Here is a 72,089-nt window from a genome sequence, read left to right as displayed (position 1 = left end):
CAGAACACATAAATTGTAGTAACTTTCCTTGCCTTAAAATAGTCCTCCAGCTGTAATGAAATATCTCGCTCTTTTTGCCTACATTTCACGTTCATTACTTATGCACAGTTTGGGTGATGATAACAGCTATCATCAACTATCACAGCTATTTAAAGCTGTGTTAGTGGAGTCTCCACCTGGTCTGGCACGTGAGGTTTCAGCTTCAGTGGCTCCGTCAGCACTTGGGCCGTTGTAGCTCTTTCCCTAGGCCTTCCTCGGCATCCCTCTGTGATCCCTGGCACAGTGCAGCTCGCAGCTGGATGGCCACACAGAATGGGCGGCTCCCAGGCAGCATCCAGTCCCATGTTTCCAATATTTGCTTCCAAAGTTAACTGTTCCACATTTCAACTAGCACTGCAGTTCCATCAGTTTCAGAAAATATCAGTCTGGGTAATCTTTTAGCCACAGTCTGAACTAGTATAGCTTAATTTTCAGGAATATTATTCCACCACTGGAGGGCACCGGTGTTCAAAATCTTATCATGCTATCTTACATCGGGATGGACAGAAAGGTTAATGGTACAGAACTGGCTAAGTGGTAGTATGGATGGACTAGAAGTTGTGCAAGTTTTGCAGCCATATAGAAGAGTGGTAAATGTCAGATACACAATACATGTTTATTTTTATGCTTGGAGTCAGATGCCTCCCTCGTTCCAGACACTCTGCTTTCACCTCCCAGAGTCTGAGTCAGCTTTTGCTGTTGTCTGCAGGGCTTTGTCCTCAGGTCTAGTAGTCTGAGACAGTGTGCTGCCAAAGTGGCAGATTTTTTTCTATTGGTACTATTCCTGCCTTTTCAGAACTCATTGTTGGCTCAACGTGTTTACCATCAAGAGAGGGATGAACTTTTCTTTTAAAGATAATTGGCAGTATGAATGAAATAACGTACGAGTTCTCAGGTAAATTCATATTTTAAAAACCTTGCAAAGAGCAGGCCATAGGTCACACCATAGATGACCTTTTATTATAGAAAAAAATCATTACTTATTCAATTAACTAATGCTCTGCTATTATACATCCCATTTTTCATGATAAACGTGCAAGCAATGCAGACATTTTAGAATTATTTGAATTACAGGTATACAACCGACTGATTCAGTTTCACAGCCAAAGTGAAGAGGAGAAAACATATCAGTCAACATATTTTACCTTCTTTTTTCATGCAAAACAGAAACATATTTCAACTTTATTTTAACTTTTTTTTCAAGTACTTGGCGGGGAGAAGCAAAGAAACTATAGAGAAAGAGGCTATGGAGGTTCTGCTATTATCTAGCAAGAAACATGTAGAGGCATGATAGAGGCAAGGTAGCGGTACAGAGGCAAGTTATTTCAGAATTGCTTTTGCTTTATTTTGGCTGTCTGAATATTTAAGTATTCCATAAAAGTGAGATGAACTCTAATAGTGGGAGATAGAACTGATTCTGTTTCAACAGGGAAAGAAGGTGCTGTGGAAGTTTAGGCTTTAGTGTTACACTCAAAATATTGTTATGGATAAAAAAAAAAGAAAAGAAACATATAAAGACAAGAATTTATAATTAATATAATTGACATCTTAATGATCTAATTGTAGAATTACTGTTAGTCAAGATGTAGTTATTACAGAAAAAAGAAAGAAAAAGAAAATAAAGGAAAGAATACCACTCAGACAAAATCTCATTAATAATGACACAGTTAAAATTGTTATACACACACTATATAATATCTATCCCTTTAGCTGGTGTTATGATCACCCTTCCCCAGCCTCTCTGGGGGTCAAGTAAAAACAAATCACCAGGCAGTTCAAGACAAGTTCAGGCAGAGCAAGCCTGGCAAGTCTTCATCCTCAGATCTTGCAAACTCAATACACCACCTGTGGCCTATTACGAGCAATGGCAATACTCATAAATACATAACATACAATACAAACAAAATAAACATGATTTACTTGGATTCAGGGCTATCTCAGACATTGGACAAAACTGCAGGTTTCAAACATACACGTAGAGGACTAACTGTTCAGCTGTTGCAGAATATTTTCACTGCTGCGGCTCTTCTAATCAAGTACAGAATGGAAACCCTCTCCCCCTCCCTTTTTTAAGGAATAAACAGTTTGCAAAAAAACACTTAAAAATAGAAACAGTCAGTACTAATGGTAGCTAAATAATATTATGTAACACTGAGGATTATATAGCTTTTTGTCTTCTGATTTAATAACAGCTCTTGCCAAATCTCCAATAATATTAACAGTGGTTTTTTTCAATTAAAGCACTCAAGTGTGGTCTAAAAAGTGTCTTTCAGAGTCCAGTTTTTTTAAATTAATACATTAATATGAAATATGAAATTCAACAGAAGAACATCAAACATATTGTTGCCAAGCAACTAATGACAGTCCATTATGTTTTGTATGTTTTAGACAACAAAGCCATGTTTTGAATTCCCTAAAAAAATGTATTTATATTTGTAATGTTCTTTATAAAACCGCAACATATCTTGCTGTGCTATTTTTCTATGGTTACCTCTGTTTGCATATTATCTCAGCTTCAGGTGGGAAATAGCCCTGAATAAGACCTCGAAAATAACTCCCAGTCTTGTCTTCAGTTCAGGATCACAGAAACCATTGGATTTTTGTTTTCTTTGATCAGCTTTGGAAAAACCCTGTTACATGCCAAAACATTCAGAAGTACTTTTGAAGAGGAGGTGTGGGAAAATTAAGGCTGAAAGAAAAAAAACCTCACACAGCATATTTTCTTCATTTCTCATAAAACACAAGGTCAGAATTCTCTGAGCACTACCAAAGGGATTCATTATTTTAGAGACCAGTCTTACTTTTGACTCTGCTCACAAGGCTGATTGATTATACTTTATTCTTAATCTTAATCTGCCACGTATGCTATTGTATTGTTGCTGATTGTTTTTCCTATTTATTTCCAAGTGAATATACAACTTTTGGTTGTCTACCTTTGAAAAAGTAATACAAGGAATAAAAGGAAACAACAGTTCTATTCTTTGCATCTTCTTCAGAAACATTGGATCTGATTTCAATGCTGAACAAATATTTGAAGTAGCTTTTGTAAACTACTGCATACATTTTCATTACAGCAACTGTTGAATTCTAATCTACTGATTAAAAAATGCAGGATATCACAGAAGAAAATTGTCAGTAATGTTTCCACCTCATGCTTGAATAAAATTTTTGTAGGAATCATCCTCAAATGTAAAACAGACCTTAAAAAAGAAACTTATAAAAAGAGCTTTAATTAACATACTAATGAAATAAAAGCATTTGTAAGAGTTTCACCAGAGCATTGATGTCTGTTAAAGATTTCCTGACAAAGAGAAAGGAAATGGCTGGATATTTCTTTCTATTGTTTTAATTTATTTAACTTCAGTATCATGGGTGTTCTGGGAAGTCTGGTATTTTATATTCCTTAGCAGTAAAAGGGACTTCATTGAGAAAAACAACAATGCTGCCACTTCAAAAAAAGAGAGTTGTACTGAGTACGAAATATATATTATGACCCTACTAAACATTGAAAATGCATTCTGGAAACATTCTTTTTGTCCGAGTAAGAGCTTCAGAGCTTTAACTTTTAATAGCAGATTATAATGCATTTTATTATTTTTATTATACTGCATTGTTGCTTATTATCAATACTGATTAATATATTATGTCAAAGATATAACAAAGTAGCAGAATTCAATTTTGCTTATTGTTTTGCAATTAAATTTAATAATTTGCAATCAAAGTTAAATGAAGTCCATGAATCTTTGTTTCAAGATGGCATACTGCATATTTGCAATAAGTTGCAAAGAGTGGTCAAAGAGAGAAGAGTTAAGTAAATTCAGCAGTAGTCCTGACAGAGTTCATATCAAAATGCAATGAAGAAATAACTTTGAGTATTTCAGTAGTGGAACCTCAGTTTATCTTATTTTAATTTTTGACTTCTGAATTACAGAAATAAAAAAAGAAAAGCTTATTCTACTTTTGGAGTTTCTGTTGCTCCATTATGGCTCAAAAGCAAAAAAAATATGGTGATACTTTGGTAGGATTTATTAATCTAGGGAGAAATAAGTCTGTAGAATTGGCAGTGATTTTACAGTCTAGGAATACCTTTTCACTGTGTTTGGAAATGGACAGGCCAAGTTTGTAATTAACTAGGAATGGTGACTAGTTCAGTGATTTGAATTTCTATGAAGAGGCTTACTTACTATCACCCTAAATGAGTAAAGAGCTTTATGCCATTACAGGAAGGTAAAAATTCAGATTATATGGACAGTATCAGAATTCAGTACTGTCTAGCTAGGTCAAAGACAAGGTCATGCTGACCAAGAATTAAACATACATGTGTTTTATTTTTCTTTAACCTCCCTTAATTCACTCTTCTACTTAATCACAATTTTTGGAGAAAAGAACTCTTCGTTGGACTGTCAATTCTAATACATCTCCACTAATTAGATTGAATGTAATGTACATTCTATGTACAAATCTAAAATAAAACTTCCTAAAACCTGAAGAACTTTGTGGTGCTTCTCTCTCAGTTATTTTATTGAGAAATAATGGTTGTTTAAAAGGAACTGTTCATTAAAGAGAAAAATTAAATAAAAAATTAAAAGTACTTATAAAATAGAGAAGGGTTGCACTGATATTATAAATCTAAATTGACATTTACAGAAGAAAGGTAGATGATAAGGCTGGCCAAAGACATGTGGAAAATTGATGTCCAGGTGAGTTTAGAGACAAAAATGTGTTTATTTTTACTCACACTCTGGAAGATAAAGAAATCATATCAGTGATATAAATCTGTTACTAGATCTGAAAGACAAAATTATCCATCATTTTGCAGAAAGTTAAAAAAAAAAAAGCCAAATGTTTCTGAATAAGCTATGGAGCATGTCAAACTTGTAATTCAAAGTCCTTTATTTCAGGATTATTTAGGGAGCATTTCAGCCATTAAATTAAGGCATTATTATTATTTTTATTATTATTTTAAATCCTGAAAGTCATATGAATATCTGTGCCTTTTGAAAAAGTTGACTAAGAACCCTCTGACCCTTTAAGCATGTTTTCATAAATCTTGAGATATCACAAAAATTCCAGAAAATTTGGAAAACAAAATGATAACATGAATGACTCTGATTCCCAAGCATTCTTTCTTTACAATATAATAGAATTGATACGTGTGAAGCAAATAATACAAAAATTACAGGAAAGCAGAATAATTAATGATTCATAATTGAGAAATGGTTTTATGGAAAATAGTCTAGTAAAATAAACCTACTACTTATTGATGTAGTTATGGTTAATAAGGGTAATTGCATCTTCACAATGACCCAGTATTTATCACCTCTCAACCAATGAAATCGGCAGCATTAACTTCCATAGAAGCAGAAGCAGAGACAACAAGCATGGCGTTCAGATTATGTCCCTTTCTCCCAACTCTTTCATTTCTTTTGAGATTCCACTCGCCAGATTCCACCAGCCAGAGACCTGGTATAAGCAAGTTCAGGTACCACAGAGGGAGTTACCTAAGGAGATAGGGCAAAGTTATATCCAACAAGGACTGCATCCACACAGAGGCATTCAGGAAAGGGCTCTTCCATAAAATGCTTTGGGGATCTAGGCCTTTGCAACAAAACATTGAGGTCTACACAGGGAGATCCAGTCCAGGACTACAGCTGGGAGGAACAAATATGGAAGCTGCTAAAATGAAGAATGTTTAGGTAATCTCCTGGATATTTTGCATAGACTCCTACCCAGTGCTCATATGCCAGTGGTCTCATTTTTTTTATTTCCTTTTCTATAATGTCTCCATTTTTGTTCCTCTCCCCTGTCCCCTGCCATACCATCATTTTATTTTGTCTTTCCTGTTAGATTATTGTCATTTAAGTAAACAGAGTAACATAATGTTTTCTACCAAACAAATTACTCAGTCTGCCTAGACATTGACACCCTTCCCCACACTCTGTTTGACTTATATGTTCACTGACTGCCTTTTGGGAGAGGGACCACCTGCTGTTTCAAATATCAATTTTTTTGTGTTGTGTGTGAGGGACTGGAAGAGTTAACGTCTGTCAATGTCTCAAACATTGTAGCAACCAAGGTGCGGTCTGCATAACAAAGAGGGCCATTAGCAAGAAGTTGGCTGGCACAGACACAGGGGGTGTGCCGGAGGGTGTGCAGTCCTGTGTTCTGGCAGAGCCAGCCTGGTAACCCACCACACATGGCCAGAGGCCACACAAAGCTTATTTGAGGAGGGGGCTTGTAGCTCCTTGGAAAGTCCCTAAGACCACCACCCCAATAAGCCGCACATGCTCAGTAGATAAAGAACCCTCTGGAACACTACTGTATGTTGAGAACTGTCTAGAATGAACCCATATAAGTCTTCAAGAGGCGTGACTGTGGACGGAGATTTAGACTATAAAAGACACAACTGCAAAGAGCCACGTCGCGCTCACCCACCCCCGGAGGATTGCCGCGCTCGGCGCCGACATCGCGGGATCCAAGGGCGGTGACTCTCTCTTTTCTCCCCCCCCCGCTTTCTTTTTTTTTTATTCCTCTCTTTTCTCTCTTCTTGTGAACGTTTTGCTGCAACCCACGCTGCCCACCCTTACGCCTTCCACAGTTTGGATTGTTCGAATAAAGCATTCAAAGTGATCGTTTGGTGTCGTTTCACCTTAATTTAGCCCGGGGGGATCCCAGAACCTCTACTACCCTCCGATCTGTCCGGTCCGGGTCGTAACATTGTGCCTCCCAAAATGGGATACCTTTTGGTTTGTTTTGTCACTGTGTAATAATATGAATTATAAAGTTATAAATTTAATGAGTGAATTATAGTGTAAATTTGAATTTCTGTGTTTTAAAAAGGGTCAGGCTAAATCCTCATAATGGTTCCTTTTGACCTTAAAACTAATGAAATGTCCCCTTTCTTTACTCTGTCTGCATTTCCTTGCCACAGTGTGCCAAAGTTTCATCCTCCTTTTGGAAAGGAAATAATTATGGATGAAAGCATTATTTAAGGTAGTTTAGGACACAGCCCATGTGAAACTGGGATGGAAGAGTGTGCCAGTGGGACAGCAGATGCAGAATTTTCTTATCTTCCCTTATTCAGATAAAACAGCTCCAAAAAAAGAATTTCTGAGAATTACTTGACAACCCTGCCAAACTCCAGGCATAGCTCTGACACATGGATTGCTTGGTTTACCTGAGTATCCAGATGGGGACTGTGGACTTTCGGGTAGGGAACGGGGATGGAGACAGTGTTGTGTTTGGCAGCGATTGGAAGTGGTATAGGAATAGCAGTACCATTGACTGATAAAGATTTGTGTTGTGATTCAAAAGAGATCTGAGGGAGGGATGCTCATGGCTAAGGATCTAAATCTGGACCAGATGCTGGTAGAGGAGTGAGGAGTGATATACGCTATGGCGTTGTAATGTAATGGATCTTTCATGTTCCTGAGTAGTGTGGTAGGCAGTAGGGAGAGGCAGAAAGTTAAGTCAGATAAATGACTGTTTTGTCCTCTATTTGTTGGCATAAAGGAAAGTTAAGGTGTCCAAATACTCTCACAAGCCCAAGCCACTATGCTTTAATTCAAATAACAGAGATCTGTGTTTTAAGCCTTCTAAAGAAACTATGTAAGAAACATGTCAGCGGTTGCTTCACAGAAGAGTGTGGCAAAGTGAATGCACATGTTTGATAAAGGGGAAAATGAGACCATGGTGGAAAACAGGGATGAATGCAAACCTTGTTCTCTGATAACTGGGATAAAATCTTTCCCAAAATTTTTACTGTAAAGGTTTGTATAGTAAAACATTATTTTCCATAGCTATTTCAGAATTAGAATGAAATATACTGTATATACTTTACAATTCCTTGTAAAATTAAAGATAATGAGGAAGAAGTGTTCCTAGAAGTAATTGAATAGCACCTGGAATCCCAGACATCTAACAATGTGGTCTGCCAGTTTTATTTTACTGGTTTGGAAAGTGAGATGATTTATATATTTAGTATCCAATAAGGTTTTATTGTGTGGACAGAAAGAGAGAAAACATAGAATGGCCCACAGTGTTTGTAAACCAGCAGACATCACAACCTGCCAGCTGTTCAGATTATTTTTTGTTTAACGCATTTCTAAACTGTCACAGGTCATAAAATCTTTTGACCAAGGAGCTGTTTGGCATGAAAGATGTGCCAGGAGAGGAACAGATAACCAAATAAACTGATTTTGCAGAATCAAAGAACTTTATACAATTAATATTTGCAAAATACTCAACATTATCATAGGAAATGTAAAATTATCATAATTATTATAATTATTATTATGTAACTTAAGCCTGTTTAGAATCTTTGGATTGTGTTGCTACGTTTTTAAGATGCATTTCTCTTATCTATGAATAGGTATGCAGATTATACACAATTTCCTTTCATTTATTGACACATCTGCTGAGGTCTAACACTTCAAAGATCTGAAAATGTTTCTATCATAAACGATGAGCCAAAATCTGCAATGATTTAGGTTAGCATTACTCAAATACATACATCTGCAGAAGCTGTGATTTTCTAAGCTGTTCGTACAGCCAAGAGGACTTCTATAGTGGTTACCTGCACAGTAGTGTTAATACCCACAAAGGATATTTCTCCTTTGAAAAAACATTTTTCTCTTATATTATCAGTGACAAAATAAAAAAACAATATAAAAACTCTCTTTTGCTGATGTAAACGTGGAAGGAGAGGAGGAAGAGGGAAAGCTCTATAAATTGACCCAAATTTTAAGGCTTTAAGGCTTCCCTTATGCAATTTTACTTTATAAACATACTCTTAAGAGAATGCAATGCATTTGCAAAGAAAGCTGGAATACATCCAGGATTTACACAACATCATCAAGCAAGTGGAAAATGAAAATAATACTCAGAGCAGTAACAACATGAAAATGAAAATGACTTTGGAGTACTACCTTACCAATTATTTCAGGGCAGGCAGATGGGGGTGTGTATGTCTTCTGTCTAGTGCTGCATAGGCAATAAAAAACTCTTCTACATATAAACAATTTCTTTTGCAAAGTCTGTGGAACATTAATTTTGCACTTGCTGGTCCAGTGAGCAATTAAATTTCTTCTCTTTCTTTATAAATAACTTGGTAGTGATTTGAAAATTTTATGCAAATAAATGGCCATGATACAAAGAAACTTGATATGCTGGAATTATGAAGCTTCTTCCGTTCATTTGTAGGTATGTTTTCTAGATATAAACAGATAATAAATTCTAAAAAGGAGGCAGTAAGATATTAGTTACAGGTGAAGTTTTTTTTCTGACAGAATGTTTATTTTAGAATTTATCAAAGAACCTGCTAACCAATGTTTTCCACAGAAAACAGGATCGTCACCAAAATGACACTTTTTATACTGTTTTTCAGTTGGATTTTAAATAAAATGCATATTTTGCTTTGAGTCTTTGTTTTATTTCCTTTACTTCGAAAGCTAAAACTTTTTAGAAAATATTTATTTATCCATTAATTTTCCTGTCTTCTTTTCTCTCACCTTCTTTCTATCTTTTTTTCATTGAATGGAAAAAAAAGGGGCATCAATGATGTACAAGACTATATGGAGCCTTTCATTGTCTTCATTTTTCCTTTTAATTTTTTTCTGTTTTGAACTTTCCTTAACTGAAAAATATTACTCTCCTTAACTAAAAAAAAAATTATTACAGAATGTGATTACATAAGAAATTGAATTGTTCATAAACTCTTGAGGTTCTGATTGATATTTTGAACTCTATGTATGACTATATCAAACTAAAATTTGAGAATAAATGGTCTTTGCCTACCATTAATATCTTTAAGGTGAAAAAAAATTTATAGAGCTGCTGAATAATAAGCATTAAATAAAAGTTGTCCTTTATAAATCACAAACATTCAGGAAACAAGTAGTTTGTTAAAAGAAACATTTGAGCTATAGAGCTAAGCAGCAGAGACTTGTGATCAGCTGTTAGAACTGACGAGGGAGGTACCTGACAAAGGAAGCTGGAAGTTATAAAGGGCAGGAGAGCACCCTTCAGTAGCTTGATTTCAGCATGAGGAGAAGCGAACAGAGGAAGAATGGAAATAGGCTTTTGTAGCAGCTTAGTAGCATAGCTAATAAAGAACAGAGAAGACAAGCTTTAAGCTGTGTCCCACAGGAGTCATCAGAACATATGCATTTTAAAGAGAAATGAGAGTTAGACTGAGGGATGTTATATGCAGGGTGACTGCATTTCTCTAATGAATAGTATCTTCATGTGCTTTACTGGTAAGAAATGAAGTGTTTGACTATGTGTGCCGTTTTGTTTCTTTGGCCTATGTATGCTCTGTCTTCTTAGAGGTTAAACACAAACCAGAAATTTTACAGCTTCAGATTGGAGAAAAGGTGTACTATGGTCCACTGAAAGAAATCTGGGGAATTAGCAGTAGAACCTAAAGATAGGTATCTTCCTTTCACAGGAGTGGCTTAACAGGTGGCTTGCATATAGGAATTTGTTTTGATTGAGGGGGTGAAGCAGAGGAGAAACACCCAAAACCAAAGCACCATATAGACATTCAGAATCTGCCTAACTTGGCCTTAAAAAAGGGAATTTATCTATACATGCATTAGAAATCTCATCAGAAGATGGTGATGTTATTCTGCTAAGGGATGGCTGTTTTCATTCGTGCCTTTAATTAGAGTTTTCCTGTTCCACTCTGTGGAATCTGCTTAATGTTTTTCATATTGTTACAGTGGTGCAACATGTTAGAAGTTACAAAATATAGTCTTGTAATTGGTTTCACATACCTTTGAATCGCAGACCCTTGGAGTCTGTGAATAAATACTTTCTGAAGTACCTATTGAATACAAAAAGACTATCATCTCAACTTTTTTCAGCATGTGCGGAATATGTATTCTAAATTCTGCAGCTTCTATCTGAACATAAATGTTTCTCATCTACTCACAGTGCAAGTATAAAACAGCCTATTTATGAAAATAACTATACAAACAAAACATTCGTAATTGTAAATTAATAGGAAACCACTTCTTGGCTCCTAGGAACATGATATATATTACACTAGCTTTGCTTCACTACCTTGCAAAAATATATTTGTCTTAAATGTTGTATAAACAGAGAAGCATTGTCCTCTAATTGTCCTATTACTATTTCTTTAATAAGTTGTTTCACTACAGTAAAACAGTAGTGTACAGTTTTAATCCTACCTCTATTCTCACTATCCTAACGCTTAAGTCAAAATGCATGAGAACCAAAAGATTTATTAGGGAAGTGTCACTGTTTTTTTAAGGCAAAGTTATGACCTACAGTTGATTGTATTTTTTTTAAGAGTATTTGTGTTAGTACTCATTCAAGAAGCATCGTACCTATTGGAAGGATGGGCCTTTGGCAGATGAGTTCATTCCTAAACTTCAATTGATTGAACCTACAGGTTAAAAGAATGATGAAAAGATGAAACCATGGGTCGCACTCTAATGAGAATACCTTGCTCCCAGGGTCTGTTTAATATTTGAAAAAGTACTTTGAAATTGCAGGGCTAAAAGTTCTTTTAAAGTGTGTAATATTCCTCATTCTCAGGGTTTGAATTATGGTCTGAACTGCAGAATTTCAAATGGAATCTCAAAATGTAGACCTTTGCGTACAATCTGCTTGCCTTCTCTACAATAAAGAATGAGGATGAGAGATAGGACAAAGAGAAGGTTTGTCCATGCTCGTCCCAGTATGATAGCTTCATAGTTTATGGCTGAAGTATATATCTTTCGCAGATCTCTATTCCTTCCTCTGCTGAAATAGAAAAAATAGGATGGGATGCTGAGAGCACTGCCCACGATATTTAGCATCCATCAGTGATGGTGCAGTGAGATGCTAGGAAAATTCTTTTCCCTGTTGCTGAAGGCCACTAATTTGGATCAAAAATTATCAGGATTTGTTTTTTTTTCTTAGCAACCTATATCCACAGTAGTTTTTTCTAGTCATTGATATATTTCTATATTTTCAACTTGGAAATGATTAAAAACAAAGAGTACTTCCCCACAGCTGAATGTCATTTTTAAATGTCAAAGGGGTTAAATGTTGGAACAAAAATGTTATCTTGCATTATATGAGCAGTAGGATGAATAGGCAAGAAAGGTCTTGTCTGGCTACTTTCTTAATAAATTGTTTTATACTACAGTAATACAGAAGCTGAACTTTTAATCTCTAGTGAATTCTGCTGGATGTTGGATTGCTTTTTCCAGTATGACCTATTTATGTATTTTACATTTTAATGACCACTAATAATTTCTATATTGTTCAGCCCATAATAGTCATATTCTGTATTAAGTTTGTCTTATTGTTTAGTCCTTTTGATATTTGTAACTTTAAACCTTTGATATCACATCACATATTACAAACTCATTTCCTTACAACTTGGACACATAGATGTCTTTTCACTGTTTGTATTATCTATTTATTTGAAGTATAAAACTAATGTTATTTTTAGGATTACTAATTGTCCCTTTTACTTGCAAAGCCAAACATTTTTTTCAAAATTTTTTCACTTTTGGATAAATAGTAGTGGGAGCTTCCTTAGATCCCTCAGAGATGTACCTTCTAGTAACCTGAGAGTGTGGGGACTCCCTAGCAGAAGGGAGTGTCTGCATCAGAGTAGACTTACCCCATTGCTCAGAGGTCTATCAAAACTTTTTTGTGCTAGGTGACAATGTGTGTAAATGCTGACTGACAACCCCCTGCACAGTGTTTATTGCCAACTGCATGTGAGATCCCATGTTCTTTACGAGGAGGCTGATAGATCAATTAATATATTAATCTGTCCATTGCCCATCTCGTGGCAGTGCTGAACAGTTAACTGATTTTGGTTATCGCAGCTAGCAGATCACTAGTACCTAGAAACAGCTGATATAATTCTCAAGGTCTGGAGGGACTCCCAAGGTGAAGTTATTCAACTGTGCATCCAGCAAAAAGCTGGATTTATTGTCTACTAGACCTCAAAGGCAAGGATGAATAGGAATCTCTCATGGATCTGCTTGTCATATGTGGACAAAACAAGGTCATTTCAGGACTCTCTGTAACTTTATGAGAATTGTCTTGCATCTTTCCTTTCTGGTAGATCCATGAGTAAAGACAGTTTAACTGGTTTGACAAGTTGAATGCTGAGTAATTTTTATTTGTGAAGGTGTTTTCCCACAGCATGTGTTATCCTCCTGGTATTAAGAGACAAACTACACGGGCTAGGTTCTAGACTTATTCTCAGCCTAGGGGAATTCTTTCAGGTCTTGGTCCTGAAATTTTTTTTCATCATCTGCTTAAACTAGAAAAGCTGGTTCATCCACCAGTCTTCTTAAGTTCTCCATGACAGCTGTATTTGTGCTTTTTTTTCACTCATCAGGAGTGACCATTTCTCCTGTAGTAATATGCTTAGAGTTCATGAGATTACTATCTGTTGGGGTACCAGTCTCTCACAATACTTAGAAACTCCATATCCCCAGTTGGTGCCACAGGTATATCAAGTATGCTATGATAGCACCCTTTTAACTTTTGAGAAATCTCTCTCTTTCATTGAAGAAACCATGTGAAGGAGTTAATGAATGTCATGATTTCTTCCATTACTATTGAAATCAACATGGCTTTCCTTCTCCGTAGTTTATAAAAGATATGATAACATAGTGAAGAGTCTATATTGCTTTGTCCACAAAGACTTCAAAGCCTCCAGAAATGAAATTATCTGAAGCCCCAAAAATATCTGGGATGTGGCTACACTCATTATATCCATTACAGATAAACTGTCCAATTATGCACTGGTATATGAACAATAGATTACAGAAAACCATTTCAGGTCCTTCTGCTCTCGCAAAGGCTAGCTACTACAGAAGTGAGAAAATTAAATTAAACTGAGGAAAAGACTTGTAAACCATAGAAGAACTTCCCTTTTCCTATATCTAAAACCCTTCTTTGGATGGATAGTGCTAATTAGTGGAACACAGCATGGAAAGAACACTTTAAGTTTCCGTATGTGAAAAGGAGAATGTTAGAAAGAGTAGACACTACGACACCCCTTGTTTTCAAATAGTGTGATGCTTCCCAGTAGTTGGTGGGAGGACTTAGGAACCTAATTCTAGGGAAGGACTTCTGTCTAAGAATGTTTGCCTCATAGTTTGAGAGAAGCAAGCAAGACACTAGTACACTTCTCATCTTCTAGTTTCCTTTGGTTACATTAGGTGGCACTTACTCAAACCTGGCTTCCACGAGCTGTAGGAATGTTCCTAAATACCCAGCTTAGAGCTGTGAATTCTAACTGGTGGTAAAAAGCTCCAGGACTCTTCTGATATCAGCCACCAGGACTGACAGATACTGATTTTAAATGTGCTTTGGGTCAGTCCATTAATCGGGTTTTTCAGGTGTGAGAAGCACCTGAAGTTACACTGAAATAGCAAGTGCTCAGTAGCTACAAGAATGATACCCCAGAACATGAGGCATGAAAAGGTAGACCTAATTTTCTAATTGGTTGCTATTATAATTTCTCTACTTAATTTACTTGTATGTAAAAATAAGAGTAATAGACCTAACTGCTTCTTTAGAGTAGTCTGAGTACTCTGATATATAATGATAAAAGGTTTTTGCAGGCTCTTGAGAAATATTGCTGTACTATTAGTTTTGCCAACAAATTGTATTTTGAGACAAAAATAAAGTTTAACTGCTTAAAATTACTTTATGAACATGAGACATACAAAAATACAAACTTTTACTAAAATTTCTCTAGTCTATTGATATCTCATCTTCTAATATCAAGGTTTTCTTGGTTAATTGCATAAAAATTTCATTTTAAATAAGTCCCATCTGATTTCCAATTCTTGTAAGACAGTTATTCCTGTAGCGTGCTACAACATGAAAGGTTCAGTGGCTTCTTTGTGATTTAGATAAGCAAAGAGCACTGTTTCAAATACGATTTTTTTTGTGAAGCATTAGGGGAAACTATGGGTGAAGATTTCATGTTTAAACAGAGCTTATCTGCATCTTGCTCCCAGGCAAGTTCAAAACTGGGACTAACAATCTACTTTTTCCGGTAAAGTTTTAAACTTCATTCTGTTGAAGCCACTTGTGTGTCCTACCTACCACAAAACACTAGAGCATGAGAATGACAAATCAAGCAAATAATCCAAGTGGATATCTAAGAGGTTGAGCCTCAGGGAAACGTAGACTCCCTGCAACTCCAGGCTTCGTAACGTTGGCTGAAGAAACGTTGATTGCATATCCAAGGTACAGTACAAGTTTCTGCTTATGGCAGTTCACATAATGTGCAATTTTGCAACAGAACTAACATTTCCACCTGTAAATCTGGTGAAGGTTTTAAAGTGAAACAAACATAAAGCATGTAAGATGTGGTTTTATATAAAATTTTGAAGACTCTGGATTTTTCCTTTTTCTGAAGTATAAATATAATTTTTTTTGTCTGTATACAAGCCCATCACACCTGCCTGTCTTTTCCACATCTTTGGTTAACTGCAGCTTGTCAGCTTTAGTAGGAGTTTTTTCTTTGTCCTACTGACACCTGGTTTCAAGGAGCAGAACACGTAAGTAACAACTTGATTTACACAAATGTACGTATCCTAAAGACTTTAAATGTTAATTTTGTGCTACATATGAAGAGAGTGGGAAGACTCTACTTGGTGTAGTTATTTTTGTTGAAAACATTATATTGATATGGCATTTCAGCACTTCTATGTTTAAAGCATAAACCTACAATCCCCCGAATTTAACAAACTGCAAGTCAGTTTCTTACAATAAACTGAAGTGAGTCATTGTTCCTTTTCTTAATAATGTCTTACAAGCATGGCATTTACATTGTACTTTTTTCCCCTTCACTAAACTTTGAATTTATTGCTCAGAAAATATACTAATGAATGATCCTTTACCGTGGTATTTTATAAACCATAGATTTGTGCTCTCCCTCATGTAGAAATCAATCCTGTATATAAAATTCCTCAATATAGTCTCTTTTAATTACTGGTTTGTTACACCAGCTGTTTAATCCAGATAACTTGCTTTGATACTTGAAATAAACATAAATTTCATCTTTTCCAGGAAATCAATGATAGTTTAATAAATTAATACTAGTTATTAGTAGAGAAAGAGATTCAGAAGGAAATATAAAACCGATCAAAAATGGCTTTATTCTAAGTTTCATAACAAACCATCCTCAACCACAAGGTTACAGCTTTGAAACAACTTAATGATTCATGAAAAAATCAGTCTTCATTTGAATAAGTACAATTGAAGATCACATCCAAACAAAGGGGGAAAAAGTGAAATTGGGGAATAAACACTGTGGAGCTTTAATTAGGAAGAAAAATCTTACTCAAGTGATAATTACATTTATTATATATTGGCAAGAAACTCAATCTGGTTTATCTTTTTTAAGGCATTTTGTACGGTGGCTTTTAGGAAATGAAGCAGGTGGAGATTAGGTTGGAACTGTGAGGTGGACAACCCCTCTGTGATGAAGGCTGTATGTAACTTCCTTCTATGATTATTTCTTTCAATACTAATGAGCTTCTCACAGCTTAGCTGTGACACATGAACATTTACTACTGAATATTTAAAAATTATTCTAAGCATCAGAGAGGAAATGTTTTGAATTATTTCTCACAGATTTTCTCAAAGAAGGTATGATGTGCCTCCTTCAGCTATCTAGGAGAGCTTTTGGTTTGGAAGGTCAAATTGCTCTTTTGTCTGTTTTCAGAGTTATTGGACATTCAAACAGTGAAATGTATTAATTTCACTTTGCCAACGATTTTCTCCTCTCCATTGCCGAACATTCATATGGTCACAATAATTTCCAGGTTTGGTTATTTTAATTATTTGCATTTAAGAATGAAACCACTTAATCTGATGTGAGATATTGAATGAACATGCTAAGATCTGCTTCAATCATATGAATGACTGCTGCTTGCTATATGGTCATCCAGTTGCTCTCAGAAAAACTCCATGCTAAACTCTGGCTAAAATAGTGGTGGTTTCAATAGCCCAAAATACATTCAGGATTTGCCCTAAACTGTTTTAAGATATAATCTTGTATTTTTGCTGTCCCCTAACAGAGGTTAAAAATGTTGACTATGAATAGAGGATTATTTTATGAAGGTAAAGAAGAAAAGTCTGAGACAGTATTTTTTTTTCGCTTTTCTTCCCCCACCCTTTTCACATGTCCCTGAACATATCCCAAACAAACAGGCTGAAAAGAGTTTCTAAGTCCAGATTTTGAACATCCCAAGATTTAGGGAGGTTTCTCCTGCACTTTAAGTCTTCTATGTGGTAAATATGATTTTTTTTTTTTTCCCTCCAGAAGCAAATTTAAGTCTTAAATATTCTTTTTCCTATTTCTATTTTTTCTTTACCTTTGTATTTCAATAATGAATATTGATGAGATACTCTAAGTATACGCACTGTGTATTATAGACAAGATTTTGTGAATGAAGTTCTTTTCATGAAGAGCATGACACATCAGCTTTTCTTAAGCATGAGTGCCATCTGGGTTTTTTTGAAAAATCTCTTAATGTAAATCATTGCTGACTAAGAGTAACATGGCATGCAATTTTATCTGGCTTGTGGAAATAAAGACCTCAATTAAAAATTTTGTAGTGCACACATTTGTTCATCTTTATCATCAGAAGACTAGGGCAGTCTTTGTTTTTCATATATGTTATTCACAATGCCATGTTTGCGATAAAACAAGGTTTTGGGAATTACAGCAACTGAAAAACTTAGCACTTTTACACATTCACACACTTTTTTCAATCATTCCAAAATACTGTATTAGGTATTATTCTAATACAGCTAGAATGAGCTACTCATAAATTATCCACAATATTGCTCTGGACACATTTGCTTTTTTATACTAGTGCTAGTATTTTGCATCTTTCTTATTTAAATGTACATGAAAACACCAATCCCTATACATGTCTTTTTTTACACAAATTGCATCTTTTTATAAATATGCATATTTATACCTTTCAAATTTACTGTGAAAGATATTTTTATAGTCTATTTATATGGAAACAGTTGGTTAAACACATGAGATGATTGTGTGATATTTTATTAACAAAAAATTGGTCTCTTCCTAAAAAGTTTACATGATAAATTAAAGAAAATTTAAAAAACAGTAAATCAAAGGGAGAGAAGAATTTATGCAAAGACCAAAAATAAGGAGTAAAGTATTGCATTTGTTGGCTAAGTGGGATAATATAGTCTATTTCTATTTCTTAATAAAATAATATAACTTCAGGAATTATTGATGGTTGACATGAAGGTGAAATTGAGTTCATTATGTCAATGTTAATTGTGATATAAAATCAATGAAGTAGTAACCTAAAATATTATCCATGTATGCTACTTTAAATATGGTATAGCATCATATTAGTCTCTTTTTGTATAGATTTTTGTCATTTCAAGATCATTGTAATAAATTTAACTAGCACTTTTTCAACATAATAGATTCTTAGATTTTTAAGGCTGGAAGGAACAGTTATGGTCATTTAATTTTTCCTGCTGAATAACATGCTATAAAGTTTTATTTGGTAATGTCTGTATCAAACCCCAAACTTCTGCTTGATTTTCATTCTTAATACATATGTTCTAGTTTAATTGTGAAACAGAGACTTCAATTGACAGAGCTTCTATCACATCCTTAAAGCTATTCCTATAGCTCACTATATCCACTGAGGATTTCCCCCAGATTTCTCCCTACTATTACTCATACTTTGGCAGCAAGGTCCCTACTCTGTCAGAATTCAACTTTCCATGAGAGTGGATACAGAATTTAATAAATTAGGTTCTTTCAAAGAAAATAATAAATTGAGGTTGTTTAGTTTCTGCTGTGAGGAAGGCTTTGCAGATATTGAATAACTGCTGTAATTCTTTCAAACCATTTCATTTTTTCACTTATATCACTAAGCTGAGCAGCATGGAATTCATATCTTAAAGTCTGAGAGTCCTGAAAGTATCTAGGGAACATCACTGAGACATTTCTGAACGGAAATGAAAAAATACATGCAGAAATATGCTGGGGGGGGGGGAGGGGGGGGAAGTTTGGCCAAGTCAGCCACAATTTGTTAGTACATTTCACATCTTACCCTTTCTTTAGGGCAATTAACCTGGATGAAATACCTCTATTTAGTTTCATGGTTCTTTTTGGAAGGGATATATTGCATCAAAGGTGTTCTGTGATCTTAGCAAGTAGAAGATGGCCTGGTTGGACAGCCCAATCCATAAAGTAGAACAGAGTCATGAAAAGTCTAAGCATCTGTAACATCTATGTAGATATTTAATTTACATTTTGGGTTTTTTTCCAGGAAGCTGTAAAGCAGGGTTGAACTTCATGAATTTTTGCTTTACTAGTGATACTGTTAAGCAATACCAAAAAGCCTAATTTTGGGGCAACATGTCAATGGCATTTGCATTTTACTTGCAGGCATTGACTAAGGTCAAATTCTCATTAAAATCATAATATCAATAATTTAGTGGGAACTGGATGAGGTTCATTATGAACTAACATGAAATATTGAAACAATGTGCTATATGAATATATGGTTACAAAATGTCAAGTTCCATCAACTCTATATGCTTTGCTAATGTTTTATCTTAATTGCTGCTTGGAAATTGAGTGTTCATTCTGAATTAAGCATTATTTATGAATTCCCCCTTTTTTTTTTTAAATCATCTCTTTTCCCTAGCACTACATGAAACCATAGGAAACCAGGAAGCATAGTCTTCTGAGTGGAAGCATTAACCGCACATTGTTATTGGCTTCTTTAAATGCTGTGTTTGACAGAAGTAACTGAAAAATCATATATATTGACACCTAACTAAATGCATCATCAGTGGAATATAAATAATTACATCAAATTTTTAATACTTTTTAAAGTATGTGAGTCTTATGTCCTCTGTATGGCTTAATATTCTTAGTTTGCTGATTCAGTGATATTGAAGCACCCAAAGTAAAATTTTAATAAGCTACTGTCATATTTGCAATTCAGTTCAGGTCTGTAAGTCAGATCAAAGGTCACAAATCAGTTCAGATTTTGTATTCTCCCTTATTTTTTATTTCTGACTCCTTTTTAAAGCATTGCATATTTTTGCCTGAACTGTTTTTAGTCTTATAAATTATCAAATGCGTATGAGCAGAAGCTGTTTACAGCAATATATGTAGATGATAGAGATGTTTATTCCTACTTTTTTATAATTTAGTTAGGTATAGCCACACTGCTATTCCCTTATTCTTTCCTACTTCCTTTCTGAAAGAGCTAAGGATAATATACTTCTTAAAAAGTCTAGAACCAGAGAATGTGAAAGAGCAGGGGAATAGTTTAAGTTACATAGGGTCATTTGGAATACGATGCAAATACCATTACCGTTTCTTTATACTCAAGTTTTAAGAGGATTATTTTTTTGTATTTATTGACAATGGGTGACTACTTTACTTGTAGTTAGTAGTCCATTTAAAGCAAGTATTTATTCTTAAGACACAGATATTCTATACAAGTCAAAATTCAAATGCAATACTTTTTTTTCCTCTGAATATACAACATATATTTTTAGATTTCTCACTAGGAAATTGGTGTAAATTTTAGTAACAATGAAAGAAAAATAACTGAGCATCAAGAATCCATCTGGCAATGCCTGTGGCTACATGTTGGGTTTGTGTGGCAGGGTTTGTGTGGGAGGGGAGGGGGTACAGGGGTGGCTCCTGTGAGAAGCTGCTAGAAGCTTCCCCAGCTCCAGGTTGGACCCGCCTCTGGCCAAGGCTGAGCCCATCAGCAACGGCGGTAGCGCCTCTGTGATAGCATATTTAAGAAGGGGAAAGAGACTGCTGAAAAACCTGCAGTGGAGACAGGAGCAGGATGTGAGAGAAACAACCATGCAGACACCGAGGTCAGTGAAGAAGGAGAGGGAGGAGGTGTGCCGGAGCAGACATTCCCCTGCAGCCCGTGGTGAGACGGCAGGCTGTCCCCCTGCAGCCCATGGAGGTTAATGGTGGAGCAGAGATTCCCCTGCAGCCCATGGAGGACCCCACGCTGGAGCAGGTGGCTGGGCCCGGAGAAGGCCGTGACTCTGTGGGAGAGCCCACACTGGACCAGGTGGTGGAGGACTGCAGCCTTTGGGAAGGACTCGCGTTGGAGAAGCTCGTGGAGGACTGACCGCCGTGAGAGGGACCCCACACTGGAAGAGTGTGAGGAGTCCTCCCCCGAGGAGGAAGGAACAGCAGAAACAATGTGTGACAAACTGACCCCAAACCCCATTCCCGCCCCCCTGGGCTGCTGGTGGGGAGGAGGTAGAGGAATCGGGAGCAAAGCTGAGCCTGGGAAGAAGGGAGGGGTGGGGGAAAGTGTGTTTTTAAGATATGGTTCTAATTCTCATTATCCTACTCTGATGTGATTGGTAACAAATTAAATTTATTTCTTTTTTTTTCCCCAAGTCGAGTCTGGTTTTTGCCTGTGACCATAAGTGGTGAGTGATCCCTCCCTGCCCTTGCCTCGACCCACAAGCCTTTCATTATATTTTTTCCTCCCCATCCTGCCGGAGGGGGAGGAGTGAGCGAGCAGCTGCGTGGTGCTTTGTTGCCGGCTGGGCCTAAACCATGACAGGCTACTACAGGTTACATGATAAAATTTTGCATACACTGATGCTGTGTATTTTATATTGTAATACCTTCAATAACACACTGTATGGTTTTAAACCAATCAGAAAAGTGAGTCCTATATAAATGTTTTAATGTTTTAGAGATGGACAACCATTGCTTGAGAATTGTCATATGTTACTTCTAAAAATTTTAATCCTTTATGTTATATCTGAGAATTTTAAAAATTAGAAGTGGCTTCTTTTTATGTTAACATAGAGATTTGTTAAATTGGAAGGTGATCATTGCTATCTCCCTGAAATCCTATTCTTTCTTCTTAAATTCACTTTTGTATTATGAGTATAGATGGCACAGCCATTCTTCAGTGCCACTTACTGAAATAGAGTTCTTGCACATAAAGGAAGAGAGGCCATGTCTATCAGTTTTGGCCAGCCACAGAAGCTTTCAGACTTGATAGCAGATAAATTAAGGTCATGGTTTTATCTTAGCTTTGCCTAGGAAGCAAAAAAAAAGGGAACAGATTCATGTGATTATACCTATCTGAAATCAGTTAAACAGTACCTGAAAACCAAACAGAGTTCATTTTTGGCTTTTAATAGTGAAGACAATTAATACTGTGAAAGAAGCTGGTCTCTGTTTTATCTGTTCCTTTGTCACTAACCTAGGAAAATGCATTTGGTAAGGCATAGATAGCTGAGACAAAATTCCATTTCTGTAGGGAAAGCAAGGATCAACTAGGACCCTTTCAAAAAAAAAAAAAAAGGAGAAAACAGACTTTTGACTTACAAAATTATTGGAATAAATAAAACAAACTACATTGCAAAGTTAACAGCTAGAGCAATGACCACTGTTTCTTTTTTCCTATTTGATGTCAGTTCTTACTAGTTCTAAAAATAATGAACTGTGATTTAGTATTTGATGTGTTTATTCAGACTATTCTGTTATTTCTGTTTGGTGCTTTGCATAAGTGTTTTTACTTTAATCTCTGAGGTGTAAAGATTGTGTGGTGTTTCAGATGCCAGTAGGGGCTAAATGCCATTCTGGGAAAGATATGCTTTTGAACTGGCAAGGAGAACATAATTGGCACTGAGAGTAAGTAGGTTTTATGTCAAGGTTGTCAAACCTATTTTGCTGCCAGCTCTTGGCTAGAATTCTGCTTAACACCAGATGGCATTGTTTTTTAGATATTCTTGAATAGAGCAGATCATTAATTCCCCCCTGGATTTGCTCAGACACCTTATATGATGAATTTTCCTGCCCACATGCCTGTGCACTCTGTAGAAATCTGTGTTCTTTCTTCCTTTTTATTGTACAGAAATCATGATTCATTCTTAAAAAAAAAAATACTCTATATAAGCTGTGCAACATAACTATATGATCTTTATTTTTTGAAGTGAATGTTTTGTTTTTCAACATAAAATTATTTGCAGGCACAGTTGGCACTATTTAGACACCTAAAAGTGCACCTGATTACCTTGATTGTTCCTACAAATCAGGTAGAAAAGAGGTTTACTGATATAAAATATCCTTTTAGTTTTATGAATAGACAGTTATCTTGCAGTGTGAAAGAGCTGGCACACACTGGAAGGTTGATTTGAAGTCCCTTCAACTCAGGCCACCTGGGACCGATTCTCCAATGGTTCACACGTTGTACGTTTGCACATTGTGTGCTTGATACCAGATTGTACTAGCAAATTCCCAGGTTTAGGGTCCATGAAGAGGGGTCTTTGTTAGAAATAGTAGAAATCAGTTGCAATGTTTCCTTTGCCAAGAAAGCATGCAGTTCAAATTAATAAGAGGGCCCAGTGAGGTTGCCAAGGTAGGCACTGAATTACTTGTCACTGTTGGAGGAGTTTTAATGATTAAAAGCTGCTTTCTGTTTGCAAATTCTTAATGGAAATGTAGTAATGGAAATTACTCTGCCCTTCTGTTGTGGGGGTGGGGGAACCAACCAAAGAAACTGTTTCACTATATATATTAAAAACTAATTGTACCAAGATACCTTAATTTTCAGTCCAGTTCTATTAACAGTGTTATGTTTTAAAACACTTAAGGAAACCAGCTATTCCAGGGACAAAATTAGGAGAGTGGATAACGCTGGATTTGTATAGAGATCACTAACAGGCTTTTGAACAATGGTTTCTGTTAAATACCTGATGATTTCTGTTTGGAATCTCAAAAACTGTACCAAGGATGTTAGTCAACAGTCTTAAGAACACACTAATTTATGAACAGCTGTTTATTTAAAGTTTTTATCAAGTGAGATTTAGTGGCGAGAAAGAATCTGAGCATCTTGTGAAAGATAAAAGGTCTTGAAGAATTTTTTTTCTAGAATTAAAAACAAAATTTAGCAGCACCTGAGAGTTTGGCTATCCCAAGCAGACAGATTCTGTGAACAGCTCAGGATACCTCTAAGAGCATGCTCTGCTATAACAATAGTATCATCCTCTCAGTAAACAGAATATACTCTTTTTTCTTTTTTCTTTTTTTTTCTTTTTTCTTTTTTTTTTTTTTTGAGAATTGGAGAAAAGCTACTCCTTCATTCATTTTTCTCCTTTAGATTCTTGTGTTAGGTATGCAGCCACACTCTTCAGAAAGGTTTTTCCTGAGGTCCTCTTCAGGAATAAAGCTGTGATATTTTTCCCTAAGTTTCTTCCTGTAAATCTAGTCTTTCTGAGCTGTACATTCTAAAATACATTTAAAACATTGTATGTGGTGTCGTGTCTTTGGCAAGGTCAGTGTACATTGGAAAGAAAAATGTTAGAACTTTATCACTTTGAAATGCGTGATGCAGAGGGGGGAAAAATCAGTCTGCTCTGAAGCACGGGAGGAAGCTGGTACCAGTTCTGGAGTGTTGCCATATTGAGTTCCACTGTGATGGTTCCAGTTTAGGAGACAGATAAGTTCCCCACAGTTTTTGGACATCTCAGCATCTGTATTGATTACCTCACATTAAATTGGCAGCATGGGCAATTTTATTTGTGGTTCTATAGGCTGGTTTTAGTTTGGTCATATCATTAAAGTCACTGAAAATCTCCAGGGTTCTTTTCAGTATAGTTTCATAACTGAGGACACTTACATTTTAGTTTCAAATATCACGGTATTTTGACAGGCAACTGTAAGGAAATCATACCTGTGGGTATCTTCCTACTATCTAGCAAGGTTTATTATTTCAATACTCCTTCATCTTCATCCCATCCCATTTGTGCTTGATATACCAGAGAGGATCTTGTTGTTTGCACTGAATATAAATTCAGTGTCTATTATTCCTGGAGGAATTTTTGTTTGTCTAATAAATTCCTTATGGATGACATTAGGACATAAAAAAGTATTCTTTTTCTACTACTAAGCAAGGACTGGATTTACAATCAAATACCTTTTGATTTCTGACTGTGTAGAATCATCTTGCATTTGAATTTTACTAATTAAAAGCAAACAAACAAAAATCTGACGCTCCTAAAGGACTTACAAAAGTTTTCTTTGAGGAAAAAAATCCATTTGCTGAAGCAGAATAATCATGTGCATACATTTAAATTCTAAATGAAAAATTATATCATAGCATTTCTTGTGCACATCCATTTCAATCTCTCTAATAGTGTTACCAGCTGAAATAGCCAACTGTCATCCCAGTATCTCCAGCTACTCACTTATGAGCCCTTTTGCACACAGATACACAGAATGTCTCACACAAATTAGTAATTTTAACATTTCCAAAGCTACCAGCCTTATTCATTCTTTCATGAGACTGTAGTTTAGAAAATGTTGCTGTTGACATATTTTTATCAGACAAAAGCATAATGATCCAAAAAGAGCAGATAGTTTTACCATGATAAATTTCTTTTAATCTCATTTAAGTTGACAGTCCTTTGAAATATGAAAACAAATAGAAATTTGGAAAATACTGTCACAAGTTTAGAAAGTTTCTAAGATTTTTGTGGACAATTCATGGTACCAGTTTTGTTATGCCAGACTGCCAGCCAGAAGCATTAGCACTGTTCATAAAAGCTTCACATCTGGGGTCTCGTTCGATGTCCTAGCAATGCAGCTGAAGGGAGGACAGTGGAAATGGTAGGGCTGTTGCTAAAAAGCCAGCCCTCTTTAACTGTCTGCGAGAGTAAAGGATCCAAAATGTCTTATTTATTATTGACTTCTGCAGAATGTCTCCTTATTATATCCTTTTGGGCAGATGGAGCTGATGTTTTGCCTTTCCCTGTCACTGTGCATCTGCACCATTACTAGCTTGTCTTTAGCATTCACCCTTAGATTCATCTTCTAAGATTGCTGGTCCAGAACAACAGTCTACGATTATGCTACCAAACTCTGCGGTAAAGTTAATGTAATGCCTACTATATTTTTTTGAAAGAACTTTCCTTGAAATAACTATATTAATTTATCTAACAGAATCAGCTGTTGAGACAATGTGAATATTAATGCTATTATGGGAATACAAGAATGTAAAGAAGGAAGGAAAAATTTTAAGATGAAAGAATAACGAAAGTAAGCACTGAGACCAAGACGCCATTAAGACATGAGATCACCAATGCTTTTAAAGAGTTGCAGTTTCCTTGTCTTTGAATACTTCGGTCCTTATTAATATATTATTTCAGACTCCCCTGCTAAGTCATTCCTTTTTCCTAGACATGAAATATATTTGATTTTTATGAACTCTGCTGTGGAAAAACGTACTCTTTCTTGTGCTAGGAAGTCAGCCTTTATTTTGTTAACATTGGCTAATCTCAGCTAACAGTCTAACAGTGTAACTAACAGGCTAACTTATACTCAGAAGAAACATTATATTTACTCTGTTGTAATGAAATACCGAATTTTTTTAAAAAGTATAATTATTATTTTTATCTTTATTTTATGTGAAACATGTTAAAGAACAGATTTAATAAACCAGTCATTCTGAATAAAACTTTCATATTCTTAATGCTGTTAATAAATGATACAGAATATCAAAGAGATTTGGTAATGCATCGGTTTAATGTATTCTTATAATGGAAGCTCTTATTCACTAGCATTATTTTTGTAGCAGGTCTTGTTCCTTCAATAGCTGTCCTTTAAACATGAAAGGTTCCTGCAGTGTATTGCCTTAGGATATGATTTTCTAGTTTTATAAATAAATGATATCCAGTCTAAAGTGATGGAGTATTGGGCAAATGGAGGGAAATGCTTATGGAACACTGTCAAATTAAAATGGCAGTAGATAAAATCTGCATTGGTACAGGATTGATTTAAAATACAATACAACTGTTCATGATTTAAAAATGAAATTTGAAATTGAGAACTTTGGATATTAAAACTGTGTCCTGGTTTTGGCTGGGACAGAGTTAATTCTCTTCCTAGTAGCTGGTATAGTTCTGTGTTTTGGATTTAGGATGAGAATAATGTTGATAACATACTGATGGTTTAGCTGTTGCTAAGCAGTGTTTACACTAAGTCAAGGACTTCTCATCTTCTCATGCCAACCCACCAGTGAGTAGGCTGGGGTGCACAAGAAACTGAGAGGAGACACAGCCAGGACAGCTGACCCAAACTGGCCAAAGGGATATTCTATACCATATGATGTCATGCTCAGTATATAAAATAGGGGGAAAGCTGGACAGGGGCCGCTGCTCTGGAACTGACAGGGCATCAGTTGGCAGGTGGTGAGCAATTGCATTGTGCATCACTTGTTTTGTATATTCTAATTTTTATCATCATTATTATTATTATTTTCCCTTCCTTTTCTGTCTTATTAAATTGTCTTTATCTCAACCCATGAATTTTACTTTTTTTTCTGATTGTCTCCCCCACACCACTGAGCAGGGGGGAGTGAGCAAATGGCTGTGTGGTGTTTAGCTGCCTGCAGCATTAAACCACGACAAACTGTTTATTATTTTATCCAGTTATATGTTTTTCAGTATTTTCCTTATCTTTTTTACAGCTACCTTTCATAGATTCCCAGTAATGCAGAATGAAGTCATTCAAAATTCACTCTTACAAGGTTAAGTTGTGTTAGACATTATGCCTTGGTTGCTGCAGCATTTGTGACATTAGACACCAGCATTTTTTTCCACATCATTCAGTATTATATTAAGGATTCTTATTTTTGGTGTGTCTTCATTCAAGCTTCTTAATCAGATGGGTGCCTGGTACCTCATAACTTACATCCAGACAACTGAGGCTAAATTCAAAGTGTATGTACTCCATTGTAACAGTTTCCAGGAATTCTTCTACCATTTCAAAACAGATTTTAATGTAACTACAAAGTTGAACTGGGACTGAGAGGACTCAAAGTTTTTCTATATTAGTGTTTTAGTTTGGATCAGATATGTGTTTTTGAAACAGTCCTCCTAATTGTCTCTGCTTATTGTTCTTTGGTGATGAGAACCACAGTCTGAGTGCATGAACTGGATTCCTCTTCAATGAAACTAAACTGGAAAATGTGCTCCCAGAGCACACCTAATGCAGTCCAGCCACAAATGGGCATTCAGACTATGGGACCTCATCAGAGACAGTCTAAAGATTTAAGAAAAAAACACACCCCACCCCTCCAAAACCCCAAGAAAAACCTGAAATGGCATCCAACTATCAGATTCTCAACAGCAGCTCTCTTGCTTTATTGATCTGCTTATTTTGATTTGCATCATTTGCTAAAGCAGACACAGGGTAGTGTCCTTTTGTTTACATCATACAAGATTCAGGATTATATCACATTTTATTGAATACTGACCTTTTCTATACAGCTAGTTCAAGACTTGCCATTGTACAAGTTTGCAAAACAGAGGAAGAATGCTGCAGGAGGGTTCTGCTTTATTGGATGGCCTGCTCAAAGAGGATTAAAGCACCACAAATTACACTTATTTAAGTTCACACTTAAATATTTTCACCCTCTCAAGACTGCAGACAAGATAGGTCAGTGGAGAAACCTGGCCACATAATCCAAAGAAAAGGCTTAGGGTGATTTTTTTGGGGTGTATCAAGCACTTCCATACAGCTTGGTCTAGGCTAATCTGAGCCAAAACATCTCCACCTGTACAAATTCACGGCAGTTTCTGCAACTGAGCTCATTATTTGTCAAACTCAAGAAAGTGAGATATAACAATTTAGACAATCTACAGAGTAAGTGGATAGCAACAATTACTCTAAAATGGTATATTCTTTAAGTTTCTTATAATTTGATAATATCTAAACAGTATCATATATACCATAAGAGTTAAAATAATGATGTAGTAAAATGAGGAATGTACTAGTTTTCTCAGTCTTTATTATCTATCTCGTGGAGAATCATGAAAAGATATAAAAGTCAGATCCAGTCAGAGTGAAGGTCCATTTGGATACAAAGCTTTGCATCCCTTCTCAGACAAGTTGCTGAAAGCATTCCTTGGGAAGAATATAAGAAAAAGCAAGAATACATACATTACTGAATTAAAAAGAAAAAAAAAAAGAAAAAGTGATGATGACTGGGCTCATTTAAATGGTTAAATAAGTCCCACTTCCTAACAAAACCAAAAGCTAATAATGAGATTTGCACACCAGCTTAAATGATAACAAAACAAATCACTAGGAACAGCTGCCTTATAGCCTGAAAACCTGCAATTGGGACTCTTCTCTGGGATATCAGAGATCCAGATTTAAATTGCTTTCCTGAGTAGTTAAAAGTATATTTGTAATGCAGTTTCTATTTCCACTAAAGGACCCACAGAGTTGCGCATTTTTGGGGTGTACAGTGTTTTAGTAACACAAATTTTGAACTTAAATGTGAAAACTGTGGGCTTGAAGGCAAATATATGCCCCCATGCTGCAGAAGGATAAATAGCCTTTAATTCTTATACAAAAAGCAGGAAATGTAGAAAACTGAAATTTTCAATCATAAAAATTCTGGTTGAGATACCAAAAAAATAAGACTAAATAATATCGGCCACATACTAGCTACAAATATACAGCTAAGCAACCAAGAACAAGTGGTTTCCCTGACACTACAGGATGGCTTTGGGATAAAATAGGCAAGGAAAAAAACGTCAGTAAATCTCCAGCAAACTAGTAGGAAGTTAAAAAGCATCCTTTCTTACGAGTTAAGTAACTACTTGTTTACTACGTATTGGCATGTCTGAAGATTGCTCTAATAACCTGCTCATTCTTTGCTTTTCAAAAGAACTATATTTTCCCTTTATAGATAGAAAAATATAAACTTCTTTTTCACCAATATTTATTCTTTTTGTGAAGAACATAGTAAGCAAGGTATGTGTTATGTCTAATAAGAAGACACTATGCTTCTGGTATCACTATTCCAAGGAATTAAACATGGCTGCAATTAACAATATTAAGTGAGAATGGGAAGTCAAACTACTAGGAAAAAAAATCCACTCTTTTTGAAATTAATAAAATATTCAAGAAATAAAATTAGGGCTTTAGGGTGACTGTATAGAGCCATAGGTGTCCCATAACTGTGTTCTATGTAAATGTAGACATGAGCGGTCTTTTAAAGGAGAATAACACTAAGCAGTGAAAGCAGAAACATGACCGTTTTAATTTAATAGTAGAGACATAAGCAATGAACTAGGATGATACATTGAGGTCTCCTTACAGGTCTTGAGAGAGTCTGTGTAGATATACTGACAGGAAACAGTAAGTTAACGACATATCCGTATATCTCTGTCAGTTACTGTGGTTCTTTCTATGCACGTTTACCATTGGTCTATATACAGTTTCTATACTTGTTTCTATAGTGCAGCTTTAAAAATGATACATCTTACATAACAAGATTTCCACTTTTTTTTTTTTTTATGAAGAACCTGAAGTACCATAGACCATGTCTTCACTTTCACTTCAGAAACTAAAATTTACCTGTTTGCCCATCTCATTTAATTTAAACCAAGGTTGATTAGGAAGTGGGAGGAGGATGAATACCAAAGGAATCCCTTCTCCCTCATCTCTCAAGGCTTTCAGCAACTTTCCAGTTTGTCCAGTTTTAAATAACCTCTTAATTTTCATTTGTCACTCTTTTCCTCTTGAAAGGTCCTAACCTGATCACCATAATATTTGACAACCTCAAAACTGTTTATACAGAAATTTCCTCTGAGAAGATTATTGTCTCTTCTTGCCAAATATTTCAATAAAGTTATTCTGTTACGCAGCTTTACAAATCAGCATGGCATTTTATTTTTTCTGCTACCTTTATTCTTCAGACTTTTATTAAGTTTGTGTTCACATTTTAGCTGTCTTCTCAGTGTGGATTTGTATTTCTCTGTCTTCTGACAGATAACTTGAATTAGTTGGGACTAACTCTTTAGATGCTAATTAACCACCTGTCTTGATGATAACATGGTCATCAGTTCTTTATTTGCCTGTATTCATAGATCCATCATACTATAGTCTTCTATTTTCTTCTTACATTTTCTTTTTTTATTTTATAGAGTTTGCACTCTAGGCAAAATACAGATTAATATGTATAAAATCAACCTGCCATCACCAAAAAAACTGTAACATCACATTACTCTGATCATAAAACAACAGTAAAGTCTAAAAGCCTATACCTCACGCAACTGGGTATGTTCATATGGGAAAAGTCAAAAATTCACTTTAGAAATAAGAAAGATACCATGTGTATAAAGATTGTCTATCTGGAGTATTATTGGAAAATTTTGAATTATAATAGGTGTAAATACGGTACAAGCCACTTGATGGATCATTGGTGATATAAAAGAAAGAAGTAATGGCAATTATTCATGCTATGTACAAACAAAAGAGAAAAAGCTTAACTGAATATTTCACGTGAACCTACAGAGAAGCATATTTGCAAATGTGAATAGACTGAAAGCAAAAGTTGACAGCCTTTCAAATACCGATGACTAGTATAAATTCTTTTGTATATTTCTTGGAGTTTCCTTGGTCTATGCGGAAAAGTGAGCCATTGGAATAAAAGGAAATCATTTTGCAAACAGGTACACCTGAGGATGGACAAAGAATAAATGATGGGTTGAAATTATCTTGTTGGTATATACCTCAAGAATCTCATAAGAATTACGTTAAACACTTACAGAAGTACCTCTTGGTGTGATATCAACATAGAGGAGACATGCATTTTTGAACACAATTACTATTAACTATCCAAAACATGTAAGCCAAAAAGATAAATCATATCATTCTACTTGTGTTTTTGCCACTGCACTGAATTAATTCACTTTGGCTAATGTTTACTCTCTTTACATGTAATTTGTTATTTTCAGTTTGAGTCATGAGACTGAGATATTACTAACTTTTTAGATTCCAGTCTATTATTCCCATTTTCCATTTGTTTTTGCTTTTCCAGTTATTATGAATGTCTGTTGAATTAGTGAAAGAAGGTATTTAGAATCTAATATCACATCAAAAGTTTCTTTTTTTAAATGCACTTTGATTGTTGCTATTTCTGCTTTGTTCTTGTTCTCATTACCTAGAAAATAATTAACTTATTCTAATTATTTTTATATTTCCCTGATACTTTCCCAAATGGATAAGCAGCAAAATATAAATGTCATGCTGTTTACCCACTACTACAACATAATAAACCCACTTACAGTCCTCTCAAAAGCCAGTGATTTTACCATTTGTGACAGTAATTTTGTTAGTCATTGACTGCTAATTTAATCTTAGTATTTCAGTGTGAGATGGTAGACTACAGACAACTGAGGAGTAATTTCTGGTTCTAAATTATTTTTAGAGCTATTATTGAGCTGTCCAGCACTTCAAGTAATATTTATGTAATCAACTATGAAGCAAATTCCAGTGCTTATTCCCAGATCCTGTTTTAATGACAGACTTCGAAGGTTGTTTATGTAGCCTAGAAGAAGTGCTAGGAGAGGACAATATTTTTCCTGACAAAGTATGTGCATTTACACACTAATAGTTCTGCAAAGACTCATATATAACAAGAATTCAGAAAGTCAGTACAGTGGACTTTGCATGTCACTAAGAAATGCAATCATTCTTTAGGAAAGCTTAGGTTTTAAAGAGCTAATTTCTCTTTTCTTTTGGAATCTTTCAATTTTTTTTTCCATCTCCAGAAAATATATTTTTTTCACAAATGTTAAGTCATCTTGGAATGTCTAGAAATAGTAGTAATAACTACTGGCAATTGAATATTAAAAAAAAAAATTCACAATATTTATTTAACAAAGACTGAATTTATTCATATTTAGAAAGGAAATTAATATATGCTGATTAGGTGATACATGGTTATACACCTCAAACTCATTTGAAGACAATTTACATAAAGAAAAATAAAGGAGGAAAAACAGTTTGAGTCTGTAGTAGTATTTGTAGGTAACATTAAGTAATGCCTGATACATATTCCCATAAGTTTTGAAAGAGTCTTTCAGCTCTAAAAAGTGCCAACTAAACAAAACAAAACAAAACAAAACAAAACAAAACAAAACAAAAACCCCAAACCAAAGAACAGAGGAAAAATCCTACATAGTTCAAGAAAAGATATCAGCACAGTTTACTTTGGCAAGGAACAGGACTATGTGTTTTCTAGGTGATAAATAAATCATGTTATTTGTTCAGCTACAGAATTAGTGACCAGCTGACTTTGCTTAAGCTTTGAATACAAGAGGTCACTGAAAGTATTACCCTAACTGCACATAACAGCTTGAGGCATGGAAAGGTAAGATTTTTAAAGACATGCCTGGGACAAAGGTGAAAATGAAATTTGAAAAGTTAGCGTCTCAACTCCCATTTCATCAATATGAGAAGAAACTGGTTTCTACGCTGCTTATAAAGTGATAAAGGATAAAACTGGATTTGCACGCAGAGAATTCAGCATGACTGTATGTCCTCTCATGCCCGAATACTCTTGCGTTGGCATTCTGCCATGGGAATGAACTACAGCTTAATATTCAAACAACGTTTGACCTATGCTCTTAGCCTGCCTTTTTCAGTGGTATGCAGTAGCTGTGCCTTAAACATACCAATGGCTTAAAAAATAGTTACAATTTTTGGTTTTAATATGTCCACTGGAATGCAATCTAATGGAGGTTTAATGCATTTTGGTATTGAAGTCAGTAGACTATTACTGTCTCTTAACTTTAGAAAGGATGTCAGGCACTTTCCAGTACCTTGTCCAGTGCTTCTAAGCATCTTTCTTTGTAAAGTTCACTCTTTTTTCAGAAATGGGTCCTTTTCTCCATTGCAAGTTGATATCAGTGTCGCATTTTTATCTGGAGTTGTTATTTCAGTCCTGACACAGCGTTTACCTTATTCTTCCTCTTAACCTTGATTTTAGGCATTTTAAGAAGTCCTGAACAATTTGAAGTTGCTTCCAATCCAGAGTGAGGGTTGCATACTGTAAAGTACTAGATGGGTTCATCAGTTGATTTCAGATAAAATTAGAATGCTTAAAATGTCCAATTAAACATATTTACTATTAACACAAATACTCCTGTGCCACTCACAGTACAATTTTTTTTTTATCTTCTTGCAATAATGATTTCTTAGTCTCTATAAGTGAAGTGAACTTCACAGGACACCAAGTTTTGTCATTATTTTCATGAAGTTGTCTATCCTGTTTTAGAACATGTTTTTAGGACAATGTCGCTGACCAATAATAATATTTTAAATGATTGTATAGTAATATAAAACATATAGCAATGTCTATGCTGTAATGATTATAACTTCTGTTTACATTCTATTTATCAAAAAGTACATCTGAGCATATGTTGTTGGGAGTTTTAAACCTTTTATAGTACATTTGTTCTGATTATCCTAGGTTTTGCAACAGACTATAAATTTGCTTCGTATCTTTTTTCATGGGAACACGTTACAATTTAATAGGAAAATCTCATGCAAAATGAAATGCATAAGCATCGTGTACTGTAGCAAGGAGTCATAACTGTTGAATCAAAGTGAGTTTTCAGCAGAATCCTCAAATGTCTTCTACTTCAAAAACAAATTTAATTTCCTAACCCCAGCTGTTTTATTTCTAGAGCTGTTCATAAAGTGCTTGCAAGACTTTACTTTTTTTTTTTGTAATAGAAAAATAAGTATTGTTCACTTTAGAGACAGAAGAACTCTGAAGCTTTGTTGATGTCTCTTCCCCCAAAAAATTCCTCTCCAGGTGAAGACAAATCACAGAAAACTGCAAGATAAAAATTTCAGAAGTTACAGCACATGAAAATAGATAATCTCAATCCATAACTGTTATGCAGTCTTAACTGTAGTGATCCCTGCCATGTCTATACATTTGACTTTCTGAATGGTAAAACACAAAAAATTATGAAATGGAATTTTCATAACACATTTCAAATAGTTCACATACAGTGTATTACAGACTTCTAAAAAGTACTTTTTCATATAGAGTATTTCTACTTTTTTTATAATACTTGAATGTAGGCATCTCATTTGAGCTCTTGTCTGACAGAAACAGTCAGAATAGAAGAGGGAGCAGAAGTAGCTGGAGGGTAGCCAATAGGGAAAAGGAAAGAAAGTATGCAATTCCATAAAATGTCATATAAAGATAGAGATGGCTAGACACAAAGAGATAATGCAGGCACAAAAGTAGCCATTACTTAGAAATATTCCCACTTTCCTGTATTCCTTGTTTTTCTCTCATATATTTTTCTTTGCCATCCCTCACTCAACTTCCACGTCTATTGCTGTATTCTCTGCTGCTGTGTCACATCCATACTTTTCCCTTACTTTATCCTGCTGTCTCTCCTTACTCCTCTCTTATTTTCTCCTGAACTCATCAACTACTTCACCATTTTAGCTGAGGTTTCAAGAGATATTCTTTTCACTCTTGAGATTACCTCAGAATCCACTACCACTGTACTCCACAGCTTTGCTATCAAACCTTGTTGGTTCATGTCTTGCAAAGGGACTGTATTCCATTTGCTTTCTAAAATTCTAGATGTTGGATGCTGGAAACAGTGAAATCAAATAGTTTTGAAATCCACCTTTTAACCTGGACTTCTTATTTCTGTCTTTTCTTAGCTATGTGATACTTTCTTGGTAAAAAAATAGAATACTTAGCATATACAATAATCTGAATACCAGAAATTAAACATTTACCTCATATAAAGTAGGGGATCCTGATGGACACATGGGGGTCCCGGTGGACACCAAGTTGAACATAAGCCAACAATGCGCCCTCACAAAAAAAAGGCTAAGGTTTTCCTGGGCTACATTAGGAGGAGTCTTGCCAATAGGTCAAGGGAGATGATCCTTCCTCTCTGTTCAGCACTGGTGAGACATATCTGGAGTGCTGGGTCTAGTTCTGGACTCCCCAGTACAAGAGAGATGTGGAGATACTGGAGAGAGTACAGCAAAGGGTGACAAAGATGATTAAGGGACTGGAGCATCTCTCATATGAGGAAAGGCTGAGAGAGCTGGGACTGTTCAACTTGGAGAAAAGAAGGCTCAGGGGGATCTTATCAATGTATATAAATACCTGAAGGGAAGGTGCAAAGAAGATAGAGCCAGGCTCTTTTCAGTGGTGCCCAGTGACAGGACAAGAGGCAACAGGCACAAACTGAAACACAGGAGGTTCCGTCTGAACATCAGGAAACAGCTTTTCATTGTGAGGGCGACTGAGCACTGGCACAGGTTGCCCAGGGAAGTTATGGATTCTCCATCCTTGGAGATACTCAAAAGCCATCTGGACACAGCCCTGGGCAACCTGCTTTAGGTGGCCCTGCTTGAACTAGGGGGGTTGGACCAGATGACCTCCAGGGTTCCCTTCCACCCTTAATCATTCTGTAAATCTGTGATACAGCAGAGGGTGAAAAAAAAACCCAACTCAGCATTTTTGATTGCAGATCATATGCAGTCAGAGTAGTGCATCATTACAAATACAGATTTTCCTGTTATTTCCTCTATGTGCGTAATATCTAGATTATGCACATCTATGCAATAATCTATGATTATTGCAAGCAATTATACTAGAAACTAAGTCACCATTTGAAGATAAGGGAAGAGGTTAGATGTGTGAAGATGAAAGCTAGTGATACAAAGAAGACAGCATTATGTAGCATGAAGCATAGTTCTGTATCTACTTAGCAGCATAGCTTGTTATAGGTTTAGCATTGAAAACACAAAGATTTGTTGTTCCTCCTGACTACCGTATGGGTATATAGCCTATTTCAAGGTCTCTGTTTCGATATTCATTGTGTGAATGGGGTGGGATCCTGCTCTTTGAGAATTTTTTTTTCTCCCATGACCCATAGGTCATGGTTTTCATACTCATCAGACAATGGAGGTCACAAGAATCAGAATTTTTTTACAAGTGAGGCATCAACTTTCCTCAGAAGTGCATACAGAACCAATCGCTTGTTCTGCAGCTGGGAGCATGAGGGACTGAGCTATCTAAGGTAGTGGGCCATTCAAGGAGTCACTTGCCAAGGAATTCTTGGACAGATCGAACATCTTGCAAAAAAAAGTTCTCATGGATCATTTTGATACTAATGAATTTGTTGGTGGAGGTCTTGTCAGAAAATTTTCAACAAATTTTAATTCCTATAGGCATTGGGATTATGTTGTTGATATATATAGGGTTTTTTATAGCTTGGGTGGAACCTAAGACATGAGCTTGGACCCAAGAGAGACCAAGTAATCAAATTCAAAACAAAAAAATACTTCAGAAAATGTATTTCATATTAGTTTGGAATAAAGAAAATGAATTAAAAATAATAATTAGCACTCCATTAATGACTATAAAACATATCATTCCTATAAATGTAACATAAGGAAAAGTATCTTTATAATGAGAATTTTAAATTGCTGTAAAAACACTGTAAAAATGTAAAGATGCTAATAAAAAATAATAATTGCACAGCCTATTAAAGATTCTTTTTTCCAGACTTCAGATCATAAGAGCAGGGGTCTCATTGCAGCCTCAGTGGTGAACATGAACATCAGCATTAACAAGTTTATTATTAACTAATCACTGATACAAGTTGTGCTATTACAAATATGACACATAGATGGACTTAACTTGTTACAAAGTAGATTATTCTAGGCTTTGGTCTATTTTTGTAATCTAATTAGACTATTAAAAATTGTAATTAGATGATGTTTCCTTCTTTGTTTTTATTTAGCAATCTGAATCTGTCTGACCTTCTTTTATGTCCAGGTCTTACTCTGAGCGTGAAAACTTTTCTCCTTTTACAGCATTTCACCTGGGACAATCTGGGACAAGGGACAATTTCCCTTGATTTTTCTTCCCTTGACATTTCTCCCTGTAACTTACCAAACTTTCTAAGTCTGCTGAAAGGCCTTCAAGAGTTTTTTGTTTGTTTAGTATTATTGCACCTCCTCTAGCATTCTCTGTATCTATTTCCTATTTTTTCTGTAGGGTATGAGTAGTCTTCTCTGGTGGGTTGACCCTGGCTGACTGCCAGGTGCCCACCAAGCCGCTCTGTCACTCCCCTTCCTCAACAGAACAGGGGGAGAAAATATGACAAAAAGCTTGTGGATTGAGATAAGGACAGGGAGATCACTTACCAGTTACCATCATGGGCAAAATAGACTCAACTTAAGGAAATTCGTTTAATTTATTGTCAATTAATAACAGAGTAGGATAGTGAGAAATACAAACAAAACTAAAACCACCTTCCCCCCCCCCCCCCCTCCTTCTTCCCAGGCTCAACTTCACTCCCAACTCTTCTACTTTCTCCCCCCAAGCAGTGCAGGGGGATGGGGAAGGGGGATTGCAGTCAGGTCATAACAATTCGTCTCTACCACTCCTTCCTCCTCACGCTCTTTCCCTGCTCCATTGTGGGGTCCCACTCATGGGACACAATCCTTTACGAACTTCTCCTTCATGGATCCTTCCCATAGGCTGCAGTTCCTCACAAACTGCTCCAGTATGGTTCCTTTCCATGGGGTGCAGTACTTCAGAAACAGACTGCTCCAGCATGAGTCCCCCACAGGGCCACAGGTCCCGCCAGGAGCCTGCTCCAGCGTAGGCTCTCCATGGGGTCACAGCTTCCTTCAGAGCACATCCACCTGCTCCAGGGTCGAATCCTCCATGGGCTGCAGGGTAGATATCTGCTCCACCATGGACCTCCATGGGCTGCAGGGGGACAGCCTGCCTCACCATGGTCTTCACCACGGGCTGCAGGGGAATCTCTGCTCTGGTGCCTGGAGCACCTCCTCCCCCTCCTTCTTCACTGACCTTGTTTCTCTCACTCCTCTCTGCCAGCTGCTACTGTGCAGCAGTTTTTACCTCTTCTTAAATATGTTATCACAGAGGCATTACCAACATCACTGATGGGCTCAGCTTGGCCAGTGGCGGGTTCATCTTGGAGCTGGCTGAAACTGGTTCTGTCTGACTTGGAGGCAGTTCCTGGTGTCTTCTGACAGATGCCACCCCTGCTCAGGACAGCATCTAGCATAATGTTTTGATCGATAATAAGAACTCATAGGTGTTGTTAGAAGATTTCAACAGGAATATTTATAAATACAGTATGACCCTCATTGATTATTCTCAGTGGAAGGAGGCTTGATAAAATGTGTTTATTATCTTTGTGATATTATGCCATTATCTTACCCAGAAAGCTCTGCAAAATTGATGGTGAGAGGTGAATAAATGCAAGATTTATATTGGATAGATGAACTATATATGTTAGATTCATATGTAGAGTTTCTGACTGAATGTAGCTGCTGTTTGCTTGTGGTGCTCACTTCTCTGAATTTTTGACTACATATGGAGATGAGCTACACTGGTTAACACAGTGTTAAGAACATTCTCAACTGTAGCTTAAATAGTTCTGTGAGGATAAATAGTACCTGGAAGATGTCCAAATTTAGAGCAGTAGCTGGTAATTTTCTTACTTATAATTGAAGGTATGAGAATTATAAAAGGGAAAAATGTTTGCAAACATATCTTTGAATTTTATAATGAATTTTGCTCTCTATGCACACTATTACTTACCATATGTGAAAAATACCAGGAGAATAAAAAGCTGTTTCTTTTGCCCCATTTACTCCTGAAATGAGGTTCTCAAGTTCGGTACCCTCTATATGCAAAAAAAATAGATCTTTTTTTCTGGCTTTGTGTAGAGCATAGTGAAAAGCTATAATGGGAGAAAGCAAAGAAAAAAAAAATACTCTTTTACTTGGATCCTGTGACCACAACTTCTGTAGCTGAATTTTTCCAACTGTATTTTCAGAGTAAGTTTTCAAACACTGTTGCTTACTATGTGTCTAAGATGTAGTGCAACCTGGCTATGGTTTTACCTGCAGCCTCTAATTGATATGTTAATAAAAATGAAAATAATAAATGATTTGTGATAAGTCAGTCTGGATTCTACAACATTAATAGCTTGTGAATATTCAAAGAATAGTTTCCATAATCTAGGGCATTATTTTGGTTTGGATTTTTCTGGGTTATGTTAGTATCTTTTCTTTCTTTTTCTTTCTTTTTTTCTTTCTTTCTTTCTTTTAGAAAATATATACATTTTATTTCAAAGAGCAAAGATGTTACTTGCAAGTAATTCACACACTTTGGGGTAATAAATTAGTGACCACACTTACTCTGGGGATTTTTTTTTTTTTTAAATCTTTCTAAAATACACTTATTTTGTGCTTAACTATATTTTCAGGCATTTAAGTATTCTGATATTTGGCAAAGATTGACACTTTGTAAATTTATTTTCTTAACACTAAGTCTTTGACTCTACATGATTTTTCTAGAATTGTTTAATTGTATTTATATTTTGAAAAAGTCAATTATGTGATGTGATGAAAGGCTAGCAAACTGTCTGCAGCTTACAGCCTTTAGAATTTTAATAACCTGGTCTTTTGCCAGTCCTTATTAAGTAGTGAAAAATACTGACAGGAAAAGATGGTAATACTTTAGAGGAGTGATAAGTTCATAGTTTTATAGTTTCTTATGAATGGCTTGTTTATAATATATCTTTGTTCATGTTTCAAGCATAGAAAGTAGGTAGACAAGTAATTTTTGGACTCCAGGACAGAGAATAAAGGTGTGAATATGAAGCAGCAACTGAATCTACTTTGAAACTAGCTTTACCATTCAACTTAGTGTTCTTCATGCTTCATTGGCGTTTAACAAGAACAGACTGTCAAAATATTGTGTGTGATGTGGTAGCTCAGACTCTTGGCCTGGTGAGTTTTTGCAATGGTGAAAACATTGCTCTCAAAAAATGATGTTACATGTATCAGAGATTCTTTCTTTGCTTGTTCGTAGGAGTAGGAATTCCCATAATAGCCAAGCAATTTTTTGAAATATTAGAAATATAAGGGGAAAAGAGAAGCAGACTTTTACAAAGTAGAAAGCCAGACCATTATTTGATGTGGTACCATTAGTGTAGTTCCACTGATTTTATTTGGGCAACTCTTAATTTCTGCCACTAAGCATCTGAAGCACCTGAGTTGCTGCTATAAGCACTTTCTCAATCATATATGTACAAATTATTTGCATAGCCTTAAAACTCATCTTAAGGGCAGAACAGTGGAAACATATTAGTTGTCTGGATTTACAGCTTCAGTGTGGGGTTTTTTGTTGTTTGGTTTTGTTTGTTTTTTCTAAAATAAAGATATTTCATATTTTTTAGTCCTCTGAAATTCATAATCTCTTTTGTCTTACTATGCATTCAGTGTTATCTCATAATTTTGAAACATTTCTGTTCTCTAAATGCTGCTTCTAGTTATTCAGTCATTGGGTGCAGACTTTTTGATTAAGCTTGAGAATACTTGAGGATTAAGCTTGAGGATATCAGCTGTTATATTTGTTTTGTAAATTGAAAATATCCTTTACTCAGTATTAAAAGTGCCACGTAAACCTGACTAAATTCTAACATGCTTGATAGTTAAAATTCAGAAGACCAGAGGGGCCACTTTCAAGTTGCTTCAGGAGTACACTAAGATTGATTATCAATGAAAGAAAAACTCAGGTAGTTCAAAAATATTCAAGAATGGTTTTTCTTTAAGAATATGCACAAATTTTAGTATTTAATTCAGTGGAATTATTGGAAATAAGCTTGCTTGTGGCATGCATTTTATTTTCAAGCCACTCTTACATTCACTGTGTTTTGTGCCATTGCCATACTTCTATTCTCCTTCTAGCAGATACACTAGATACATAGATTGTACTTCTACAAGGATATTATTAACTTAGAAAACTGATTAATTAGGTGACTTCCGAGACCATATAAGAGTTTATGTTTGTGTCCTGGTTTTGGCTGGGATAGAGTTAACTCTCTTCTTAGTAGCTGGTACAGTGCTGTGTTTTGGATTTAGTGTGAGAATGATGTTGATAACACTCTGATGCTTAGTTGTTGCTAAGTAGCGCTTATCTTAAGCCAAGGACTTTTCAGTTTCCCATGCTCTGCCAGCAAGCAGGTGTGCAAGAAGCTGGGAGGGAGCATGGCCGGGGCAGCTGACCTGAACTAGCCAAAGGGGTATTCCATACCATGGAACGTCATGCCCAGTATATAAACAGGGGGGAGTTGGCTGGAAGGCGTGGATTGCTGCTTGGGCATTGGTCAGTGGGTGGTGAGCAATTGCATTGTGCATCACTGGTTTTTTTTCTTCCCCCCCCCCTCCTTTTTTTTGTTATATTCTTTTTCATTACTATTATTATTATTATATTTCATTATTACTATTGCTAGTATTATATTTTACTTTAGTTATTAAACTGTTCTTATCTCAACCCACGAGTTTTACCTTTTTTTTTTCCCTTTTCTCCTCCTCACCCCACTGGGAGGGGGAAGGGGGAAGCGGCTGCGTGGTGCTTAGTTGCTGACTGGGGTTAAACCACAACAGTTTGTTTTAAACAGGATGATATTTATTATTAGTCCTACTTATAATTATTCTTTAAACATAGACTACAGTAGCATAGAGTATCACAAAACACACACTTGTTATACCACATGAATTCAAATAGTAATGATATTGCCTTCTTTCAAAAAAACCCCTATATTTACTCTAAAATTATCTGCAGCACCTAAACATAATTATTCTAGTAACAACAATACAGAAAGGAAGAGGAAGTGTCTATGTTGGTTATTTTTCAGTGTGGGAAGAACTCAGCACTGATGTTATATTACTTTTTAGTGTTGACAAAGGACACAGAAAAGCCATGAAGCACAGCTAGTTCAGATCATAACCCATACCCATACAAGTCAGTTACTATGCTTTAAGGTATTTACTGGCCTTTTCTGTTGCTGGTCTTATTTTTTTCTGACTAAGACCATATTTATTTGTTCCATGTTATGCAATATGTATTTTCATGCAGATTTGAAAAGGCAGTGGTTCTAGCAGAATGAAGCTTCCTGTGAGTTACAGATCTATACTAATTTCAGGAAATCAAGAGAACATGCAACAGAAATTAAGCTAAGAAAATACCTTATTCCATTCTACCCCAGAATGAAAACTCATCAGCAACCCCCAAGTTATGGCTAAAATAATTTCAGAGATTAGTGTTACCTTTAAATAAATTAATGCATGATTTAATAAGAAAGAAAGCTCTAGGATGTGTATTTCACAGCACTGAGTTTCTGAATTTTTTCATTGGAATAATTCTTGCTATAGCAGATTTCTTTCCTGTACTCCACTTACTGTCTTCTGTTGTCTTCCAAAATGTATACCTGGTATTGTTTTCATGTTAATTCAATAGCAGTGGCTCAGACAAATTATTTTTTTTTTTTCTTTTTTTGGTGACAAGATGAAGGAACCTCCACAGTCTTAAAAATTTAAATCATAAATATTTATTTCTATACTCAACAGTATGGGGGGGGGGAAGTATTTTGGGATATATCATCTGCTCATGAAAAGTTTTTCTCCTTTCTTTTTGATCACCTACTATTAGCAAATACTACCTAAGCTCAGGTGATAACTATAATTTGCATGAAAGCCATAATTTAAAGGTTAACAGGAAAAAATCCTATAACTTGAGGCCAATTTCTTATTATATTGGTAATTTTAAAGTAGTCTCAAATTAATTAAGGATTAAATGTGGTTTCTTGCTACTCCAAACATTGATGAATGACCTCCATGATGACAGGTTCTTTATTATTTACCTTCTATCCTTGCTTAAGGAAGGCAAGTGTTCTTCATTCATTTTTCTTAAAGGTATATCTTTGATGGAGTAGTTGGTGAAATGATAAGCTCATCTAAGCATGTAATGTGGCCTAAGTAGCAGATGAGTAAGCTGACAAATATTGCGGGGGGGGGAGGGACGGGGGGAGGGAGGGAGATTTAGATTTGCCATGACTTCACAGCTGGGGTAAGAGATTTAAAATTATTGTGATATAGTTTTCATAGGATAGTGGTGTTCTTTTATGAATATCTCAGACAATCATGAAACAGGTAAGGAGAGGTTCATTGGGAAAGTAACATTTTCTAAGATCAGATGATAAAATCAGAGGAAGAAGCAAAAACTAAAAATAACTGCCCAATAATTTAAAGAAGTGTTTGTGTACTCAAAAGTATCTCTGTTAACAACAGTTACAGTTTAATAAAAGTTACAACTTATCTCAAGCCTTGCTTACTTTAAATAAATATTTAATTTGCCATCTAGGAACTTAATCAGGCTTTTACATACCTAAAATAGAACACATTTTTTACTCAGCAGTTATTGCCAGTGAAGTGTTTACACTTACTATTGTGAAGAAGATAAAAACAGTGCAACAATTTTGCAACAATTTTGTGACAATTTTGTTACTTTCCAACCTAAGAAATGCCAGGATAATATGTGGATATGCTATTTCATTAAGAATGCAAAAGTACAAAAATACACAGGTTTTACTACTGTTCACTATAGCTTGCGAAGGAGTTGTTTTTCTCTGTTTCTGGAGCTGGTTTAATTTTTAGCTCAGAAACACCTGAGACAGTTTTGCTAAGTCTTTCAAAATAAATTTCAATTTCAGGTTTCATCCAGGATCAAGAAGAGTCAGATAAAAGGATGATTAAGGAAAAAAAAAAAAATGAATGGACAAAATATGTGACAATTTTTTTAAAAAGTAAATACGAAACAACAATGCAGTAATGTCAGAATAACCTTACTGAGCATATGTGGTGTGTTTGTGTGTGAGAGAGAGAGGGAGGAGGAGGGAGAGGGAGAAGAGAGATGATTGAAATGGAAAATGAGAAGATTAAAGTTTCTTAGCTATTTTGGCCATAATTCCTTAGACCTTCAGGAGAAGGATCTATGGTGACATGATGTTAAGGTGATGAGCATAGATATGTCCTTAGAAAATAATTCTAGGACAGTAGCTACATTTTTGTCTGATGTTCTGTAATTTCCACCAATGAAGGATTATAACTGATCACTAGTGTAAGGAAAAAAGCCAGTGAAAACCTTAACCTCATTTGTCTCTATCTCCTTTGAGAGGATTTCTACCAAAATACCAGCATGTATCAAATTTCACATGGTAAGTATGAATTGCAGTTCAGGAGGCTGAGTCAGCAAAAGGGATTCTTTGTGCAGTTTTCATACTTACTACTTTGTGGAAGGCAAAACACACTCTGCCATAACTACCTTAATAAAGACAGGTCATATTTTTCTGAAGTGAATGCCCTTTTCCCTTGACAAATGCAAATGCTGATTTCATCCCTGGATATTACTCTCAAAAGCCTGTTATGGGAAAAAAACAAGAAGCTCTTATATAAAGCCAAGAAATTTTTAGTATAATTGAAAACTTAAGAGTCTTATCAAGGTGTTATTAGTACAGATTAAATTATTACAGAAAAAGAATAAAAAATAAGAAGTTAAAAATACCACTATTACAGAAAAAGTCTTAATAATGATGTAGTTAAAACTGTTGTGCACACACATCCAGTCTCTACTTCTTCTTTTGTCATTGTTCTGCTGCCCACTGGGATCTTAAAGTTGATGGTTTCTGTCTGTTGCTCCCTAAAGGGAGTTTAATAATGATAGTTTCTTCCTTCTCCTCCTAGAAAATGATTTGGGGTAATTTTTGCATTCTTGCTAAAATACTTTTGCATCTTTCTCTTTCTTCATTGGTTCACCACCTATGGAGCATTTTATGTATGTTAAATTCTTTTTCTTTGTTCTCAGCGGTGCCCCTAAAACCACTTTTGTCCAGCTCCAGGTCTGCATTTCTTTAACTGACCATGGGCGAGTTGTTTATAGACGTGGGACCTCCACTGCCAGGCCTGTGACCTGTCCCTTATGCCAGGCCTGTGATTGTCTATGCCACATCCTATGTCTCTGCTTCTCAGGACCTCTGCTGTCATACCAAGTCTGTATGTCTCTGTGCTGTGTCATCATGTTAGTTGTAAATATCTCACTCTGCACAGAATAACAAGTTATTACTACTATCTATATAAAAACTGCAGTGGAACAGTACAAAATAAAACAAATTAGGCATCGCCTAGCATGATTATAATTAGAAAATTAGTTGTTATTAGAAAAATTACTGTTATAGTCAAACTAAGTAAAAAAAAATTGCTGGCAGTTCAAGACAATTTCAGGCAAAGCAAACCTGACAAATCTTCATCCTGAGGTCTTGCAAACTCATTGTAATGCCTGTGGCCTCTTACAAGTAATGGCAATACTATATTTTGCTTTATAGGGTGTTCTTATTTGTTTCAAGTCTTACAGGATTCTTGTTTGTGTTTTCATAAGTAAAGATGACTCTGAATACAATGAGGTGGGGTTTTTTTACAATAAGAAACAGTCTGTTTCTTGACTAAAACTCTCTTTTCTCTGTTTCAGAGCAGGTCAGAACGTAAATCTCCTTTCTTGTCTGTCCATCAGAAGTATTGTTGATGAAAGATGCAGTTGCACTTAAAACAATTTCTTCAGGCTTGGTTTGTTGTAAAGATTGCACTTAAATGAAGGGATGCACTATGTTTGAAAGCAGTTGGTTCAGTGACTTTTAAGTTTTGAGAAAACACAATTTCAATGTATCTGAGAAAAGTATTTCTGTTGTCCTTTTTACTATGTACATGTCTGCTTTGCAGATCAGGACACTGGAGTACTAACCTTTTAAGTTCTTCAAAATGATTCAAAATAATTGCAAAGTTGGGAATTATGTTCAGACTTTTTTGTATTGTGTTTAATAATACATGGTAATAGTGTGTTTCCATATGCATAGATGGCAGAAAGCATAAACTTTGCAGAGAGCTAGTGAGACTTTATATTAGTTTTACAGTCATAAACAACATATTTCTTCGAGATCTGATGTATCCATACTTTCAATTAGAAAGATATGAACTGCACACAGCAGATAAGACATTATTACAAACAAGCATCTAAATATACTACTGCATATTCAATTTCCTTGTTACCAAAGCTTTTACACACCTAACTGTGCAAATCCAAGAGAATCCAGTATAAGAACTCCTACAATTCCAAAATAAAATCCACTAAGAAGGGGAAGACATGATTTGGCATATTCCTCCAATACAAAATTGCACTAAAATCTACCATTCTGTTTTTATTCCTTCAGGCATATTTAAGAGGTTATTAAAGCCCAAATGTATATTTTAAGAAAGACTATACTCATTTGGATTCATTTTACTACCAAATAAGCCACTGTATTTCCAGAAGTATATTAATCTGAGTAATACAAATTTACTTGGGGAACAGAAATAGTATTCTGCCTTTTTCTGTTACTGATGTTTCAGTGGAGAACTGAGAAAGGGTAAATGCAGCAAAATTTAATAGAAAATTTGAATGGCAATTGACAATCTCATGCTATATCAAATACACAGAAGGGAGTATTCAGCAGTAACCCATAACGCTAACAGCAAACTAAGAGTCATTAAAAATGTATTTATGAGACATTCTACTTTCAAGAGGTTTTGAAACAGACAAGTGTTGCATCTTTTGCCATTCCTGGGCTCATTAAGCTGACAGAAGTTTCTAACTATCATAACTTTAGATACATTACCTTCATTATGGATCCAATGTAACATTAAATAGCACTATATATGAGTAGTACTGCAGTATATTGAAATTTGGGGAGCAGTGTGGCAAAAATGGCAGAATCTCCAGTTGATACTGATCTCAAAAAAAGATTCCTATCCAAGGGTGGAAATTCACCCTTAAACTCATAGACACTTATGCCCAAATTTGATTTTTTTCAGATCTTATATTTTATTTTAACCTGCTTTAAAACCTAGAGACACTTTTGAAATGTATGAGTGCTATTTTTAAAAAAATTCAAGGTTTCATGGGCTTAAGTTTTGATTTTGAAACATCTGTATAAAAAAATGAAATGAACATTTCCAGCTTTAAAGTATTCTAAGTTTTTCTTTCATCCTGAAGCTCCATCAGGATTCAGTTTAGTCATAGGTGAAGAGGCACTGAACTCCTGAATTTGCTTGAGGTAAATTTATTTCAGCAAAAGTTATTTAGTTTATAAGGTGGTTTATAATGGAGGAAAAGTTGTTTGTATGTGGTCTGTTAAAAAGGGGAGAAAGGCAAGTATATAGTTGTATTCATGTATGTTTAATGAATTTAAGTAGAATTCTACAAACTTCTAGAGGAATTAGCTGGAATTTTTTTAATGAAAAAAAATCACAGAACTCAATCATTAATTTTGCAAATTAAAGGTGCTGGTTTTTGCTTCTTGACTACAATAAAAATTGTACCTCTGTATCTCACACAGCTCTAGCTACAGCCTCTTCATGCCCGTGCCCATGACATTTGGCCTTTAGTCTGCAGTACAAATATAATGATTGTTAAGTGGGGAAAGAAGTATTAGTAAAAAATAATCACTCCCTGCCACCACTCTAGAGTTCAGCCCAAGTCATTTAAAATAGCGCACATGCCTCATTATCAAATATTTTGTTTTATAGGCCTTTAGCAAACCTTAACCTCTGTGGAAGAACTGTCATTTACTGAAAAGAATAAAATTCAACATAAATCTTCCATTTTATCCGGACTTACTCGTTGCGGTGTAATTAGCTGAAGTTGGCTTCTTTTTTTCGCGCATTTGGGACACGTCTGGGAACTTGTCAAGAACATCATAAAGAGAAAACAAGTTGGCTGGATTGCCATACAATTTTGTCTACCTCATACTTTTTGCACAAATAAAAAATATTGATACTAAATCTAGTTCCATTTATTTGTCAAATGCATGAATGACTGATGATTAATGAAATTTAACCCAAGTAATATGATGGACGTGGACAATTAGTAAATTCATCTTTAAAATCTCATTGAGGGGAAAGTTCCCAGACTTTCATGCTCTCCTTTTCTGTGTTCACCATCTCTTCTGCAAAGTTAGACTGCAACAGATTAAAAACAGTGATTTCTATTTTTTCCTGTGTAATAATGCTTAATTTTATATGCTTTAGTTTGATTAAATTTTCAAAGCCTATTTCAAGCCAATGTTTCCTATTGCTTCTGTGTCCTTCTTATCATTAGCGTATGTGGTGGGTTGACCCTGGCTGGATACCAGGTGCCCACCAAAGCCCCTCTATCACTCCCCCTCCTCAGCTGGACAGGGGAGAGAAAATACAATGAAAGGGTTGTGGGTCGAGATAAGGACAGGGAGATTACTCACCAGTTACCATCACAGGCAAAACAGAGTCAGCTTAGGGAAATTAGTTTAATTTGTTGCCAATGAAATCAGGGTAGGATAATGAGAAATAAAACAAAATCTTAAAAACAGCTTCCCCCCTCCCTTCATCCTAGGCTTAACCTTACTCCTGATTCTCTCTACCTCCTCCCCCTCAGCAGCACCGGAGGATGGGAAATGGGGGCTGTGGTCAGTTCATCACACGTTGTTTCTGCCGCTCCTTCCTCCTCAGGGGGAGGACTCCTCACACTCTTTCCCCTGCTCCAGCGTGGGGTCCCTCCCATGGGAGACAGTCCTCCACGAACTTCTCCAACGTGAGTCCTTCCCACGGGCTGCAGTTCTTCATGAACTGCTCCAGCATGGGTCCCATCCACGGGGTGCAGTCCTTCAGGAACAGACTGCTCCAGCGTGGGTCCCCTGTGGGGTCACAACTCCTGCCAGCAAACCTGCTCCAGCGTGGGCTTCTCTCTCCATGGGTCCACAGGTCCTGCAAGGAGCCTGCTCCAGTGCGGGCTTCCCACGGGGTCACAGCCTCCTTTGGGCATCCACCTGCTCCGGCGTGAGGTCCTCCACGGGCTGCAGGTGGATATCTGCTCCACTGTGGACCTCCATGGGCTGCAGGGGGACAGCCTGCCTCACCATGGTCTTCCCCATGGGCTGCAGGGGAATCTCTGCTCCGGCGCCTGGAGCACCTCCTCCCCCTCCTTCTTCCCTGACCTTGGTGTCTGCAAAGTTGTTTCTCTCACATATTCTCACTCCTCTCTCTGGCTGCAAAATGCACAGCTTTCCCCCCCCCCCTTCTTAAATATGTTATCACAGGGGCGCTACCATTGTCACTGTTTAGCTCGGCCTTGGCCAGCGGCGGGTCCATCTTGGAGCCAGCTGGCATTGGCTCTATCAGACCTGGGGGAAGCTTCTAGCAGCTTCTCACAGAAGCCACCCCTGTAGCCCCGCCCCACTACCAAAACCTTGCCATGCAAATCCAATACAGCATAGTTTCATAGATGGCCATTAAATCAAGATTTAACAACGAAATCTAACAATTGAAGTGACTAATGGACCTAAGTCCAGGTTGCTCAGAGCCCCATCCAACCTGACCTTGAACGTTTCCAGGGATGAGGCATCTACCACTTCTCTGGGCAACTGGTTCCAGTGTCTCATCACCTTCATCGTAAAAAATGTCTTCCTTATATCTAGTCTGAATCTATTCTCTTTTAGTTTAAAACTACAGACCTGTCCTGGTTTCGGCTAGGACAGTTAATTTTCTTCCTAGTAGCTGGTATAGTGCAGTGTTTTGGATTTAGTAGGAAAATAATGTTGATAACACACTGATGTTTTTAGTTGTTGCTAAGTAGTGTTTATACTAAGTCAAGGATTTTTTAGCTTCTCATGCCCAGCCAGCAAGAAGGCTGGAGGGGCACAAGAAGCTGGGAGGGGACACCGCCAGGACAGCTGACCCAAACTGGCCAAAGAGCTATTCCATACCATATGACATCATGCCCAGTATATAAACTGGGGGAGCTGGCAGGGAGGGGGGATCGCGGCTTGGGAAGTAACTGGGCATCGGTCAATGAGTGGTGAGCAATTGCATTGTGCACCACTCGCTTTGTATAGTTTAATTCTTTTAGTATTGCTATTGTCATATTATTATTATCATTATCATTGTTTTTCATTCCTTTCTGTCCTATTAAACTGTCTTTATCTCAACTCACGAGTTTTTGGGTTTTTTTTCCTGATTCTCTCCCCCATCCCAGGGGTGGGGGGGCAGTGAGCGAGCGGCTGCGTGGTGCTTAGCTGCCGGCTGGGGTTAAACCACGACAAGACCCTACTAAAAAGTCTGTCTCCATCTTTCTTATAAGCCCCGTTTAAATATGGAAAGGCCTCAATAAGGTCTCCCTGGAGCCTTCCCTTCTCCAGGCTGAACAACCCCAACTCTCTCAGCCTTTCCTCATAGGAGAGGTGTTCCATCCCTCTGATCATTTTTGTGGCCCTCCTCTGGACCCGCTCCAACAGGTCCATGTCTTTCTTACACTGTTCTAACAAATCCAGTTGTGCTATTCTTTGCAACCTGACTATCATTCCAATTTGAAGAGTAATATTTTGGCTCAGGTTAAGCTGATCAGAGCACACAGTCCTGAGACAAGTGCTTCTCCATGGGAGCTTCCTCCAGGGCTTGATCTCCCAGGTCTTCTAAAAACACATGCAACTTTTGCCAGCCATTTAAGGCTTCTTCCAAAATGAAAACACAGTATTTTCTTCCTTCTAAAACAGTAGCCCAGAGAGGAGTCCCCTCCTTTTATATAATGCTAGCAATAGTATTTTTCTTTTACTCAGTTTCAGTTCCTTCCTACTTCTAAGGGAATTCAAATCCTCAGCTTCCACCTCCCTGGAGATTATTCCAAACTCAGTGTTACAGACAGTTCTGAAACAGAGAGATATCCTCTATCCCTGTTAAAATTGTGCTGTGGGGAATAAAAATAAATTGAGAATAGTTGGAAAAGAAGAAAGCACACAGGCAGTGGCCAGATAAGGCAATTTTTGTGACACCATATCTAGGTCATAGCCCCAGACCTTTTTATTCAAAAATGTTTAATACAAATACAGGAACGTTATTTGAAGAACTGTAATTGGAAAACTCCCTCTAGGTTCAGTGTCTCAACCAGCACACTGCATTCTTGTTCTGGCTTCATCTTGCTGTCTTTTCCTTTCCTTGGTTAGTAAGTCTTGATTGTTTTCTATGCAATCACATAGCTTCAATAGTGGAGAAAAAAATTCTGATGCACTGGTTGAGAAAAGTGTGATAATTAAGGCAGAGTGTCCTGGTTTCAGCTGGGACAGAGTTAACTCTCTTCTTAGTAGCTGGTACAGTGCTGGGTTTTGGATTTAGTGTGAGAATGATGTTGATAACACGCTGATGTTGTAGTTGTTGCTAAGTAGCGCTTATCCTAAGCCAAGGACTTTTCAGTTTCCCATGCTCTGCCAGCAAGCAGGTGTGCAAGAAGCTGGGAGGGAGCATAGCCGGGGCAGCTGACCTGAACTAGCCAAAGGGGTATTCCATACCATGGAACGTCATGTCCAGTATATAAACGGGCGAGTTGGCCGGGAGGGGGGGATTGCAGCTCTGGCATCGATCAGCAGGTGGTGAGCAATTGTATTGTGCATCACTTGTCTTTTCTTGGGTGTTATTTCTTTTTTGTTGTTGTATTCCTTTTCATTACAATTATTATTATTATACTATTATTATTATTATTTAGTAGTGTATTTTATTTTACTTTAGTTATTAAACTGTTCTTATCTCAACCCACGAATTTTACTTTTTTTCCTTTCCTCCTCCCCACCCCACTGGGAGGGGGGAGGAGGGAGGGGGAAGCGGCTGCGTGGTGCTTAGTTGCTGGCTGGGGTTAAACCATGACATTACCTCAAGAACAATTTGTTGAAAGACAAAAATAATCCCTTGGTGCAGAGATCGCAGCTGAGCTGTTCACTTCCATATGTGAGTAGTACTAGACACCAGACTGATGCTCCTCCACCTTGCTTACCATCCCTATCATCCCACGAGTCTAGAGTTGCTGGCTACAGAGATAGAAGTACCCTCAGCCTGAATGTCCTATGGACGTTAACTTCAGAAGTGACACGGGAGATGAATTCCTTTGTGCTGTGGTGGGAAAGTGTACCCAGATCTTCTTTGGCATTTAAGTATTAACCATTCTGCAAAAGCTGAACAGAATCACTACTGGTTTTATTTGGCCTGCTTTCCTAAGGAAAAAAAGCAATAAGGTCCAAATACAAATAGTGACACCCGTGCGCATACACGCAGAGCACAACTGCAAATTTGCTAAAGGGATAAAGATCTTAAATGAGAATTTTGTTGCCGTACTCCTGAGTAGTCCCAGGAAGTAAGGAATTAGTACACATCTAGGACTAAGCTTAAGGATCTGGGAGTAGGATCCTTTCTAAGGAAATACATCAACAATTTGTTAGGTAAAAGATATTTTAGGTGGAGTTGTCATTTATTATACTTCTTTCCTTCCTAAGCCCTTCTCTGAATGAAGCTAAGTTGCACTAAATTCAACTAAAATCTCTTGAATATTTTTAAATTAAGTACAAGACCCTTTAATCACATTTGAAATCTTTATCACTAAAAGATATTCTATTTCTGTACATATGTGTATGTGTTTCTGTTAAAATACAAACATATTTTGTATTAAAAAATAAAAATGCCCTGCAGTCTGTGTGAAAATACAAAAATATTTTGTATAAAAATAAAAATGCCCTGGAATTAAAACTTTGTGTCTTCATATTTTGTCTTGTTTCAGTGTTCATCACAAACACCCTCTTTATTGATGGCAATACTGTGATCTATGTATGTCTAATACCTTGATTTGTTTTTTCTTTCTCCCAAATCAAGAGAAGGACAAAATTCACCAGCTGGTAACTCCAAGTGTCCAATGCTGCTTAAAGCTCTAGTTTTTATTTGTATCCTGTGTCCCTTTTATTCTCTTTTTTTGGTGGTTTGGGTTGTTTTTTTCCAATCACTTTATTTATTTTCTTGGAATATTATGTGCAATATCACATTTCAGTGATTTGAAGGGGTACATGAAGATTCTTTTCCATGTGACTTTCAGGAACTGCTTTAGTTTATTATATTGTTTCTTTGCAGTACTCATTCCCTGAAAAAAAACAGGTAATGCTCAAAATTGAAATAAAGAAGGGAACTTAAATCAAAACTATTGGGCACTCAATTAGATTTTGTGAACTTTGCTAAACATACCCCTATAATTGTCCAGTTCATGGTAAAGGTTCTTGTATGAAATTCACCATCTTAAATTGTTTCTAATTTGCTAAAAGCAATTATACCTAAATCTGTGTATGCATGATTTTCTGGTCAGCTATTTCATAGCATAGACTAATTTTTCACTGAACTATACATTTCTCATGCTATGCTAACTTAAAACAAGTGCTTTGTAAATCAAACAGAGGGTTTGAGGCAGGGGAGCAATTGCATTGGGCATCACTGTTTTTTTCCTTTTTTTTTCCGCTCTTTTTTTTTTTTTGTTAAATTCCTTTTCATTGCTATTATTATTATTTCAGATTTCATTATTATTATTGTTAGTATTATCTTTTACTCTAGTATTAAACCATTCTTATATCGACCCACGAGCTTCACCTTCTTTCCTGATTCTCCTCCCCATCCCACTGGGAGCAGAGGGGAGTGAGGGAGCGGCTGCGTGGTGCTTGGCTGCTGGCTGGGGTTAAACCAAAACACAGAGAAATAGCTAGACTGGTAAGAAAATTGTATTTGAAACACCACAGGCTGAGGATGATGTTAGATTTGTCTTTCTACCTCCTTGCATGTGTATTCTAATGACTGGAAAATCATCTGCTGGAGACTGAAACATCACCTTCACGCAGAAATTTTAAAAGAGAAAAGCTAACATTCTCTACCTCTATAAGAAGTATTAGCCTATGGGTATTGCTGGAACAATTTCCCACTACTTCCAGGGCTGTTGTGAGGTTTTAAGACTGATTGTCTCTCAAAAACAAATCTGCCTCTAACCATCCTTGTAGATTGCTCAAAACTACTAGAGATCGCTGCAAGTTATGTCCTGTACAGGTTGCTTAAGACTCTCTTCTGAAGCACTCATTCTACTTGCACTCTCACCCAAAGCTGATAGGCCTTCATCTGACTGACTTTCAGTGACACCTAGAATTTGTCTACATGGACAAGAGCAGACAGAACTGAGCTGAAGGATTCAGTTTGGCCTTGAAAGCTGCACAATCACGTGTGTATCATGCTTTCTTCATAATATAGCAAGGCTTTTCTATTGCACTACACTGATGAATTTGTACTTTTCCTAGTACTTTTGTATGTGATATGGACATCGTATGTTCAGAAGCCCTGTGTTACCCACCACTGCATGTTTCTCAAAACATACAGATACTTCCCCCTTCCTCCCTTGCCCTCTTAAATGACATTGCTAGAATTGCAGAAGCAAGTAGGGCTATTCCCAAATAATTCTTGGTCCCCAATATTTTTCTTAGATCATTAAACTATAATAACATTCTGGCTTAATTTTTTCACTTTCAAAAGTGAAATGAAGGAGTTAATAAAGTCTATTCAAAATGTGAACTTAATTTGTAATGTAAAACATCTTGAAGGAAGATGTTGCATACAGATCCTATCAATTAGCTTATTACTATAAAAAGATTCATACAATTAACAGAACACTATATACTCTATCTACAAGCTCTGCAAAAAACTGTGTTGCCATGAGGAAATATAATACCCTTTAACATGCCAATGAGACTATAAAATTAGAATTGAAATTCCTGAACTTTGAGTAAAGAAAAATAATAGTAAATATGGGAGAATATAGACAGAATGTGAAAGCTTTAAGCTCAAACCATGCGGAAAACTGATTGTGTTTACCTACCTGATTTTCTTGCAGTCTCAGCCTCATTTCAATATCACACAAGCCATTTCACACAGCCTAAAAAAAAATATTTTAAGGAACCATCAATCCATGTGAACTCTCAGTTTATGTCTTTTTTATGCAAATATACACATCATATGTGATTGCGTATAATGTATCCCAATAAACAGGATCTTTGGCCATTACTAGTAAAAGGCCACATACTTTGTATTAAACGGACAATATGGGGTCTCAGGACTGCTTTGGCATTGCCTTGGCCTGAACTGGTTTTAATTTGGATAAACAGTTGACTGGTGGCCAAGTGACCACTGCTTCATCTGTTTTAGCTGAAACATCGTGAATGTCACCCATGGTAAAGATATGACCCACCAATGTAGTCACTAAACAACAAACAAAATTTCTTTATATTGTTGAGGCTTGGGAGGCTATTGTGCAATTTCCAAACTCTAGCTGGGAACCAATGCAAAGGGGACAGACTATGATCTGAGAAGATATAAAAATAATCACAAATGTTTCCCAGTCCTGGAGAGGTAGAAAGCCCCACCGTGAACATCATGCTTCTCTGCAGACCTGGCCGATGGCTCTTGTAGACAGCTTCCTCCCCAGTTGGTGGGAAGAATGGCACCACTGACCTTTGGATCCAAAACCACACTGGTAAAACAGCATAACACCAAGAAAAAGGGACAGATACTAGAAAATTTTCTTGTATGACAGCTCTCAAGGTGTTATTAATGCAGCTCCTCTGTATTAGTCTGGGTGCTGAGTAGAAGTATTACCTTAGCTGGACTGGAGATAAATGTGAGGTGTACTGTTTAGACTCTTAAGGTTTTAATTAAGCTGACATTTGTAATTTCTATGTGTATATGGTGTGTTCTCTTTTGCCCACAATAATATTTTGTGTATGTATATGCATGTTTATAGATATGCATGTGTATACACCAATGTAATATTTATCAATCTCATCTTTCTTTAGACATTTGCTGAAATCTATTGGTTTACCTTTAAATATGATGTTAGGAATTCAAGCTCTTCCCTATTGTTCTGCCTCTACCACACCCCTCATCCATCATCATTTTTAATGTGTTTCATCCACTTTCACAAATTCTTCTGTTGTAGGTGTTCATAAATCTGTTTGGTCCCAGGATATATTCTTACCCCCTAAGCTTATTAACTCGTAGTCCCTACTTCCTAAACTTATGAGCTAACAGATTTTCCTTCCCTTCCACAAACCCATTTGCTTCAGCAATCCATATGTTTTCTTCTCCTGTGCTGAGGTAGAAATTCCCTGTTTTAGACAGATAATCCGCTAAATGTCTTTCAAGGAGCCACAAAGAAGGAAAGCAGACCAGTTTACTTCCACAGTTGTGGATAGCAAGAACGGGCGATAATAATGAAGCAGATCTTGTATTACTTGGGATTTAAGTTGCTTGATTAACTGGGTTTGGAACATAGCAGAAAAATCTCCAAAAGTATTTCAGAACTATCCAGCTCTATCAACAGCAACAGAGCACATTTTCTCTTGCTTATGCAAAAGCTGCCCACAGCTTTTTAGAAAGGATATATATATCAGGGAAGCAGTGGGGAGTGATCTTAATCTGTGTTCTTTGGAAATGAACTGACAATTGAAAGGGTGGCTCAAGCAACATCTTAGAGAACAGTTTCAAGATTTCTGAACTGAGATTTTTCTAATGGCAATTTTCATTTTAAAGATGGGAGTTTTGCAAAGTTTTTCAAAGAATCAGAGGAAAGTAAGAATGCAAGTTGCCCAACTGGTGGGAAAAAAAACCCAGAACAGGGGTTGAGATGGTGCAAGGAGTTATGAATTTGGATTCATGTGATACCATATGCTCATGATTATTCCAGTAAATATTGGTTTGGGACATAAGGGATCAGCAGATATACCTTGCAATGTAAGGAATGTTTGTGACATTATTGGACATTTGAAAGGATATTTGAATAAAGGGGGAAGCATAAGAAAATACAAAGCTGAAACTGAATAAGTCTACTCCCCCCATCAAGGTGGGGTGGGGGGATGTTCATCAGAACATCCTTTAATCACATTTACTTTACACTGTCACTGAGAGAAAGACCTTTCTGCAGACATTTTTAATATAAAAAGCAACGATACTATAGGAGGGAGAATAGAAAAGACGAGACAGTGATTTGTATTGCAGTATGCCATCCTTGTGTGCTGTGAAGCAAGTTATTTCAGTTTCCTCCTTGTTTCAGAATGTAGGCCTATTAGATGCTAAAAATGGTAAGATTACCTTTTAAAAAATCATTCATTATATGGTATCAAGTCTTGGAAGGGAGTCTAGGAAGAAAGCAGTGTACATTTCAATTTAAATGAGGTCCTGTATTGTGATACTTATAAGAAAACCCACAGACAAATCCAGTTTTAATGAGCCCTTACACTATATAAGGAAAGCAGACAGATATATTTTTGAAACGAACTGTTAAATGGTGCATCTAACCAATGAGAGAAAGCAAGCAAAAGACAGATTCGTTGTCTAAAATGAGCTCTGCAAGAGGTGAAAGCATAAAGCATAGGAAAAAAAGGTTCATCTTGCTAACCTCTCTACTGTTTATTCTTCCGAAAGTTCAAATGTTCATTATAGATGCATGGCACTGCTGAGGATGATAAATAATAGTAAAGATCATACAGTTGTCCTTTATAGCCATTATTATTTATTTGTTTTACAAAGAAAGCCAGAAGCTAATTAAGCATTTGGCTTTAACGGAGCTGAGAGCTGTACTGTATGATGATCGGTAGTAGGCAAAAAGAAAAGTGGGAGGAAGTAAAGGAAGGCAAGGAAAGAGTAAAGTAATTCTGACTGGAATGCAATTGTATAGACAATATAAATGTCATTCAACTAAAGGAACTTAAGATTTCAAAATGTATTTTAAGTTTGATTTATAGCAAGATTCTAAATTACCATGACCTTCCTTCTCCAGCTAAAATATCTTTGGTTCTTTTTACATGTTTCAGTTTAATATTATAAAAACTGTATTACAGTGAATATATGGATGATTATTTCAAAGCAAGATAGTTTAACTCTTTAATTTCAAAACCACAAACATTAGATGCATTTTACGGTCATTAGGTTTGTTTTCTTCCAAAACTTAAGTAATAACAAAATTGATACAGTTCTGTGAAGCACTTTGATTTTACCAGAGATTCATTTTCCATAGAAAAATGGGTCTGACAGCATTTTCCTATCCACTTCGTGAGCAAGTATTTTCTAGAAGCATTCTTTTGAAAGGTTCGGAGAAATAATTTGACACTTCACCTTACCAATGGAACCATAACTAGCCTGCTTTAAAAAAGCTCACCTTCTAATAGATGAATAAAAGAAAAAAATGGTAATCGGTTAAAGCTTTTTCACAGGACTGTACCAAATTACAAACAGTCAGCAGTGAAAAAAGTATAAAGGATCTGCAAAGATAAAATGAAACACCAATAACAAGGTCAGATATAACCCAGAGTTAAAGAGGCAAACAACTCCCTAGGCTTGTATTAAAACCAGAAAGGGCTGTCTCTCTGCATAGCTAGTAGCAGTAATATACAGTTATAGGTTAAGTGTGAAGTGTTCTAATTACAGACATATCAGTTCCTGACCTTGAAATCAAGTAGCTGAATGAGGCAAACAAATAAAAGTGAGGTTAGATGAAAAAGACGAAGATAGGTAGATAAAATAGAATATTTTAACATAGCTAGTAAGTCTGTTTTTAGCACGTAGCAGTCATAACTTGCCCACATAGCCCATATAGTCATAACTTTCCACACATAGCAGTGAATTTTGGAACCTGCTTCCACCACGGGTTGTGGAGACCAAGGTTATCAGCACGTTCAGAAAGATTAAACAAATTAGTGGACAAGTCCATTGACTGATAGTAAAAGGACTAGGTATATGTGGTGGGTTGACCCTGGCTGGATACCAGGTGCCCACCAAAGCCGCTCTGTCACTCCCCCTCCTCAGCTGGACAGGGAAGAGAAAATATAATGAAAGGCTCATGGGTTGAGATAAGGACAGGGAGACCACTCAGCAATTACCGTCATGGGCAAAACAGACTCGACTTGGGGAAATTAATTTAATTTATTGCCAATGAATCAGAGCAGGATAATGAGAAATAAAACCAAATCTTAAAAACACCTTCCCCCCACCCCTTCCTTCTTCCCAGGCTTAACTTTACTCCTGATTTTCGCTACCTCCTCCCCCCGAACGGTGCAGTGGGACAGGAATGGGGGTTTGGGTCAGTTCATCACATGCTGTTTCTGCCGCTCCTTCCTCCTCAGGGGGAGGACTCCTCACACTCTTCCCCTGCTCCAGCGTGGGGTCCCTCCCACGGGAGACAGTCCTCCACAAACTTCTCCAACGTGAGTCCTTCCCACGGGCTGCAGTTCTTCACAAACTGCTCCAGCGTGGGTCCCCCGCAGGGTCACAAGTCCTGCCAGCAAACCTGCTGCAGCGTGGGCTCCTCTCTCCATGGCTCCACAGGTCCTGCCAGGAGCCTGCTCCAGCACGGGCTTCCCACGGGGTCACAGCCTCCTTTGGGCATCCATCTGCTCTGGCGTGGGATCCTCCACGGGCTGCAGGTGGATATCTGCTCCACTGCGGACCTCCGTGGGCTGCGGAGGGACAGCCTGCCTCACCATGGTCTTCACCACGGGCTGCAGGGGAATCTCTGCTCTGGCGCCTGGAGCACCTCCTCCCCCTCCTTCTTCCCTGACCTTGGTGTCTGCGGAGTTGTTCCTCTCACATATTCTCACTCCTCTCTCCAGCTGCAATTGCTGCTGTGCAGTAACTTTTTCCCTTTCTTAAATATGTTATCCCTGAGGCGCTACCACTGTTGCTGATGGGCTCGGCCTTGGCCAGCGGCGGGTCTGTCTTGGCGCTGGCTGGCATTGGCTCTATCGGACACAGGGGAAGCTTCTAGCAGCTTCTCACAGAAGCCACCCCTGTAGCCTCCCTGCTACCAAAACCTTGCCATGGAAACCCAATACAGTATAGGAAATAACTCGCTAAGAGCTCTGATACAACATCTGGAGGACCCCATGGAGAATGAGCTGCAGAAAATGGCTGGGTTTAATTGCTTTTCCTAAATAGCACCTCTTGCCATTGTCTGAAATATAGTATCCTACTGTCTGCAAGAGGGAGTGAGGCTGACATAGACCATGGATCTGACCCAACTGGGGCAGTTAATGTTCAATATTCCTAAGCATTGGTAAAACTAGGAAAGCATGTGTAAGAAAGTATCATCTCTTATTCACAACAGTACCTCATAGAGGTTTCCCACTACTTGGCATTTAAATTCAAAACACAATTAGGGAAAGTATGTTCAGAATAAAAATCAAATCTATTTTCACAATAATAATTCCAACAGTATTGAAAATCAAGTGTAGACAACAATCATTTAGAAAGATGCAAAATTAATATGTTTAATATGTTTTCAACAGCAGTTTTACTAAGATTGCCATTTGGTACCATTCTTGTGCAAAGCTAAGGCAAATGTTTGGGTTTGAAAAGCTACTATGTACAAGTTTTTTCTCTGTGCCCAAGCTGTGGTTTCAGAACTACTCATATCTTACATGGGAGTTTAAGTACATGTATGGCAGCAGAAATTCTCCTACTGGCCCAGTCACTCCCCTGGGAAAATGTCTGTATAAACAAAACACAGCATTCCTTCTCAGCTGATACATATAGTACCAAATATATGCATATTTGCTTAAATATTCCTGTTGTGATGCAGCTATTGGATTTTTATTACTCATACTCATTGTATCTCCTCTTTTGAGGCATTTGCAGAAGAGCCTAGTATCCGAGGCACTTTGTACTTAAAGCAAGTGCTTTCCTCCGTACTTACAGCCCATGAACTAGACCGCCTGGTTCACTCCGGTGGAAGTCCTGTGGCACAATTCATTTGTGTACAATGTCAGTGTTTGAATCCCCGTTGGAGGCAAGCTGAGGACAGCACAGTCTTCCCTCTTGCTCCAGTGGGAACTGGATCACATTTTTTATCTGTAGACAACTTCAGTTATATTTTAAGGTAAATTTTAAAAAAGATATGTGTTTTCTTAAAAGTTCAAAAAGACATAGCCACAGTATGGGGCAAGCATTGAAGTTTAGAGTCTTACTTATAATTTCTTCACTTCTCTTTTGTGCTATTTAAAAGTAATGTTGCTTATAAAATTAATAGCCTTGCTTACTCAGCTTTTTAACTCCCCTCACCTTACACATCCATATTTTTAAACAAATGCTGGGGCTTAAAGACAGGCATCTGGGAACTAACAGTATTTTGTCTTATTCTACCTTTGTACTGTAGTAAATGATGTTTTCATTGCACACGTATGTATTTCTGATTGAGCAAAATAATATCTTCCATGAATAAGACAACATAAAAAAGTAGATCACCCACGAAATAAATATATTTATAACTATATATCCATACATAGTACATATTGTTTATGAGATATACTAGTAATATTTATATTTTTAGATTGTAAGTATTTCTACATTAATGATATAGAACGTCTTTATCGAGGACATGAGTTCTGTTTTTCAGTCACTGAAATGTTGTCATTTGTGTATGAAAATTCCTCCAAAAGGAGTTCATTGGAACTCTTCCCAGTGAACACATTGCAGTGGCATATTTCAGGATCTTCACTTTTCAAAAGTACTGGTGATGAATGAGGACAATGATGAATATTTTTTTTCCACATGTTTTTGAAGGAGGTTAAGTGATTGCAGTCTCATCCAAGTTACTACGAATCTGTCAATATCTGAGATGTTTCTTATACTTCTTACATATAGTGTTTGAGACTCTCAGAACATTTACAATATTTACTCTTGAAACACTCTTGTGAGATAGAGAAGTGCTACTAATCTCATTTTAAAAATGAGTAAGACACGAAAGTGAGATTGTTGTGTAGAATATGAAAGTTATGTAAGTGGTCTTGTAAATCTCTATTTAAGTGACTCAGTCATGGATGCAGTGAAAGACTGGCAGAACAAAAATTAGTTTCAGAGTTTGAAAGCTGGAGCTAACACCCTGACTGCTGAAGTACCTTTCTAAATAAAGGTATTATATATACAGGAATAATACTTTAAAGGGTCACAACTTCTTTTGAACACTTCTCACAAACAGTGTCAGTAAGCAATATCAGGGGACTTAAGGTCTGCAAAAAGGAACGGGTGTCATGCAGTTAAGTATATAAATAAATTCATTGTGCTGAATGAATACACATGCTTTATACATGCTTCACATGTATAAAGGTCAATCATGTACAGTATATTTTAGATAACACAACCATCTAAATATTAGTCTTTTTTTGTCAAACATATATCTATAGTTACTTTAATGCATACATTTGTAAAATAAATCAGTCACTTAAGACACAATTCAGAATTTCTGTCATGGGCCTACTTTGCTTCCATTGAGTTTTTGGTTTTGGGAAGAACAAGATTAAGCTTTTTAGGAAAATAATCATGAAAAGGTTTCTGATTATGTCAGTTTTTAATGGGGGAAGAATATCCCTTTGGATAGTATTTAAGATTGTATCTTCTATCTTATGTTCCAAAGGACTGGACTCCTCTTTATAGTTCAGTAAGCAGAAAGCCATTCCTTACTTACAGTTTTCTATATAATCCAATTGACATATACTTGTTAAAATATTAAGTGTGAAGTATTTAGGCCAGATTTAAATGCAGTAATAAGTAAGGGGATTTGCATAATATTGGGCACTGATGCCAGCTTTGAAATGCCAGCATCATTTTTCACAATTGAAAGCATGGTGCCTTTGCAAAGAATCATTTATTAAGACCAAACCACTGTTTCAATAAAGCATTAGAATTTCCTGCATAGAATAGCCCTTGGGCAGCATTCTGAAGTAATAGTGAATTGCTATTCTAATCCACAATGGAACATTTTAATAAGTGTGATAAATGACTCACAAAGGGCTTCAGGTTTCAACGTCAGTAGAATTAGAATCAGGCAAAGGCTGGTCCTGGGTGATAGATGTAGAGGATTTTTGTGGTAAACAGTTTGCAATGTCAGGACAATACCAGCTTATTGAACTTTCAGAGGCTAAATTCCTGTCCATTTGTCACCTTGTTGTCAGCAGACATAGATGTACGTAGAGTAACAGACTTACATTCTTTATCAGCTGATACATTTCTGTAACTCCTGGACCACTTCAAAAAGATCAGAAAAGGAAACATTTAACAAATAAGAGGAAAAAAATCAAAAGATGAAATAAAATGAGAAATGCTTTAAATTAAAAAATACAAATAGTGTTGAATTTTTTATTCCTGGAAATATTTTTATCTTGTAAGCACAAAGCAAAAACAATTCCTGGGACAGCTAATACTCCCACTAAGCCACTCTACTTTTTACAATAGTTTCAAACTTCTGTGAAATGAGTCTCTTTTGTTTGTTTTTGAGCAAAAAGAAGGAATTAGATGGCCACAATATTTGTTGGGTTTTGAGTTAAAAACAGTTTTAATATTTCCTGTTGAAGTAGAATCAGAAAGAAATTTTCTATGTTTCTGAAGCTTTCCATCTCATGTCATACTGATATTGGAGGTAATAATTTAGGATTTCAAACAACATAAAAAGGGACTGAAAAACAAGAAGCTACTTACCTATGAATAGAACAGTGGTGTGATTGAATTTTACAAGGTTAGATAATACATTGAGGGTAGATCCATCTCACCTAACTATCTCACTAACTATCTAAAACTTTATTGTTGAGTATAAATTAGTTGTTCAGGCTCCCTCTGTCATTATGGGAAAGACCAAGAACAGCAGTTCATCTTATGTGTTTGACACTTCCTCTAAAAGTGCCTTTTTCTCTCCCTGCACTAGACAGGAGGCCTAGTCTTGGTGGCTAAATCTACAGGGTAAAGATTGGCAAGATGAATCTTATTAGGAGAAAATTTTCTGTTACTGTTGTATTCTTTGGTTAGGACATTATCTTTCTGTAATAGCAAGCTAATAGGAGGATAAATTAATATATTTTTTCTCACCACAATGATGGAACTAATACTCTTTTAAATGACTGTTAAAATGCTCACTGACTCCAGTGGCGGTGATTTGGTACTTATGCACACCTGTTTTATCAGATTAATTTTTGGTTAAACTAGTCTTAAAATACTTGGAATCAAATCCTGCAATATTTCATATTATTGGCCTGTTTCTTTATTGCCTTACGTAACGTGCAGTAATTAAAGTATGCAGAGGATGTCAAGGGCAACAAGAAGAGCCTCTGCTGTTATGTTAGTAGTAAAAGGCTAAGCAAGTAATGTTTTAAGCCAGCTTCTGAATGGGATGAGTGATTTAGCGACAGTGGTTGAAGGTAAGGCTGAGGTACTCAATGCTTCTTCTGCCTCAGTCTTCACCAAAGTCTCCTGGGCTCTGTGCCTGGCACCTGTGAGAGCACATTTAGAGTACTGCATCCAGTTTTGGACCACCCAGTACAGGAAAAATACTGATAAATCGAGGTGAATTCAGCAGAGAGCCCCAAGCTGGGCAGGAGCTCGAGCACTTATTCTGTAAGGAGAGGCTGAAGCACCTGGATTTGTTCAGCCTGGAGATGAGACAGTTTTGGGGACACCTAACAGCAGCCACACAGCACCTATGGAGAGGTGTTTTGCACCAGGAGTTGCTGGTCCATTATGATTCTAGTAAGAAATGCACTCAGATTCTAAGGTATCATTTAAAATGCTATTTATTAGTGCTAATGCTATAAGAAGAGAAAAGCATAGATAATCTTACATCCCTTCAGATGCTGGAAATCCTGAGCGGTGTAGCATTGAACAGGACTCCAACCCATGTGCAGCATGCCGTGCAGACCCCATCCGTAGTAGAGATTCACTCCCTTCCATCATTCAGGCTATTACAGAATTTTCTTACAAGGAAACAACTATTAATCGTTTCTACAGTCAAAACAGAAATGATGCTCTCATGAGAGCTTCTTGCTGCACTTTCAGATAAAGGCAAGGCTGTGTGGGTGTTGTAATCACTGGTACACAGCACAGACCTGGGCATACTCGGGTTAACTGTCCTGTGGATCACTAACTCCTTAATGTACAGTGGTCTCCCAGTCAGGATCACTACAGGAGGTCACCAAGAAGACAGAGACAGGCTCTTCAGTGGTGCATGGTGGGAGGATGAGAGACAACAGGCATAAATTGAGGTTCAGACTGGATATATGGAAAAACGTTTTCCCTGTGAGGACAGTCAGGCAGTGGAACAGGCTGCCCTGAGAGGCTCTGCAGTCTCCATGCTTCGGGGGTTGAAAACGTGACTGGATCATGGCCTGAGCAATCTCGTCTGACCTCGGAGTTGGACTAGAGACCTCCTGAGGTCCTTCCAGTCACAGTTCTTCAATATTATGAACCTATGAACGTGGTTGTAATGTGCATGATTCTGATTAAGCATTTTACTCGTATTTTCCTGTCACATTGAAGAAGTAAACGCATCTGTGGAAGAAGCAAAACTTTAACCTGAATAAATTTACACAATGAATTCTTCTGAATACATAAAAAACAAGGGTGATAATTCTTGTTTTGAGTTTATCTTTCTAAATTGCACATATAGAAAAGAGTCTAAAGGCCAAAGAGTATTTGAATTACTAAAACTGGAAAAGCAGAAAAAAATCCAACGGAAATGTAAGATATTTATAAAATACTTGTAGGTCTTTGGCTTCTTAATCTTAAAAAATTCTATTGATCTTTACTTGTGAGTTGAAGGATATTTGGTAGGAGAAAGTGGAAGTTTAATTAACATTTAACTTCACTTTAATGGGCACCTGACAGAAGTGCAAATGCTAATTTGAACCCATAAAATAATACGCATTTTTGTGTGCTAAAATGGACTTTTGATATGTAATTTGCACATCACACATACACAAATTTAGATGTGTACACCTATTTTTATTTTTTCAGGTATAAGCCTATTTGCAAAATATGGTCAGGGAGGTAGTTTATGTCACCAATATAAAAGTCAACATCATTAAGTGGGATCATTTTAATAAAAGCATAAGGGGAAAATACCGCAATTGCATTTCATTTGATATATACAAATATGTTTTTCATCAGTCAATAGAAGAAGACATGCATATCAAGCTTATTTTCTTTCTGTATATTGTCCCTTCATTGTAATTCTTCCTTCACATCTTTGGTTTTCTTCCTTCATGCTTTTTATTTTCTTTTCCAGCTCTTTTTCCTGTTCTTCACTTTAGCCATAGTGGTGGTGTTCATGTTTTGTTTTGCATTCCGTGATTTGACTCCAGTAGTCAAGAATTTGCAGGTTCTCAGCCTCTCAGGATTTTTTTTCTCTTGCACAAGAGAATGGAAAGATTTACAAGTTTTCAAGGTGCTTGTTTGAGTTGCAGTTAGAACAGGAAGGACAGGGAAATTGACAAATAAGAGCTATTTTAGTCAACATGGTATAACCAATATCTCAGTTAATAAGCTGTGACTGACAGTTTCATCATTTTTGCTATACTTAAAATATTTTTTAACTCTGCCCCATCTAGCTAACATTGACTCAGTCCTTCCTAGCCTGCAGTATCTGATCCAATACACATTCTGGAATGAGTAGTTCTGAGACAAATACAAGGGTTAAAAAACTCACCCCACCTCTCAACAAAACAATAATTCCAAAACTTTTTGCCTTTTTGGATTTCCTTTTTTCTTTCCGTCCTCTATAAAACTAGAGGATGGAAATATTCATTCCTAAAATACATTCTGATATATAGAAATAAAAATGCCACCTACATTTTAAATCTTTCTAGATTGTCCCAAACCAAAACTCTGTGTGTGAACTGAGTATAAGTTTTAGAAAATATTGTGCTAGAAATCAGCAGTCCATTTTAAATTGTTTCTGTCCTCCATAGTGAAATATTTTTATGTAAAGTGAATAAATTGGATGATTGGTGGAAGAAGAAATTTAACATATGTACAGCAATGTTGGTTTAAATGAAAGCAAAAGGCTTGCATCATATGTATCCCACAATGCTTATGGCAAAATGACAAAAATACGTACCATTTTATGAATTAAATCCACTCTCAAACTCTCTATCACCTACTTTAGTACCTGGATTATTAAGAAAATAAAAAAATACATTTCAGTATTTATGTATAGGTAGACTATCAAGACAGGTAAGAGCAGGCTTTTTTGCTGGTGATACTGGATTTAAAAAATTAGGACCTAGTCTTGTACCACTGAAGTCTTTGTTAGTTTTGTAAAACTTTCTAGTGAACTTTGGACATCTATCTATCTATCTATCTATCTATCTATCTATCTATCTATCTATTTTGATACTGCACAAGACATGAAATAAATTTGCAGCTTCAATGCCAGCCTTGAAGAGAACTGAACAGTGAACAACTTACCATAGAATCCTCCTTAGTTTTACTCATTTCTAAATGTGAGGGGAAGAGAACAGGTGGGTTATGCTGGTGTTACTACTGCATAAAGTTGGTTTCTGGTAATATATTTCTGTTTTGTTTAGTTTAGTTTTAGAAGTCTGAAATAAATAGGATCTTCTATGAGTTCTTTACAGAAACTCATAGATAATATAAATCCAATCAGTTTCACACCTTGAAGTTTTTCCAGATATTCAGACTAATTCTTTCCTCATTTTTTATTGTTTGTAAAGCATTTTAAAACAGAAAATTACAGAAGAGCAAAGTAAAATTATTCAGAAGTCAAACGCTTTCATTATCATTTCACATGATGCCTATTTCTCCAATCCAGCCTCAATTCTTCCTGAAGTAAGCTAAAGTTAAAGTAAATCTCAGTTATGTCATACAAATGTTATTATCATAAATATGTTTGTATAAACTCTGAAAATTCTGCAATACAAAAATTGGTCCTATACCTCTATTAAAATAATTTAATTAACACCCAGCCTTTGGGTTGTTTTTTTGGTAGACTATTGAAAAGGGAGAACAGAGTAAATATGTGTAGAGTGAAGATATTATTATTAAAGGATAAAAATACATGTCCTCCTTGCATCATAGTCTCAAGATCAAACACAGTACTAAAAGATAATTTCTGAACCTGGAAATACATAATAGAAATTTCAAAAGATCTGAGCAATATAGTAAGAATGTAGTTATATTGTCTACTTCATGGATTTCTCAGATCTGGTTGTGCAGAAATAGAGGCTGGAGGGTATGTCACACAGTGATAATGCAGTGCTTAGCAATGCATCAGAACAGTTCTGCCCATCTGCGTGGGCATCAGAAGATGATCGACACCTGCTTTTGCTTCCTTCCTGTGTTTGCTAGGTACCCTTTCATAACTAGTAGGATGTAGCCTAAACTCTTTAAAAGGAAAGAGTAAACATAAATCTGAAAGCACATATGTAGGACAGCAAGGAGAGTACTTTTGTTGCAGTATCCTCATCTTAACTCTGAGTCCCAATGGCACATTTCAGTACATGGTGTTGGCTGTGTTGGTGCTATTCCACCGTGCTTGACACAGATTCCCCTGTATAGGATACACTTAACTATGTACTTATAAAACGTGTGTTTTGTTAATCCCAATGATATCATTAGGATTTTTCTTTCTGAACTGTTAGCTCAGATGTAATGCCTTGAAATTTGGTTCTTTTCTTAGACATACTTTCTGCTGAGCAAAAATGCTTCTTGGTTTTATTTTTTTTATTTTTTTTTAATTCCCGCTCACATGGAAATTTCAGCTAAATGCGTTTCACCTAGATCTGTTTATCTGCACCTCAAGTCCTGACCTGATACACATTTATTACTTGACTGAAGAGATCTGATCCTCAGATTTTAAAGCTGTTTTTCTGATATTTAAATGTCTGCATATGAGCAATTTTTTTCAAGGTACAGACTTCTGCTGGCAGTCCTGTGCCCTTGGCAAACCAACAGATTGCTGATAAAATGCTTAAATTCTCAGTGGAGTTTTTAATATTCCCTTAAATTTCCACTATTTACCTAAAATTTGTACTAAATAGGATTTTCTTGCATAAGAAATGATAAATAGGATCCTATACCTTGTACAAGTGTGGCAGGTGTTTGTTACAGCCTCTGAGAAGCTATGCTTTTCAAAATAACTATAATTTAGATTAATATCATTGATTATATTAGCAAATTCAAAGCCTACAACATTCAGAATCTTTTTTAACTTTTGGCCATGTCACTGCGAATTGCAATATTACTGTCAAATATTTTACTTTAGTCTTGTCAAAAATCTGTCATTTTTTTGATTTTTATTAAATTGAGTAATTTTTAAATACACTACTGGAATATTCCTCCTATGATAAAAACAACAGTTCCTAATATAGTGTAGGCAGATGTTTATTCAAGGGGAAAAGAATAAAATGGCATTACATTTTTGGTTTCCTACAGCCACAGACAGGTTATTTGTTAGAAATTATTATTAATAACTTAAGGGAATTAGAGAGTGCACAAAAATATAGGCAGAAAGCAATGGATTTCACACCTGCAGTGCATCCATGATTTATTCAGTGCAATTCTGCTTTGGAAAGGTATAATAAAAATAAAACTTACTTCTGCTGTTTAGGTGGTTTATTGGATTTATTTTTCTGTATGTAGAAAATGAGTTTCTTATTACTCCCTTGGCATGTGAGATGAATTGATAGCAATTTAAATTATACTTCAGATGTATAATGGTCAGAATGGAGAGGAACAAAACATAATAGAAAACTTAAAATGGACAGCATTAGCAATTTCTTGAGTTTTTAATATTACCTCAATTATGGTATTTGTTTCTGATGTTTCTGCTGTTCCTTGGGACAAGGAATTTATCAGCCTGAGTGTTTATTCCAAGAGATAACTATACATTGCTGAATTTTTTAGGGTACTGCCAAGTAACAAATTAAAGAAACAAGATAAACCTCAAAACAGTTCTGACTGATCCAGTGATAATCGTTGTGGTATACTGTTTGATCTTTTCTGTCTTGCAGTTTATCTAAAAGATAGAACTTTCCATCTTTACTTGGACACTTGGAGCTTAAGTCATTACGGAATCAAAGATGTTGTATTCATCAGTTGTTTTTTTTTTTTCTTTCTTTTTTTAAATTCCCCCACCAATTTCTGCTCTTCTTACAAGATGACAAAGCAATACAGTGAAAGGTCTATAAAGGTGAAATTTTATCCTCTGAGATGTGGAATTTGAAGATAATAATTCTGTAATCTCAGAATCATAGAATCATAGAATAGTTTGGGTTGGAAGGGACCTTTAAAGATCATCTAATTCCAACCCCCCTTCCATGGGCAGGGACATATTTCACTAAATTAGGTTGCTCAAAGCCCCATCCAACCTGGCCTTGAACACTTCCAGGGATGGGGCATCCACAACTTCTCTGGGCAACCTGTTTCAGTGTCTCACCACCCTCATAGTAAAGAATTTCTTATGTACAATCTAAATCTACCCCCTTTTAATTTAAAACCATTACCCCTTGTCCTATCACTGCAGGCCCTGGTAAAAAGTCTCTTTCCATCTTTCTTATAACCAATAAGGTTTCCCCAGAGCCTTCTCTTCTCCAGGCTGAACAACCCCAATTCTCTCAGCCTTCCTACATAGGAGAGGTGTTCCAGCCCTCTGATCACTTCCATGGACCTCCTCTGGACCCACCCTAACAGGTCCATGCATTTCTTGTACTGAGGACTCCAGAGCTGGATGCAGTGCTCCAGGTGGGGTCTCACAAGAGCAAAGTAGAGGGGGAGAATCACCTCCCTCAGCCTGCTGGTCATGGTTCTTTTTATGCATCCCAGGATACTACTAGATTTCTGGGCTGCAAGCGCACATTGTCAGCTTAAATCTAAATAGTTTATCTAGTTAAAGTGATCATAAAATCTGAAATGATCATACGAGCTTATAGTTAATACAGTTTCTTGCATTATTTACCTTCATAGTTCTTTGATACAAAATTGATTGCTTTACTATGTTTCTTGGTAAAATAGCTGGAAGGAAGTTTTGTGAAATCCAAGTTGGTTTGATTTAGTATTAAACTAAAATGTTCAAGTTCAATCATCAAATAGATATGTTCAAAATATTATATAAATTTAGATTTTGAGAGAGATCTTTCTGTGTAAACTTCAAGCTATTTTAAAATTACACAGTTAATAAGCAGTAAGATTAAAAGTACTATATCCAAGTAAAATAGAGTAAAATTAAAGACTTGGCTGAGGAAAACACTTTAAAAATTCTGGATCTGTTGTATTCTTAGTTGTGTTCAAGTGAACATAAAGTAGTTCCAGTGATATTATATTGGCTATTTTATAGTCATTTTCTGAAAACAAAAATTACTACTTTGTGAATATGAATATAAAGTTTTCTTCTATACATCTTTCCTCCCCACTGCAATGCACATTCCTCTTTAAAGAAATTCAGCTTGTCAGTAAATGGATCTGAAAATCATTGATATTAGTTGCCAGCAGTCTCAACTCACAATGTATTTATGCTTTCCTTGGCTTTCTCCTTAGTGACATGACTCTCTAGAGTATTGTCCTACTACTTCCTGCT

The sequence above is a fragment of the Gymnogyps californianus genome, chromosome 4 (assembly GCF_018139145.2).
Source record: "Gymnogyps californianus isolate 813 chromosome 4, ASM1813914v2, whole genome shotgun sequence".
In the NCBI taxonomy this organism is placed as follows: Eukaryota; Metazoa; Chordata; class Aves; order Accipitriformes; family Cathartidae; genus Gymnogyps; species Gymnogyps californianus.
Note: the sequence above shows the minus strand (reverse complement) of the source record.